Raw genomic sequence first — 71,436 nt, 5'->3', positions numbered from 1 at the left:
GTGACGTGCGCTTTTTCGAAGAAAAAGTGCACTCACTGAGTGTAGCCCCCGAGCCTCTTGCTATTTGGAACAAAAAGTTGGAGGGTCTTGAATCTTTATGTTGTTTGAAAATTTATGTTCTGAAGTAGTTCCTGAGAGTTGGATTATGTCATCATCTGAGTAGTTTTGCGGCATCTTTCCAAAGCAGCCCTTTAGTCTTGGATTAAACCATCATCCGAGTAGTTTCGCAGCATGCAGCCTCCGAGCGTATATCCTTGTTGTTTTGTTCAGGAAGAACTCGGATGCGAGGTCTTGGCGTATTCTTTGATAGTCTGCTGTTGTCAGACGTAGTTGTATGGTGGTGGTTGAGTGTAAATGCCTTTTGTTCACGGGTTGTACTGTGCTGGTATATTCTTCCGAATATGCCCGTCTTCGAGTACCGTTCCCTCTCGCCTGAGTCATCCATTATTGAGTCCTGTCTTTTCACTGTGTCCTTTGTTAGGCTTATTTCATTGGTACTCCTAGTCCATGTGCGCCGCTCCTTTGATCTATAAATACTGTCCCGGAGTGCTTGTTTTCATCCATTGGACATTTTGTTTAAACCTTCGTGGTCATGAACATGGTAGTTTGTGAAGTAGAGCAGCCCCAGGCATATTTTGTAGTTCCTGTGTGTCTTGTCATAGCTGGAGAAAGTCTTGTGATAGGGATTAGAGGTAGGCTAATCCCACGATAGCATTGTGCCAGGATGTACGTGGTGGTAGTTGGAGGAAGTCTTGTGATGTGGGCTTCGTTCCTTCATCTACCAGTTCTGGGTTGATCCTCGTCGCCTGTCTTAAGACTGTCCGGTGCAGATCAACACCATATCCAGCATCACATCGGTCTTGGGTAGACAGATGCTCGCCGGCCTTCTCTGCTCCATGTTGCCTTGCCGTGCTACCGATTTCCACCTTGGATGCACTGTGTCCGTCCTTTGAAGAAAATAGTGTAGCTGATGGCGGTTTGTCCTTCTGAGTAGCAATTTGGGACACGTAGTCATTCCAGAGCCTAGCCGTGTCCATGTTCCCCTTTGCTACTTTGCTTTTCGTTGTACCGAGTTCGTTGGGTCTTGTAATATTTGTAATCTTCTATTTTTGAAGCCGCTTGTAATGGAACGAATCTTGTCTTCTGAGTTGTCTTTTACTTTTCTGCTGTGATCCCTGTCGTTTATGAGATTACCGAGTTCTTTCTTAAATAACCGGGTTCCTTTGTTCCTTGCGAGGTAGCCCTTTCTTTCTTCTTGGTTTGACGAGTTGTTCTTGTAGCGATCTGATAACCCTGCCGTGGTGCTGGATGGATAAGTCTGAAATCTGCCCGTTGGTTTGTACCGTTGTGTGGATTTGTGCCCTCCATCGTTTTAGCTGTGTCGGTGAATGGACCGTTGCGTTCTCACACTGTATTTTAACGGGCCTTGTGGGCCGTTTTTATTACTGAAAAATCTATTTAAAGACCTTTTATCTTCCTTTCATTTGCTGCCCAGCTCTTGCCTTTAAACCCTAGCTTTTAGAAATCCACCGCCGTCATCGTCGCTGTCACCCGAGCACCACCATCCTAGCTTCATCTTCCCCAGTGCCTTTTTGCTTCCGCTAGTTCATGGGAAAGAAGAAAACCGCAAGCAAGTCCCAGGCGACCTTCGTGGACGAGGAGTCATCCCTTTCTTTGATCGAAAACCAGGAGTTCGTGGCCATGAGGGCTGCTCAGAAGGTTTGGCCGGCTCCAACAACAAGCGAAGATCAGCTGCGCGAGCTCGTCAGCGACGGCTTGATCCAAAGCAAAGTCATCGCTGAATGGAGAGTTCCGGGCGAGCATCGGGTTCCAGCTCCGGGTCCTGGTGAGATTGTCCTCTTCGTTTCCTTTGTCCGCGCCGGACTTTGCCTTCCTGCTTCCGCCTTCCTTCATCAGTTTCTTGGTTATTTTGGGGTTAGTCTGAACTATCTAACCCCTAATGCCATTCTCCATCTTTCCGTTTTCGTTCATCTTTGTGAAGCTTTCCTTGGAATCCCTCCTTCTCTATCTCTTTTTCGCTTTTTCTTTCGTCTAAAACCTCAACCCCGCCGCGAAGAAACCAGCGTTCTTGGCGGTTGTGGGATTCAGTTTCGCCAGGGTCTTAAGATTAAGTTTTTTGACTATGACCTGGTCGATTCTGTAAAAGATTGGCGTGCCGAGTGGTTTTACGCTGCCAATTTGATTCCTTCCCTTGTCGTCCACTCTGGATCTGGTCCTGTGGTGAATGACCGATGGGACAAGAAACTTGAGTCACCTGCTGAGATTCAAGTGATCCAGCCACTCCTTGATAGGATTAGTATGCTGAAATAGCAGGGTTTAACCGGCTTCGGTATTGTTTCGAGCTTTCTTCGTCGCCGAGTTCAGCCTTTGAAAGAGCGAGAGCACCTTGGCTTCGAGTATTCTAGGGCCAAGGATCCTTCACGCATGGTCCCAGCTCTTGAGCTGACCGGTGAGGAGGTACTCGAGCGTCTCCAGAAGATGCTGAAAGGAGTGAGCGTTATTCCTCCTGCTGTCTCTGAGTTCTCTGCCAATAGCCTGCCCCCAGCTATGAGTTGTCTATCTCTTTGTTTGGGTACTTTATGTACTCTCGCTACATCCATTTTTGCTTAGCTTTTCCTTGTCTTGGTGTTTTATCCTTTTTCGCAGGAGCTTGGGCGAAACTTTGTCGACCCAATCCCTCTTGATGTTCTCCCCGCCGTGGCAGAGACTGGGGATAAACTTGCTGGAACTTCTGCAACTAGTAAGTCCCAAACCTCTACAGCCCTTCCTGGGGTTTCTTCTAGATTTGTTGATGTATATGAAAAATATGTTCCTCGTCTAGTCCCTCGCGGTCCTCGTAGTGTCCCGAAGAGGGGGCGAACGGATGGGTCTTCATCTGGCCTACCTGTCTCCAAGAAGCCTCGCAAACCAAGTACTCCCTCAGGTACTCCAGTTGTTGCTAGCATGCTCTTAGGTGAGCATATTTAATACTCTTTGTTCCTTTGTTTTCCTGTTTCTCTCTTGAACCGAGTACTTTTTATTCTTTTTTCAGCAGGTGCTCTGGTTTCCTTGGCTGAGGGAGAGGAGGATGATGAAGTACCCCATCATGCGGCGGTGAGTTGTTTTTCATATTCCTGTTGCATTGAATTTCTCTTCTTTGTCTTGACTTTTTGTCTTGAACTTTTTGAAGTAATCGAACATCGGGTATGAGTTCTTCTGAGGCTCCCACGCCTACTTCTTCTGAAGCTCCGGTGTCGAGTTCTTTGGTAGCCTCGGTACCGAGCTCTACCGCTCCTCCAGTGCAGAGTTCTTCCATGGCTCTAGCCCCGGCTTCTTCCGTGGCTCCGTTATCTGCTATCCTGCTCTCGTCGCCGGGTGGCGGGGACATTTTCGCCGTTGTGGTTCCCCCTGCGAGGCCTTCTTTTGGCTTCGCAAAGAAGAAAGTGGTTGGGTGAGTAGATTCTAGCTTCATCTTTTTTGCTTCTATCTTCCTTCTTCTGGTTCTCATCGGTGCTTCCTTCTATCAATTTTCAGTGTTTCGTCTTCTCTCGTTTCTTCATCGACTTCTTCCCAGCCTTCCGTTGTGCCATCGAGTTCCGAGCCTCAGGACTCACAACATACTGTTGATGAAGTTGCTACGGGGGCTTCGGAGCTACCTGGCGAAGTTGCGGACTGGCCGCCCCGGAGGTGACTGTAGCCGTCGCGTCGGGTCCTTCTGAGGGATTGGCTTCGGCTTCCCTGGAGGTTGCTTTGGTCGTTCCTTCTTCGCCCCAGCTGGCCTCTCCTTCCCCTTCTCTTGCTTCCGGCGGTCCCTCTTTTACCGGTGACGTGGTGCAACAGTTCGATGCCACCCATCGGCTATCGAAGCTGACCGCAGCCTGGGGGAGCTTGTCGACCCTTGCGACTTCTTTTGGTGAAAAGCTCCAGGTAAGTTTTACTACCACTCCTCTTTTGCATGCTCATTTTTCTTCTGTCCTTACGCCTTGTTTCTCTTTGTCTCTTTTTGCTCAGTCTTTCTCTCGTGATCATTCTGGCTTCTTTTTCTCATCTGAAAATGAGAGAAAGTTGTCTTCTGAGGTGAACGCTCTGAAAGCCGATCTTGGCCTCCTCTGGGCTGAGTTGGAGACAGAGCGTCAAAAGCACCAAAAGGAGGAGAAGACCCTTTGTGCCCGGGTAGTAGAGACAGAGAAGCAGAGGGATGTCGCGGTGGAATCTACGAAGAAAGAGTGCAAAGGTGCCGCGGGTTCTGCTTGTTTCTTCTTGTATTTTGACTTCTTTTTTCGCTGACTTGTTTTTCGGTGTCTTGTCTAGTTCTCCGAGTTGAAAAGCAGAAGCTCTCGGAGAGTATCGATGAAATGAAGGTTCTCATCCGCTCTAGTCATAACAAGGCTGAGGAGGTAATTACTCATGCTGAGGAAGAACTCACCCTTGCTAAGCTGATTAGGCATGGAGCTGACAGAGATCTTGTGTAGGCCCAAAAAACTATTGAAGGCTTGTCTGGGAAGCTGGCGACGGCTACTAAAAATTGGAACGTTTTGTGGAAATCTTTTCGTTCAGTAGCTGATGTTCTCCGGACTCCAGCGGATGACGGGCAATCTTGGGCTCAGTTCATTCCTCGGATTCTGACTCGTTTCCAAGAGTTCGCGAAGAAGTGCGCTCAAGTATGTACCAAGAATGTGCTGGCCCAGGTCCGGGTCCTTGCTCTAGAGGTGCCTCTATCCAAGATAGCGGAGGAAGCTGATAGTCAAGAATACCTTGATGCCGTTGAGAGGATGGAGCCTGAGGTCGAAGATTTAGCCAGTAGGGTTGTAGACAGTCTTAATATTGATATTTCCCTTCCTGATGACAATGACTGATCCAATTGACCAGCCTCTTGTAATATTATACTCCTCTTCAAATGAAGATTCTTTATTTGATGTATTCTTTGCTCGGGTGTGGTCGGAGTTACTTGACTTGTTGAGTACTTTGTCCCGTTTTCGTCTCTTGCTCTGTAAACAACTCTGCGCGTTATCCTGACGAAATCCCTCGATTTGTTGAGTACTCTTCTTTTCTTCCTCTTTTGTGACCCATCGAGTGCTTTGTCCACGCTATGACTTGTTAGATGTAGATCTTTGTGTTGACAACCTTTCGTCTGCGCTATGTAAAACGACTCGGCATGGAATGTTGCTTTGACAAACTTCGGCATCCGAGTGCTTTTTTGAGTGGCGCTTGTGCTTTTCTGAGGAAAAAGTTCCTATCTGGATGTAGCCCCCGAGCCTCTTGCTTTTCGGAATGAAGAGCTGGAGGGTCTTTTGAAGCTCAATTTTGGTCGACTAGTTTTAGGTGTTAGCTTTTAGCTACCCTCATCGGTGTGCTCAAGCGTCTTTTCAGCTATTTTGCTCTCGGCCGGGATGCTCAGGCATGTTTTCAGCCATTTTGCTTTTTGTTTCGAGTGTTAGCTTCTAGCTACCCTCATCGGTGGGCTCAAGCGTCTTTTCAGCTATTTTGCTCTCGGCCGGGATGCTCAGGCATGTTTTCAGCCATTTTGCTTTTTGTTTCGGGTGTTAGCTTCTAGCTACCCTCATCGGCGGGCTCAAGCATCTTTTCAGCTATTTTGCTCTCGGTCGGGATGCTCAGGCATGTTTTCAGCCATTTTGCTTTTTGTTTCGGGTGTTAGCTTTTAGCTACCCTCATCGGCGGGCTCAAGCGTCTTTTCAGCTATTTTGCTCTTGGCTGGGATGCTCAAGCATGTTTTCAGCCATTTTGCTTTTTGTTTCGGGTGTTAGCTTCTAGCTACCCTCATCGGTGGGCTCAAGCGTCTTTTCAGCTATTTTGCTCTCGGCGGGGATGCTCAGGCATGTTTTCAGCCATTTTGCTTTTTGTTTCGGGTGTTAGCTTTTAGCTACCCTCATCGGCGGGCTCAAGCGTCTTTTCAGCTATTTTGCTCTTGGCCGAGATGCTTAGGCATGTTTTCAGCCATTTTGCTTTTTGTTTCATGAAAACAACTCGTTGAAAGTCATGACAAGACATGCTGTGGATGAATATCATCTTTATTGATCGTGAATATAAACTAATACATATGTTGTCAAAGAATATTGTCCTTCGTCGATTGTGAACGTTGGTCCCTTATGGCTTGCATATCTGTTTTTTCTTGAGTTGTTTTTACGTGTAGAATCTTCTTAGCTGGCTGATGTGCCATGTATTGCTAACTTCTCTTCCATCTTCGGTTATTAACTTGTATGTGCCTGGTCCGGTGACTTTTGTGACAATGAATGGACCTTCCCATGGACTGAGTAGCTTATGTCGTCTGTCAGTCTTTTGTATCCTTCTTAGCACTAAGTCTCCAACTTGTAATGATCGAGGATGGGTACTCTTGTTGTAGTGTCGTCTTAAACCTTGTAGGTATCTGGCTGACTGGAGGGTAGTGTTTACTCTGACTTCTTCTGAGCTATCGAGTTCTAATCTTCTTGTGTGTTCTGCTTCTCCTTCATCGTATTGTTCTATCTTTGGTGATGTCCAGATCAAGTCGGTAGGCAGTACGGCCTCTGACCCGTAAACTAGGAAGAAGGGTGAGTAGCCTGTTGCTCTGCTTATTTGAGTTTGTAGCCCCCATACTACTTTAGGTAATTCTTCAATCCATTTGGACCCATAGTCCACTAGTTCTTCGTATAACCTTGGTATTAATCTGGCTAGTATGAGTCCATTAGCCCTTTCTACTTGTCCGTTGGCTTCTGGATGTGCAACAGACGCATAGTCTATACTGAAACCACAGTCTTGTGCCTAGCTTTTGAATTCTGTAGCTGTGAAGGGGGAGCCTAGATCTGTGATGATGCGATTGGGCATGCCAAAGCGGTGCATAATGTCTTGGATGAACTCGACTGCTTTGGCTGCGCTGTATTTCGCGAGTGGTTTGTATTCAATCCACTTGGTGAACTTGTCGATTGCTACAAAGATGTACTCGAAGCCGCCTTTTGCTTTCTTCAGAGGTCCCACTTAATCCAGCCCCCAACAGGAAAAAGGCCAAGCAGGTGGGATGCAGATAAGATTGTGAGCTGGCACATGGGCTTGTCTTGCAAACATTTGGCAACCTTTGCATTTTCTAACAAGTTCTTCTGCGTCTTTCAAAGCTGTTGGCCAGTAAAATCCAGTGCGAAATGCTTTACCAACCAATGTTCTTGAAGCGGCATGATTTCCATAGCAACCTGAGTGTATTTCGTCTAGGATCTGTTTGCCTTCTTCAAATGAGACACATTTTAGGAGTACTCCTGATGATGCTGCTCTTCTGTAAAGTCTATCTCCTACTAGAACATAGTTTTTGCTTCTGCGAACAACTTGGGTGGCTTCTGCTTTCTCTGCTGGCAATTTATTTTCTTTGATATAGTCGATGAAAACTTGGCTCCATGAAGTGTTGATTACCAAGATCTGAACACCTTTAGCCTGAATTTCAGGGGTTGTCTCACCGGGTTGTTTGATAGAGGGAACTGATAGCTCTTCTATGAATATGCTGGGTGGAACCTTCGCTCTGTCTGATCCGAGCTTGGCGAGAACATCTGCTGCAATGTTGGAATCACGTAGGACGTGTAGAATTTCTAATCCTTGGAAATGTTTTTCAAGTTTCTGTATTTCAGCATAGTAAGCACCCATGTTTTCTTTGGTGCAATCCCAATCTTTGTTGACTTGGTTGATGACTACTGCTGAATCACCGTATACGAGTAATCTCTTTATTCCGAGGGTAATTGCCACTCGTAGCCCATGGATGAGGGCTTCATATTCTGCTTCGTTATTTGTAGCTTGCCACAATATCTGAAGGACGTATTTGAGTTGTTTTCCTTCTAGAGAAATGAGGAGAACGCCTGCGCCGGCTCCGCCTAGTTTGAGTGACCCATCAAAGTACATCTTCCAGTGGTCAAGGATTGTATCTGATAAAGGCTATTGAATCTCTGTCCACTCAGCCACAAAATCAGCAAGGGCTTGAGATTTGATTGCTTTCCGTGGGGTGAAATCGATGTTAAGAGCTCCGAGTTCAACTGCCCACTTTGATATGCGTCCCGTCGCATCTCTGTTGTGTAAGATGTCTCCGAGTGGGAAGTCTATCACCACTGTGATCTGGTGGCTTTCAAATAGTGGCGAAGCTTGCGTGAAGTGATTAATAGGGCGTAGAGTAGTTTTTGTACATGCGGGTACCGTATTTTTGATTCAGATAATACTTCGCTGATGTAGTATACGGGTCGTTGTACTTTATACACACGTCCTTCTTCTTCTCTTTCTATGACTATTCCCGTGCTAACCATAGCAGTAGTCGCCGCAATGTATAGTATCATATCTTCGTCTTTCCTTGGGGGTGTGTCGATACGGGACCCACAGGATACCCCACAAAGGAGAGAGAAGATCAAGTCTAACTAGGATTCTTCCTTTGTAATCCTAGTAGTAGTACTATTCAGTAATCCTACTAGGAACTCTCATTGTAAACTGACTAGGACTCTGGCCTCCTGACTATATAAAGGAGGGCAGGGCTCCTGGACAAAAAAAAGAGAACGACAAATTGTACAACACAACACTTCATAATCAATCCAACGCAAAGGCTAATGCCGACTGGACGTAGGGCTATTACTCGATCCACGATCGAGGGCCTGAACTAGGATAAATCGTTTGTCTCTTGCGTTTACCGTTGAGTTCTGCATACGCTGAAGCCCGAACATACTACCCCAGGTACTCCCGTGGTAGGCTATCGGTGGTAAAACATCGATAGCTGCGCGCGCCAGGTAGGGGCTTTCGGCGAATTGGCATCCGAGAGCTCGACGGACCTCAACAACATGATCTTCTCAACGAGATCCACTTTCATATTCGGCTCATGGATCTGTGAGGCGGACAATAATGGCAAGCTCCAAAGTCGTCTCCTCGAAGATTCGAAACATCATGAAGACGATTCTATTCCGACGACCACGACAGATCAAATCTCCGGAAGATTCGTGCAGCTCATAATATCCGATTCAAACCAGATTTCACGGCTACACGCATCTGACTCAAATTCAAGTTCCGTATCCAAGGTGAAGTTTTATTCGAGTTCTTTCAAGAAACCAAGTTCTTTTTCGGTAGGATTCTAGAGCACAACCCAAAACAACTTGGATTACATTCAGAGTTCTTTCAAGAAGTCGAATTCTTTTCTGTTTGGGCTCAACAACATGGCAAGATCCTATCAGGGACAGTTCGAAAGATCTTTCAATCCAATGCTTGGGATACCACTGATAGGAGCCTAGGAGGGTCTCGTGCTAACGATAACATCGCAAGACTGTATCATCCACTGGCCAGGTTCCATTCCTGAAGATAGCGGAACCTAACTAGTCGGCACAACAACAACAGCTATTCTACCTTACCAAGAAGGAGACTCAATCTGCGACATCGAGGTAGGTACTAAAGTCATCAGCAACTCTAACAGTATGAAAACTAACACCAATAACAGAACGGCTCATGCACGGGAAGTACTCATGGTTCGATGTCCTCGGTCACCGTTAAATCCCCCAGAAGCACCCGATGTCAGGTCATCAGATGAATCAGAATCCAACATATCACCCTTTGTGTAACAGAACCGACCAAATCATAAGAACGTAAGTACAAAAACAATCACCGAAGCGATCAAATTCCTGTACTTAAGCTCCCATAATCCCGGTAGTTCGGAAATCATGAAGGATTTCAACCAACTCTTGACATACAAACCAAGATTGTAGTGATTCAACACAACACATCATCTGTTACAACATTTCACAAGTAGCATTCGGATTACATCCATTAGAGTTGAAATAGAATATTACAAACCAAGTTTGAGTGTGCGGAAGCAACATAGTTTAGTACAAAACATCATGGTTTTCAAATACATTGCCAAGTCTGAGTCATGTCCCACAAAAGCATGATCAGGTATGAGAACTAGTAGAGACCGCGCCCAATGGTCTAGTCTTCATCCCCAGCTGGGAGAAGGCAGTACTTGCAGCAACCAAAGTAGAACTGGTCATCTGCAATAGGTGGGAGATAAACCCTGAGTACGAGAAGGTACTCAGCTAGACTTACCCGCCAAAACCAGAAATTAAAGACACCAAGGATCATGCAAGGCTTTTCAGGTGGGCTAGCTTGACACAGTTGCATAAAAGAGCTTATGATTATAGTAACCAATTTAAACTTAGCATCAAGCTTATCATTATTTACCTGTCCACTAGATTAGCACCTGTACTAGAGCACTCACTTATTAGGAGCAAACAATATTAACCATAGCAGGTATAATAAGGCTGTCATCATCATATCATCATTTCCAAACCATTAAGTTATTAAGTGTATCTACATTAGAGATAAGCCTGTCAAGTTCTCACTAACCGGGAGAGACGGCGACTCGAATCGAATTACAACTCAGCTGAGGGGGTATTCCTAACTCTCACCCTGGCATACTTTGCAAGGGTAGCCGTGGGTCACCTTTGGGACAACTCAGGAACCAAATTCACGGGTTCGATCAGTGCCAGCACTCTCAGGGAATACCCTTCTGCCAGGACGACCAGGACTTTTAAATCACCTGCCCTTGGACTCACGCCTACAGCTCCCTTCCGAGGCGCACTTTATACTTATCGACTCCCGGCCTGAGGTGAGCTACTCGGCTTCGTGGTCGGTCTCCAGACCCGGCCAACTAAGAGAGAGGCATGCATTCAACATGAACAGGAAAGGCTCCAAGAATCAGTCCTTAAGCAACACAGACAGAGTCACTGCAAACCGGCAAGCCTCCGTCCGGTCTTCATTTCAAATTAAGACTGGTTCTTTTCCACGATAGCAAATATAGCCAACCGTGCCACATGTATCTTCCTATATCTCGCAGGTGACAGGAAATCACCTGACTTCTACCGTGTTTAAGTAGGGCTAAGCACTACATGAGCCTGAGCTACATAGGATTCAGGTTAACAATATCTGGACAAGGAATTGGGTAACTAATGCAGCAAGTGTTCGCATCCATTACCTAAACTTAATGCAATAATATATGTAATAATAATACTGTAACTGCATTTCGGAAATTAGGAGGCTTAATATGCTCCGGGGCTTGCCTTTCACAAAGTTGCACGGACATGATCCGGGCACTCAACGGCGACCTCGTCTGGCACTTCTCCTGAAGGCTGCTCCTCCTGAATCTCCGGTGTCGGCTGCTGCTGCTCGCTCGGTTCCTCGAATTCCAGCAGGGTCACTCCTTCTGGTACACCTATTGCATGCCGATGCAAAAGATAAATACCATGGATGCATAAGGAATGACATGATGCTCATGATGAATGAATCACAGTAAGTGTTTCCCGAAAACATCACTGGACACTCGTTTACCGAGTAAGACTAGCCCTATTCAAATCACTTTAAGCATGTATCTAACTTAACTTAAAGAACAAGATCACTTACCTAACTTGCATAACCTAAGATAAAGATGCTCATCTTCGGTTAAAGGCCTAACGCCTAGGAACATTACCACAACTTAGAAATAATAAAGGTATACATAATTTAACATTTAAGTTTCATATGCATACAAGTAGTCCCTTAATTAAATCACAACTAAAGTTCTACAATTCCAAATGACTTGCATGAGGACATTCTGGAAAGCTTATGAAATTCTCTACAAAACATTTGTAAACACCAAAGCATGATTCTTATGTTAACCAAATCAATTTCCAGCAAACCTAGAATCTGTCCAGAATGACAGGGTTACTAACTTAATTATGTAATGATTGTTCAAAAGCATACTTTGATCAAACCAAGTTTACCAACTTGTTTTTCATACCTAAGAAACATCAGAAAGTATAGTGCCAACTTCTAAATAAATTATTTAATATCCATTTCCAATTTATTTAGTTAATTAGGTGATTTAAGCAATATATAGTAAAACTATTCATAAAAATCTACAAACATTACAGTAGCTATCTCATGCTGCACATAGACTACCATAAAAATTTCAAAGCCATTGGGCAAACATAACTTGCTGTATCCAAAATAATAGATGACATGTCTAATTTGAGCATAATTAGGAAACCCTAATGAAAAGTGTCAAGCAACAGATTTCACATTTTTCCTAACATCATTCTAGCATAAGAACCTTACTCACCAAATTTTACCTATACTGGATCTATAGAAAAATTATGAAAATTCACACAAGATCCATCCATTTATAAAAGGAATTTCTATAACTTAAAAACTACACATGCACTAGCTCTGAAATTTTTACCAGAGCTTCTAATAAGCAATAATAGACTACTCACAAAATTTCATAATTTTTGGACCACAGAAACTCAAGATAAAATTCAAATAAGTTTGCATGTATCCAAAAACACATTTCAAAGTCCTATTTAATAAATCCAGAATTTCTAAAACATATGCTCATATAATATTTTTATTAAATACTAGACATTACTAGGAACTCAACAAAATTACAACCACATCATTTGGATCCACCATCTAAGAGCTACACATTTTTGAATATGTACATAAATCTGTGAATAATCAAACAAAACAAAAATAGAAATCCTAACAGCTACTGGGCTAGCCCAAGAAACGGCGGCCCGCGAGCACACAGGTGCGGCCCAAGACGCGGCGCAAATGGCCCAGGCTGGGCTCCCACCTCCGCATCGGAGACTGACGAACTGGGCCCCGCTTGTCAGCGAGACAGACAGGGGAGCGGAGGACGACGATGGCGCAACTCGCCGCCGGTGGCTCCTCCGGCGAAACCATCTACGCTATGACGTTCGCCATGACCATGTGCATCTAGTGGTGACCTCAATCGGTGCTATGGTAGCGGCTAGAGGGGTTGGCGACTGACACGGCGGTGCACGGCCATGGCATGGCCGGCTCCAGCGAACTGACGACGACACAGCTCCTAACGGTGACTCTACGAGCTTCGGTGATGTTCCTATGACCTAGCGCGAGGCAGAGGAGGGGATGGGAACAGCGCGAGGACAGCTGGCCACGTGGAGCGCCAACTCCGGCGAGCTCCCGCCATGGCTGTGGTGGGGAGAACGGCGAATACGCCCTTACCCTGGCTCGAATGACTCGATTGAACGGTGGAGGTGGTAGAGGGAATCACGGCGAAGCTACCGACGAGCTGGGCAACGCATTTTTGCGAAGGTGAGCAAGCGAGGTGAAGGTGAAGGTGCGGCTGGCAATGGCGGATGGCTGCGGACTCGATGCTGTGCGTGGAGGAAATGCAAATGGAGCAGCGACTCGGTGGAAAGGCGCTGGGGTGCTTCATGACGTGGCTGGCCGTGCCAGGGCATCCACGGCGCGTGGCCTGCACGACAGAAGGCCGGCGATGGGTGTCGGACACGCGGCGTCCAGCTTCTGCGCCGGTCGGCCATGACGGTCACTGACCGATTTCTGAAAACGGCGATTCAGAGATCACATGACCCGACTGACAGACGAACTTAACCGTGATGGATCTCTCAAACCGTGACGATCTGGGTTAAGTTGTAGTTAACAAAGTTGGAGACCTACGTGAGTACTACAAGTTTGCTAATTGGAGCTCAAGCTAGTTTAGCTTAGTTAGTGAGGTACAGTGCTCCAAACATCAGCTCATGAAACTGTACTTCACTTAGGACTTAGAAAAATTTGCTAAGTATGAAATCAGCATGTACTTCCGACTTGTGGGCCATGTTTGAGCATGTTCTAGACATTTCCATGAAATGATCATATGGAGACTTTTGTTCCTTAATAAATTTTCTACAACTTTTGTAAAGAGTGCACAACCATGCAAAGTCTCTAAGTTGGACTTTTGAATCAGTCAAACAGTGAGACTCCTAGGGTCAATTCTAGTCAAACCTTCACTTGAGGACAGTTTGGTCATTTTGATCTACATGAACAATGTCCCAACAAGTAACCTAAGTGTAGTTAAGGTGTAATAGACCATGATCAACCATTTTACATAATTGTTATCCCACTTCTAATGATCACATGTGATACAAAAATAAAAACAAGCAATTCACACATATGTTTCAATACAATGTTTCACATGTTGCATGACCTTGTTGTTATCCTATACTTGTCACATTACTACCATGTTGCCATGTTTCAAGGTATGAGAGTTTCATGTTGCATTCCCATGTTGCACTACTACCACTCTAAGCAATCAAGCATGAAACACATACAATTTAAAATGTTGCATATGTATGTTTCAATGATAATGGCATGATGACATGGATATTGCACATGTTTATGAAATGAAATGCAATTGAGTGGAAGCCAAACACCTAGGGTGTTACACTTTGCCTAGGGCTACGATGGAGAAACCGAGAGTCAGAAACAAGCTAGAGAAAGGAAAAACAAGTTGAAGCAAGGGCGCCAACACCGTGCTAGGCAGCGCAGGGAAGCCTGGATCAGATATGAGTCAGAGTTAGCTGAATACGACAGAAGAAAATCACAACGAGAAGTCGAAGGAAGACGCACAGCAAATACGCCGTACGATAAGATTCGAGAAGCATTAGAAGAACTCAGAGCGACTTCACATCCTGATGAGAAGTATGAACAGCTCCAAGACTTACTCCGGTCAATGATCCCAAGAATGCATGAAGATAGAGACCAATCAAGACTACCCGCCAGATCAACAACCCACAGGCAAGAAGATCAAAATCAAAGAAAGTCCGCTTTCGAAAGACTTGGGCCAGGTGGAAGCCATAACAGAGAAAGTCAGAAGGAACATAATCAAGGCCACTGATTTGAACAACTAAGGAAGACCAGGAGTAGGGTGCCTACCCAGATAGCCTCACAAGATTATTCCCATCAAAACGACAGTTGGCCAGAAGAAGGTGCCGAATCCGAATTCAAAGAAACCAGAACACACGACAGATTCCCCTGTTTCGCGAACAGGCTTGCGTCAGTATGATTACCTCATAAGTTCAAACCGTCTAACCACTCTAAGTATGATGGCAAAACTGAACCAAGGCAATGGCTCAGAATATATTCACAATCAATTGAATTAGCCGGAGGAGACGACGATACCAAGACCCTGTTCTTTCCCATGGCACTAGAAGCCATGCCCCGGGTACTCCCGTGGCAGGCTATCAGTGGTAAAACATCGACAGGGTGTGAGAATTGGTGAGGATGTGAGGTATGCCTTAAGTTTCTTGAAAGCTTCGTCGGCCTCTTTTGTCCACTCAAACTTGTCTGTCTTCTTTAGTAGTTTAAAGAAAGGTAACCCCTTTTCGCTGAGTCTTGATATGAAATGGTTGAGGGCCGCCATGCATCCTGTTAGTTTATGCACATCTTTGATACTTCTAGGTGGGCCCATTTCTGTTATAGCTCGAATTTGCTTGGTGCTGGGTTCAATCCCGCATTGGCTGACCAAAAATCCGAGTAGTTGTCCTGAGGGAACTCCGAATACACATTTATTTGGGTTCAACTTCCATCTCCATCTCTTCAAGTTTTCGAAGGTTTGCTTTAAATCTTCAATCAAAGTGTCTGGGTTCTTTGTTTTCACCACTACATCATCCACGTATGCCTCCACATTTTCACCGATTTGATCCCCAAGGCAAGTTTGGATAGCTCTTTGGTATGTGGCACCAGCATTCTTTAGTCCAAACGACTTGGTCTTGTAACAGTAAGCACCGAACAGAGTAATGAAAGATGTCTTGCTCTGGTCTTGTTCTTTTAATGCGATCTAGTGATACCCTGAATAGCAATCGAGAAAGGATAATAGTGCAGACCCTGCTGTTGAGTCAACTATCTGGTCAATGCGTGGTAGCCCGAACGAATCTTTTGGGCAATGTTTATTGAGATCTGTGTAGTCGATGCACATGCGTCACTCGTCCGTGTTCTTCTTCTGCACAAGGACCGGATTTGCTAGCCAGTCTAGATGAAGGATTTCTCTGATGAATCCGGCTGCCATCAGTTTTGTGATTTCCTTTTTAATCGCTGCCTTTTTGTCGGGTGAGAATCGTCGTAGCCGTTGCTTTACAGGCTTGGAGCTTTCGTTAACATCAATTCTGTGCTCAGCCAACTCTCTTGGGACACCTGGCATGTCGGCCGGCTTCCAAGCGAAGATATCTTTGTTGTCCCAAAGAAAGTTGGTGAGCGCAAGTTCCTATTTTGCCGAGAGGTGAGCACTGATGGTTGCTGTTTTGGAGGTATCGCCAGTGCCCAAGTCGATTTGCTTGACGTCGGCTTCTTTTGGTGGTGTGATGATGCTGGGCTTTTTAGCCGGTATTTCTAATTCTTCTTGGCTCATCTCTGCAGCAATTGTGGCTATTTCTTTTCTTCCATTGTCGGCTTGTGCTTTGGCTGCAATTTGGATTGCCTGAACGTCGCAGTCAAAAGCACGCTTCAAATCACTTCAAAGAGAAAGGATACCATTGGGTCCTGGCATCTTAAGTAGTAAGTATGGATAATGTGGTATTGCCATGAATTTTGCCAGTGCTGGGCGTCCGAGGATTGCATGATATGATGAATCGAAGTCTGCGACCTCAAATTTGATAAACTCTGTTCGGTAGTTCGAAGGAGTTCCAAAAGTAACGGGTAAGGTAATTTGTCCGAGCGGCATGGCTGCTTTGCCGGGTACTATTCCATAAAAAGGTGTGCTTGTTAGTGTGATCATCCCGGTGAGTTGTAGTCCCATTTTCCCTAGTGTTCCCGAAAAGATGATGTTGAGTTCGGCTCCCCCGTTGATTAATACTTTGGTGACAGTCATACCAGCAATAGTTGGATCTAGAACCAGTGGATAATGGCCTGCGTTTCCCATGCTAGTCCATTGGTCTTCTTTGGTAAATTGGATAGGATACTGTGACCAATTGAGATATCTTGGTGTAGCCGGTTCTGCTGTCATGATAGTCCGTAGTGCTAGTTTTTCTTGATGTTTGCTTCTGCAATCTAGAGCCCCTGAGAAGATCACTGCTACTGTTCCCCTAGGTTTTTGGAATCCTTTGTCCTCGTGGTTGTCTTCATCTTTTTTCTGAATGTCCTCTTTGGTGTTCTCCTTACTATCTTTTCTTGTGTATCGATCATTGAAAGTGTAGCAATTTCCGATGGTGTTCCTCCCATTAGGGTGCAATGGGCAACGTATGTTTTCAATGTCATCATATCTTCTGGGTTTGGAAAACTTCTTTGATTTGTCGGCCATTGCCACGGTATTGTCTGGTCTACGTTTTCTTTCTTGATGTCTGCTATTGCGATGATTTTGCTTGTCCGGGTTGTCCTGGTTGCTTCTATCCGGGAACCTCTCTCGTGTTTTTTCTTCCGCAGTAATCATCTTTTCTACTGTTCGTCTGAATTCTTCATTGTTTCTCGGATTTTCTTTGCAGAAGTCTTGAAATTGCCATCTAGCCATGATTCCATTGGAGAAAGCTTCAATCACTTCTCGTTCGGTGATGTCGTGCACTTGAGCCCGCAGTTCGCCGAATCATCGATAGTAATTTCTGAGACTTTCGCCTCCCTTTTGCTTGAGCCCTTTTAGTTCTGCATGAGTGATCGGGTGTGTGATGATACCCGTGAAATTTTCACAAAAAGCTCTTTGCAAGTCTTCCCAATTTCTGATAGATCCTGGATTTAATTTGTCGAACCATTGGAGGGGCATGGCTTCTAGTGCCATGGGAAAGAACAGGGTCTTGGTATCGTCGTCTCCTCCGGCTAATTCAATTGATTGTGAATATATTCTGAGCCATTGCCTTGGTTCAGTTTTGCCATCATACTTAGAGTGGTTAGACGGTTTGAACTTGTGAGGTAATCATACTGACGCAAGCCTGTTCGCGAAACAGGGGAATCTGTCGTGTGTTCCGGTTTCTTTGAATTCGGATTCGGCACCTTCTTCTGGCCAACTGTCGTTTTGATGGGAATAATCTTGTGAGGCTATCTAGGTAGGCACCCTACTCCTGGTCTTCCTTGGTTGTTCAAATCGGTGGCCTTGATTATGTTCCTTCCGACTTTCTCTGTTATGGCTTCCACCTGGCCCAAGTCTTTCGAAAGCGGACTTTCTTTGATTTTGATCTTCTTGCCTGTGGGTTGTTGATCTAGTGGGTAGTCTTGATTGGTCTCTATCTTCATGCGTTCTTGGGATCATTGACCAGAGTAAGTCTTGGAGCTATTCACACTTCTCATAGGGATGTGAAGTCGCTCTGAGTTCTTCTAATGCTTCTCGAATCTTATCGTACGACGTATTTGCCGTGCGTCTTCCTTCGACTTCTCGTTGTGATTTTCTTCTGTCGTATTCAGCTAACTCTAACTCGTATCTGATCCAGGCTTCCCTGCGCTGCCTAGCACGGTGTTGGCGCCCTTGCTTCAACTTGTTTTTCCTTTCTCTAGCTTGTTTCTGACTCTCGGTTTCTCCATCGTAGCCTTGGGCAAAGGGTGATATGTTGGATTCTGATTCATCTGATGACCTAACATCGGGTGCTTCTGGGGGATTTAACAGTGACCGAGGACGTCGAACCATGAGTACTTCCCGTGCGTGAGCCGTTCTGTTATTGGTGTTAGTTTTCATACTATTGGAGTTGCTGATGACTTCAGTAACTGCCTCGATGTCGCAAATTGAGTCTCCTTCTTGGTAAGGTAGAATAGCTGTTGTTGTTGTGCCGACTAGTTGGGTTCCGCTATCTTCAGGAATGGAACCTGGCCAGTGGATGATACAGTCTTGCGATGTTATCGTTAGCATGAGACCCTCCTGGGCTCCTGTCAGTGGTATTCCAAGCATTGGATTGAAAGATCTTTCGAACTGTCCCTAATAGGATCTTGCCATGTTGTCGAGCCCAAACGGAAAAGAATTCGACTTCTTGAAAGAACTCTGAATGTAATCCGAGTTGTTTTGGGTTGTGCTCTGGAATCCTGCTGAAAAAGAACTCGATTTCTTGAAAGAACTCGAATAAAACTTCACCTTGGACACAGAACTTGAATTTGAGTCAGATGCATGTAGCCGTGAAATCTGGTTTGAATCGGATATTATGAGCTGCGCGAATCTTTCAGAGATTTGATCTATCGTGGTCGTCAGAATAGAATCGTCTTCTTGATGTTTCGAATCTTCGAGGAGACGACTTTGGAGCTTGCCATTGTTGCCCGCCTCGCAGATCCATGAGCCGAAGATGAAAGTGGATCTCGTTGAGAAGATCATGTTGTTGAGGTCCGTTGAGCTCTCGGATGCCAATTCACCGAAAGCCCCTACCTGGCGCGCCAGCTGTCGATGTTTTACCACCGATAGCCTGCCATGGGAGTACCCGGGGTAGTATGTTCGGGCTTCAGCGTATGCAGAACTCGACGGTAAACGCAAGAGACAAACGATTTATCCTGGTTCAGGCCCTCGATCGTGGATCGAGTAATAGCCCTACGTCCAGTCGGCGTTAGCCTTTGCGTTGGATTGATTATGAAGTGTTGTGTTGTACAATTTGTCATTCAATTGTCTGTCCAGGAGCCCTGCCCTCCTTTATATAGTCAGGAGGCCAGAGTCCTAGTCGGTTTATAATGAGAGTTCCTAGTAGGATTACTAAATAGTACTACTACTAGGATTACAAGGGAAGAATCCTAGTTAGACTAGATCTTCTCTCTCCTTTGTGGGGTATCCTGTGGGTCCCGTATCGACAATGTTATTCCCAGGGTGTTCTGGAATTATCAATGACAAGAACACATTCTGTCGTTGGAAGGAGACGCCAGGGGGGAGATTGAGAGGGATAACAAACACGGGCCAACAAGTGTATGGGGCAGCCATCATTCCATAAGGATTGAACCCATCTATTGCCAGTGCAACACGCACATTACGTGCCTCCCCACTTTTGTTATGATGAATGTTATCAAAGTGATGCCATGCTTCACCATCGGCTAGATGTACCATCTTCTCAGGACTGTATCTTTTTCCATTTTTATGCCATATCATCTGTTTCGCGGACTCCTCTGTCATGAATAGCCGTTGGATCCTCGGTATGAATGGAAGGTACCATAGGATTTTCATAGGGTACGAACTCTACATCTTCTCACCATCACCAGAGTCTACCTCCAGATACCTAGAGGATTTACACTTTGGACAGTACTTTGCATCCGCGTGTGCTTTTCTAAAGAGGACGCAACCCTTCGAACAAGCATGTATCTGCTCATATGGCATCTTAAGTGCACGAAGGACCTTCTGCGATTCGTACATGTTCTATGGTAGAAGGTGACCGGCCGGAAGGATGGAGCCAATAACTGTCAACATTTCATCAAAGTTCTCTCGACTAAGGTTGAACTGGGACTTTAAGGCCATTAAGCGTGAAATGCCATCAAGCTTTGAAATCTATGTGTGGCCATGAAGGGGTTTCCCTGCCACAGACAACATGTCGTAATACGCCTTTGCGCTTGCCTCTGGCTCCTCCTCCTGCTGCCTACGTCCGTCAGCGAAGTGTGCTTCGTGAAAGTCATCTAACCAAGATGCTACCCCAACATCAGCATTGTAATCCTCGACACGTGGTCTCACCACCTCCTCTCTCACACGATCGGCTTCACCATGGTGGGTCCACTGGGTATAGTTTTTCGTAAATCCATGCCTAGCCAGATGTGAAGTCATCACCTCCTTTGTCTGCCTCTTTCTGTTCTTACAGTTGATGCAGGGACAAAAAACGACACGCGCTCCGGGAGCCTGGTCAAATACTTGCTTGATGAAAGCCTCGGTCTTGTCGACCCATTCTCTGGTAATCTCACGGGCGCTCCGGCAGCCCGAGTACATCCACTCACGGTCATCCATCCTCTAACATGTATATCACCAAGTAATAAATATAACCATGGACTTGCATCTACATGTCGTTCCTACCATCTAATAGGTAAGGATAGGTCCTAATCCCACCCGAGGATGCATAGATGGTGTTAGTTCCCATGGTCTGGTCCTATCCGAAACAGAATTTCGGCAGCACCTCCCCGCTGTTCTCCAAATACATGTCCCGAAAGGGAGATTGTGTATCCAGAGAACAACAGGAAGGTACTGTCGAAACTCTATCTCGGATCGGAGCAGACCATGGAAACTAACACCATCTGTGCATCCTCGGGCTGTCCAAAAAAACATGGACAATTCGAAACAGATACGGTTATTGATATGCAAAGATCTGCATATTTCTAACCATATCTCTTTCGAACGGGAGACACCTAACTGGGTTACATGGAGATACATGACTAGGACAAAGAAAGAGTGGTTATACCTTAGGTGGCGGTGAAGTCAGGCTAGCGGGGCCGTGGCGGGTCGGTGCAGTGGCAAGGCGACACGGTGCGGGCAGACCTGGGGACACCGGGGTACTCCGACTTGGCTCCTGCAAAAAGAAAGAAAGAAGCAAAATAACGTCAACTCAAAAATTCGGCAGCATCTCCCCTGAACGGTGAGGTTTCCAAACCTAAAAGAAAACCACGGCACGATGGCCGACAACCACATATATATCAAGGAACCACATGTAGCTTAATTATCAACTACTACTACTCTAACTACTACAACTACTACTACACTAACTACTACTACCACTACTAATACCACTACTACAACTACTAACTACTACTAATACCACTACTAATACCACTACTACAACTACTAACTACTACTAACACTACTACAACTACTACTACACTAACTACTACTACCACTACTACAACTACTAACTACTGACTACTACTACTACCACTAGTACTACTTAGACTACTACTACTACCACTAATACTACTTAGTATACCTTATTCCTCTCCGCGGCGACGGCGAGGGCGAGGCCGACGGCGAGGACGAGGCCGAGGGCAAGGACGAGGGCGAGTCGAGGCGTGCGCGAGGGCGAGTCAGGGCGCGGGCGAGGACGAGCCTAAGGGCGAGGACGAGGAGGGGCGCGGGCGAGGACGAGGGCGAGTCGGGGCGCGCGCGAGGGCGAGTCAGGGCGCGGGCGAGGACGAGCCCGAGGGTGAGGACGAGGAGGGGCGCGCGCGGCGGGGCGAGCGAGGAGGGGCGCGGCCGGCGCCGGGGCGTGGCGTGGCTGGGGCTAGGCGGGCTTGGATGGGCTGGCCGGCCGTGGAGGGCACGACCAGCGGGCGCGGCCGCCGCGGCGCGCGCGGCCGTGCGTGGCGGGGCTGGGGCGGGCCGGCGGCCGCCGCCGGCGCGCGCGGGCGGACGTGGCGGGATGGGGCGGGCCGGCCGAGCTGCGGCGGCGGCGAGGCTCGGGCGGAGCGGCAGCGGCAGCACACGCGGCCAGGCGCGGCGGGCTGGGGCGAGCCGGAGCGGGCTTGCGGGGCTGCGGCGACGAGGGGGCTCGGGCGACGATGAGGCTTGCGGCGGCGGCACACCGAGCTGGGCGGCTCTCCTCGTGGCGACGACGGCGCTCCTCGCGGCAGCGGCTGTGTGAGTGTGTGCGTGAAGAGTGAGAGAGATAAGGCGCCGAAACGGTTAAGTGTCTGAAGTCACTTTGTCGAGAGCCAGATCTGGGAGGCTCTCGGCAAACCTTCCCCCTTTGCCGAGAGCCCCCAGATCCGGCTCTCGGTAAAGTTATTTTTTTCAAATTTCGTTCGAATTTTTTAACTAGCTAACTGCACAAAAAAAATATTAAAAAAAATAAAAATTACTATTTGCCGAGAGTAGCTCTCGGCAAACTGAACAAAAAATGATATTTCTAAAAAAAATTAAATCTTTCCCGAGAGCAGCTCTCGGCAAACCTCTTCACCGAGAGCCAGCTCTCGGCAAACCATTGATCCAGGCCAGGTAAAAAAAAAGAAATCTGCGCCGAGAGCGGGCCCAGTTGCTCTCGGCAAAGAGCCTTTCCGAGAGCAATCCCCTGAAGCTCTCGGCAAATAATATCCAAAAAAATTAATAAACAACAAACGGCTCCGGAAAAATACGAAATTTTGCCGTGTTACAACTTATGCTCTCTAATGGCTATACAAAAAGTTTGGAACTCCAAAACTAATTCGACCGTGACATTGTTTGAAAATTCTAATGGATCCTTCTCAACTTTATGAAACTTATTCGGAGATGTCTCAGATTGTAAGAATCATACGCAACCACTTGTGCGAAACATTTTCAATTTTTTACCACAGCCTCCGAGTGTGATACCATGACTTCATTGCAAATATCACAATTTTCCGACTTCGTTTCCTTTTTTAAGAATTTTTAAATCGTTGGGCGACATATGTTCGTGGTCTATTCGTAAAATAAAAGGTGAAAAAAACGTCAACAAGATGTTATTTGCCCTCAATAATGCATAAATAGCATGAATATCATTTTCTACTTAATTTTTTCCCGTGTTTAAATCAATCGCTGTTCAAATTTTAATCGATTAAAAAAACTCCTTGAAATGCAATTAATTAATTATATATAGCAAATAATTACAAAAATACACAAAATTTTAATATTGAGTACAACCTGTAGTATGTCTATAGAGAAAAAAGTTTGGAGCATATGAAAGAAAAAATAATTTAATTGGAGAGAGTTAGGAGAAGAGAAACACATGCACATGAAATATAGAAACCACATTTGCCGAGAGCCTGGGAGGGGCTCTCGGCAAATATTTGCCGAGAGCGGTGCTCGGCAAAGAGTTTTGCGGAGAGCAGTAACGGAGGGGCTCTCGGCAAAGCGGTGATGCCGTCAGGGTAGGTCACGGCTATGGGCCCGCGGCAATGTTTTGTCGAGAGCCTGATTTTGCCGAGAGCGCGGCCTACGGCAAAGGACCGTTTTGCCGACGGGCATTTTTTGCCGAGCGCGGCTCTCGGCAAAACGGCCCACTTCGCCGAGAGCTGTTGCTTGCCGAGATGCAGGCCCACGGCAATCCTGTCACTTGCCGACGGCCGGTGTTTGCCGAGAGCCGCGCTCGGCAAACGTTTTCTTTGCCGAGAGCCCGCGTTTTTACTCTCGGCAAAAATCTCGAATCTCGGCAAAGGACGTTTTTCTGGTAGTGACTTCTCCCTTCCTCGTCCTCTTGGCCTCTTCTCTTCAAACTCCACGGCGAGAGGGCTGGCATAAGTTTTATGGGCAATTTTGATCCATAAGAACATATCTAGTTTCTAAGATTTACTTGGGGTTGGGGATGGGGCATATGTTGACGACTAAAATTTGCAGGAGAAATCAGCTTAACCGCTTTGAGAAATTGTCAAATCATAATTTTGACTTCACCATTTTGTGGCTCTTGACAAGATAATAAAAAATACATTTGTGGACATCCATTTTTGGAGTTTAGATGAGATAGTTATGTCCATTAGAAGTTCCAAGTCCTTAATCCAACTTGGCTGGGTTTGGTAAACTAATTTGAGTTAAAAGTTAGATTTTTACACTGGAATTGTAAGGAGTTTCAACTCTCGTTTAAGCCAAGACATCCCCACCATGTAAATATGAAGGGCCACGGCCAATTAATACACACCCAATCAAATTGAAACAATCCATTTCTTCTCTTTTTCATCTTGTTTTCTCCTTATCCTTGTGTTGCCACACCCTACTCGATGTACATCTATTTGATGATCAAAGGTGGCATCCTAGGCTTGCTGGTTGAACCATGGCAATCCAATGATGCCCATGCCCTAATAGGGTCCCTCTCACCCGAGAGTTTCAATGAGAATCTAGTCATTCATCGTAAAATAAAAGCGCGATAGGTACACCCTTTTGTTGGTTTACTCACGAATGTAGCTGTCATTCACCTTGAAAATGTCATAATTACACTCTCTCAGGTGATACCCGAGAATTCTTTGCTTGGCCAGTTTCTACATTTTTTTTACGGCAAAATCTGTGGGGGGAGATCCCAGTTTCTACATATTTGTAGTGAGTTAACCCGATCACGATCTGCACAAGCTGTGCTTTGGTGTTTGACCAAACTTTGTGTCCACTAACGACCTTAGACCATAGACACAGGAAATGAATTGCCATTGTGCTTCAGCTCTATGACACATGTATACATGTCTCATTTTTTTCTTGTTAACAATATATGTGTCTTATATCTTCTAGTGAGGAAGCTAAGCTACTAGCTTAGTTGGTCAAGGGTGTGGATGCATACCCAGATCATCTAGGTAAGTCCTCTTACCTCAACAGAGCGAATTTAGATGTCTATTTTCTTTTAACACAAAATGACATCTAGTTCCTCCTAGGTTGATCTAGGTTTTTTTTGTCTTGTCTTCTAGTGGGATTTTGGTAACCATTTTGCCTGTTTTAAAGGGCCAGTGACCGGCGAATCATGATACCTCACATGAAATAATTTGACTAAGGTGAGAGTCCCAGAAGTAGATTATGTGCTACAAATATGTGTGCAATTTATTTTGCATTACTTTAGAATTAATGGTCGTCCTTGTGTCCCATATAGTTACTATTCCTTCAGAGCAGAATTGTAACGCTAGCATTATTTAACACACACTAGCCATATATTCATTGTCACACACAAGAACGAGCTTTTACAATCATTCATTCTTAGCCATCCACATTCCTGACGATGAGAGGCATCCCAAGCTTGGGTGTCAAGGACAGGAGATACTTGGGCTTGTGAACATACTCTGGGGAGAGGGAGAAGGAGAACCTCCTGAGGATCATCGCCATGACAACCTGTACTTCTACGATGCCGAAGCTCTGTCCAGTGCACACTCTCGGGCCCAGGGAGAAAGCCAGCAGCGCCTTGGGATCCTTGGCTGCCTTTGTGAGGCCGTGCTCGAACCTCATGGGGTTGAACTCACCGGCGTCGGCGCCCCAGACCTGCTTGTCGCGGTGCAGCATGGCGATGGGGATCGAGATGACTGTGCCCTGGGGCACCTTGATGTCTCCAAGGACGGCGTCCGAGGCAGCTCTCCGCTGTATGTACACGATCGGGGGGTAGAGGCGCGATGTCTCCAGCAACACCATGTATAACTGCACATGCATGGGTCATGGGTGAATCAGTGAATGTTTGTTTACATATGGTGAAGCAGCATGCTCATCGCATTGGTTATTACGTACCAGCTTGAGCTTGGCGAGAACATCGGCGTGGGGGACCTCGTCGTCGCCATCACCGTCGCTGGTGCAGCACAATTCCCTGAAGACCTCCTCCCTGACTTTGTGCTGCCACTCCGGGTGCACGGCGAGCAGGAACATGGCCCAGACGAGGAGGGTGGCCGTGGTTTCCTGCCCCGCGGCGAAGAAGGTCTTGCACTCGTCGATCACCTCGTCGGTTGTCAGCGTCTCGCCGTTGTTGCCATGCTGCTGCTGCTGCGGTGTCCACGCCTCTAGCAGCAGCCCGAGTAGGTCGCCCCCGCCGCCGCGCCCACCACACTTGGCTCCGTCGGCGGCCAGCCGCGCCTGCATGATGGACATGATCTTGCTTCTCAGCTGTTTGTTCAGACGTCGGACGTGCAGGTTACGCCGAGTTGGCAGATACCTAAACAAACGAAACAAAATTACTCGGCTGTTGGTGCTGCATGCATATGCGAATACAGAATACTAGCACCAGTGTAACATACCAGAGTATTGGAGCATCCAGCATGGCCGCAGTGGCAAGCTTCTGCATCTCTCGCATCAAGACGATGACCTCATCGACCTCCCAGTGGCTCGTGCCGAAGGCGACGCGGCCGTTGACCTTGGCGGTCAGGTCGTTGAAGGCGTGGATCATGTCTATCTCCGCTGATTCCTTGTCGCCGCTTTGGTGAATCTGCTCGCGCCATTGCTGCATCATCTGCTTGGTTACCTCTGCAGTCACCGCCGACATGCTCTGAACACGCGCAGCAGGCCGGGCAAATGAAATCAATCACCTGTCAGTTGCTATATTATATACTACTTGTAATAATGTTTGTTTGAGAAAGCAGGAAAGAAGGCTCATGCATGTTCTATCTCATGACCTTGATCGTCTCATGGTTGAACGCGGGGAGGACCACTTTGCGGTGCCGCTTCCAATCGTCTCCGTTTATCAGTATGACACCGTTGCCGAAGAGGAATTTGAGCACGGGGATCATGAAGTCCTTCTGATACAGGCCCGTCCTGTCTGTCAGCACTTGCTTAATCAGCTGTAGATCCGTAGAGAAGAGAGCGGGAATCGGCCCGATCCAGAACAGAAACGTTCTCCCTGTAAGAATCATGGAACACATGTATATTGGCGATGAGGTTCAGTTTAATCAAAATCTTAAAGATAATTCTCGCAAAAAAAAATCTTAAAGATAATGTCTTGCCATGTTGGTTTGATCTCCCAACTACAGTGGCCCAACGGCCACTTGGGCCTTGACCTCGCGCCCTGATCGGGGGCGCCCAGTCCATCTATGGCTGACGGCCCCCCGTCACACTGCGTATTAAATAGAGGTGGGGCCGGCGGCTCTCAGTACGAGGTTCGCCTGAGCCGTACACCCCACCTAGAAACCCTACTCCGATCTAACAGAGGGGCGCAGCCAGTGACGGGAAGCACCGCCGCCGCCACTGCACTGCGCCACCACGGTCTTCACTGCGTCGCTCTCTCTTCTCCGACCGTCGCTGCCTAGCGCAGAACTTTACTGATGAACCTAATGGCTAGATCCCCTACTCAATGGATGGTCAGTGCCTAACCCTAGCTCTTCCTCTCCCTCTCTGTCCATCTCCGTTCACACCATTACTACGAGAAACCCAATGAAACTCCACTGATCTACAACTAGATGATCCAAAGAGTACTAACAATGGTATCGGAGCCAGTCTAGTTCGTAGATATGGATCGGGGAAAGAAAAGCAAATCGAACCCTAACCCTAGCAGTTCGCCAGCCTAGGGTGTAGATCTAGGGTTTTCCGAATCAAAAGCAAAGAAAAACAAAGAAAAGAAAAAAAACGGATTAGATCTTTCGGATCTGAGCAGACAGAAGAGGTTCCTTAACCCTAACCCTAACCCTAACTGGGTGAAGATAGAAGGGGCTCAGCCTCAAGACCGCTTGATCCGAACCCTAAACCCGTGATCTCGAATCAAGAAAGAAAGGACGGATTGGCAACCCTAACCCTAACTGTGATCTCGGAGCAAAGAAAAGAAGAAAGAAAAGAAAGAGAAACGAACTTCGGTTCGGAGAAATTGTAACCCTAACCCTAACTTCGATCCCCACACTGCAAATCGGTTCAATCCGAACACAAAAGAGAACCAAATCTGATGGGGAAGAAGGGGAAGGGGTAGCCTACCTCGCCGTGCACCGGGAAGACCTTTTGCCGGCACGGGAGAAGAAGACCGAACCAGGGGAGCTGTCCGCCCGGGCTCGGCCAAAGAAGCGTCGCGGCCAGGCCGCTCGACGGCGGCGCGCTCACCCGCTGGGGAGCACGCACGCCGGCGAGGGGGCCGGCGACGGCGCCAAAGCTCCGCTCTCTCTCTCTCGTCGGCGCTCACTCTCGCTCGGGCGATTCAGGACTGAGAAGGGGAGAGAGGAGAAGGACGAAATGAGGCTAGGGTTCTGGGGTAGCCGGCCGCGACGCCGGTTTTTGTTCGGGCGAAGAGGCCTAGCGACCGTCGGATGAGCGCGGACGGTGGAGATGAAGCGGGCCGCGTCGCGGCCCAGGCAGGATAGAGCGCGAGGCTAAATTCCCGGCCCAGGCCCAGGTTGCGGCCTGGGCGCGGGGGAGCGCGCAGGAAGACGCCTGCAGCCGTGGGCCGTGGGCCGTTTGCGCTGCTATGGGCCGAAATGGCCGAACATAGTGAAATTGAATTCGTTTTATTTTTTCCAGAAACTTTTGATACATATTTGATGAATTACAATGTCCAACTCTGCACAATTTTGGTCCAACGACAATTTTGTTCAGAGAAAAGTAAAGTTCTATAAAGTTTCTGAAAAAATAATAATGAGAATATTTACGTTTTCCGCTGCAAAGTTAAAGGTTTATTGTCTTCTAATTTGAAGAGCAGTTATAGTTATTCAGTAAATGATGAAAAAATTATCCTCCAGTTAAAATTGGAACCAACTGGAAAAAAATTTAATTGGAGGAATAGTCGGTTGATAGTTAAGATAAATTATAATATTGTTATTTTCTGACCAACGTTGATGATAACAATATTATAAGTTTATTTATGAGTTGATAGTTAAACTTAAATTATGGTATTGTTATTTTCTGACCAACGTTGATGATAACAATATTATAATTTTCTGAGTTTTATGATTAAAGTTTAAATCTCTGATGAATTTTGCATCAAAGTGACCAATTTTCAGAGAATAGATAAAGATCAAAGAATGCTCTTAAACTAGAGAAATATATTTTCATGTTTCCGCTGCAATGAAGTTGATTGTCTTCTAATTAAATTTGAACCAACGGGAGAATTTAAATTTGAGGAGCAGTTCTATGTTTTCAAGATTATTGAATTTCTATACGTTAATTCCATTTCTGCCCAACGGTGATGTGGAATTAATGTAGAAGAATGATGTTTTATTCTATTTCTGCCCAATGGTGATATAGAATAGAACATAAAGATTTCAAAGTTTAATGAGCATTATTGTTGAATATTTTTCAGACAAAAGACCTCCATGCTTTCATTCTTGAAGACAGTAAGAGAAATAAGCTTGGTACTTGTGACTCAGATGATGAAATGCCTAAGGGCAAGTTATGTATGAAAGAATGCCATTGCTTAAGGGATTGTGTTCTCTTTAAAGAATGGCTTCAAAAGAAAAGAATTCTAGGATATTGATCCAAGAAAAGAGATAGATCAATGAGAGTCTTCATTGAGAAATGTCTTTTATGTACTCTCTGTGAAGAAGAATTTATTTTTAGTTTCACTTATGAGAGTTGTAAAAGTCATATACATGTTTAATTTGACTAACATTGGATTAAACATGTGTGTTAAAAGAATATTCGGATTTATTTCTGAATTTGATAATTGAACACGAGCCAATCCTAGCAATTATGTCCGTTCAAGGGAATATCTCGCATGGCAGGAAAAAGTTTGTGATAGTACCCGTATGGCGGGAAAAGTTTGAGAAAATACCCGCATGGCGGGGTAAAGTTGGCATAGTACATATGTTAACCAATCTTGCATGGCGGGAGAGTTTGACATAGTACTTATCCCGCATGGCGGGAGAAGGATATGATGACTCATGTGCTCTAAGTGTATTCAACACATGGAGAGAAGTTTGGGGAAGCTCTTATGCTATCCTAGAATTGACCGTACACTCTGATTGTGTCATGGTTATTAAGTACTCAATGAGTTTAAGAACAAAAGAAAGTAGCATGTGAACCAAAAGATAAGAATGATATGCAAGCGTGTGTCGGTGTTTTGGACCGGCGGTCCTCAATCGACTAGTAAATTTGTACTGCGTGTTCCCAATCCCGGATGGTGATGCAAAGAGACACAAGGTTTATACTGGTTCGGGTAATGGGTACCCTACATCCAGTTCGAGAGATCGGTCTTGTATTCCTTGCACCGAAATACTCGTAGTAGGGGGTTACAAGCAGGGCGAGAGAGGGAGCTAGTCCCAGGTCTCTACATGGTGCGGCGTGGGTTGCTTGAGATGTTGATCTCAAGCCGTGGAGAGCCCGTGTGTTCGTCCGTGTGGTTTTGCTCAAGTTCGTCGTGTGGGTCTAGGCCTAATCGTCCGTCCCCCTAGAAATGGCCTAGGTCCCTCCCTTTTATAGTTGAAGGGGGGACGATGGTAATACATTCGCTAACTACACGATGTCGTGCGGATGGAGGTGGCATGTCCGAGCCCTGTAGCCTGTTCCTGTGGCGGCGTGGTCGACGGAGTGGTCCATCCTTGAAGTACTGGGGTGACACGCCAGTCACATCCGATCCTGTGTGTCGTGGGAGCTCTAGTGTTATCTCAAAGCGGGCGCGGCAGTCAGCGTGCTGGTCACTGCATGTTGACTATGTGAGAGGCTGAGGCTTAATTGGTGCCGAGGCCGAGCCATCATGGGAGGCTCGGCAGACGTGAATTTCGCGGTTGCCGAGACCCTGCAGTAGATTGCCGAGGCTTGGAGGGAGCAGTTGGCCTCATATGTTGATTCCGAGGCTATGGTAACTTGGACCTGACTCCCCATGCCGCGTTGTCTCTGGGGCAGGGGTTAGGTGGCACAGTGTAGTGCAGGCGCTTGATCGTGGGCACAACACCAGAACACAGTGGCCGGTAATCCCAGTCGCGCCCTGTCCTGGTTGGTATGGCATTGATGCAACTTCTCGTCCCGTCGGCCACTCCGCGGTGTCGAGCCATCGTCCGGCTGAGATTGTGGGAGTGGTTGATGCATTAATGGGATGCGATGCGCTGTCGGGAAGACTGGTCAAGGCAGGAGCGACGAGTTATTGCCGAGCCGGCCTCGAGCGATACGGAGAATCGCTGTCTCGTTCGTGGCTGTGCGCGCGGGGCCTCGGGCGAGATAGAAAATTGGTTCCTCGTCGAGGCCTCCCGTGCGAGGCCTCACTCGAGACGGAGATTTGGTAGGCCGTCGAGGCCTCCCGTGCGAGGCTAAAAGGTCCTTGTTTGGTTTTGGTAATTGAGTGACAACTTAGGTGGACTAATTGTATTTATGTGAGATACACAGGTAATTAGTCCACAGGTACATGTGTATGAGCAACATATGCCATGAAGGTGAAAATGGCTTGGAGATGTTGCAAAGCTCACACATGTGATGATGAAGGAGCTTAAATGCACATGAGACATGACATTGAGTCATGTGATCAAGGTGGAGAAGATCAAGACAAGACTTGGCTTGATGGACCGGTTGCAAGCGTGAAGGGCAAGTCAAAGGCTTTGGAGTGATGGACCGCGTGGCGGTGAAGCTTGAGCAAGACTTGGTGCTGATGGACGATGGCAATGGTGAAGAGCAAGTGAAGTCAAGATCGATGAACCAATATGATCACGTGATGATATGAAGTGGATCATATCATTGTTGATAGTGTTGGTGCATGTGGTTGCATCGACATTGAAGGAGATGGAATGGAATGCGCAAGGCAAAGGTATAACCTAGGGCATTTCATTTCACCGGTCATAGGTGTGTAGAGAAGTTTATGACCGGGTTTAGGATAGATGGCCGTACTATCAAGAGGAGCAAACTTGTTTGCATATCGGTCATCTAGTGCCACATCTAACTTTGCATCGTCGCTAGGATCAAGTGGCGTGGCAAGTTGAGTGGCTAACATACTTTGGGAAATGATTGTGAAAAGCTAACACACATACACATGGTAGTGTACACTTGGTGGTGTTGGCACATCTACAAAGGAGGTGGTGTTTGCAGGGTTGAGATGGGTTTGGAAAATGGAATGATTGTGAAAAGCTAACACACATACACATTCGGCGCTTTCGGGAAAATGGAATGTCTATTTTCTATTGCGCCGGATGCAAATTCTTGTGGTTGGCACATTGGAGCAAGGGTGAAGAAGTTAGAAGTGAAAACGAGTTAGTCGCGAAGACGCTGGCGTCGGTCAACTGACCGGACGCTGGGTCTGAAAGCACCGGACGCTGGCAGCATGCGTTCGGTCAAACTAACGGGTCTGCACAGTACCGAGGGTATTGCACCGGACGCTGGTCTGTGTCCGGTCAAGGTTGACCGGACGCGTCCGATCGAAGAAATACGCCTCGGGGAGCTTACTGGAAACGACCGGATGGTGAGGATTCTGCGTCCGGTCAGTTGAAGCTGCTGTGTCCGGTCAGTTGAAGCTGCTGCGTCCGGTCAGGTCAAGTGACCATTGGAATTGGGACACGTGGCCGTCTGTGGGCGACCGGACGCTGAGGTCTAGCATTCGGTCAACACGACCGGAGCGTCTGGTCGGCCCGACTTTTGCCCAGTGAAGGGGTAACGGCTAGTTTAGCCCTTAGGAATATAAATAGAAGTGCCTTTGGCCATGGCTGGTGCTGAGCACCTTGGGGGACTTTGTGTCCATGCTTGAGAGTGCTTAGGAGCCCTCCATCTCACACATACTTGATAGTGATCATCCGATTGTGTGAGTGAGCAATTCTAGTGCGATTGCATCGTGAGGTTGCATCGAGTGGCACTAGGTGATCGAGTTGCAAGCCGGTGGTGCTTGTTACTCTTGGCGGTTGCCACCTCCTAGATGGCTTGGTGGTGGTCTCCGTCGAAGCACGCAAGAAGCTTGTGCGGCGCTCCGGAGAAGTGCTTGTGAGGGGCACTTGTGCTCGCCCCGCGGGAGTCGCGAAGAGCAACTTTAGTAAAGCATGTCATTGAGCTACCCTCACTCAAGGGGTAGGTTCTTGCGGCGCCCGACGTGCGGGCTTAGCGGGTGATGCTAATTAGCCGCTGAACCACCAAGTGAGCGGTCGACACAACGGGGACTAGCGTGTTGGCAAACACATGAACCTCAGGAGAAAAATCATCATGTCAACCTTGTTCTTCCCGTTGGTTTGCATCCCTATTACACAAGCTGGCAATTACTTTTATACATATTAAGCTTGTGTAGTTGCTCTTGTAATTAGATAGCTTGTGTAGCTTACTAGTTACCTTCTTGCTTGTGTAGCATAGAAGTAGCTCCCATGCGTGGCTAATTTGGTTTGTGTAACCTTGTTAGTCACATTGCTTAGTTTGTGTAGCTAAGTATTTGCGCTCTCTAATTTGGCATTGGTTGCCTTGTTATTGAGCATTGCTAGTGAGCTTAGTTGGCTTTGTGCTTTTGCTTACTAGCATGTGTAGGAGCTCCCTTGTTGCTTAAAGTACTAGAGGCATAGGTTTGTGTGACCTTGCTCCTAGCATTGGTTAGGTGAGCTCTAGCTAGCCCGGCACCTTTGTTACTTGATTAGTATCTTTGGAAGGTGCTAGAGAACATAGATAGAGGGGTGTAGTCTTGGCTAGACCGATAGTTATAATTCTGCACTTGTTTCGGTTAGCCGACGCGATTAATTTTAGAAAAGACTATTCACCCCCCCCCTCTAGTCTGCCATCTTGACCCTTCAGAGGCCTCGAGTGAGGCAGAGAATTGGTGGCCTCGGATGAGGCTAGGGTTTAACCTATGGCTTGCCTTTTGGCTTTGTTTTTGATGGGGTCTAAGTGATTCTTTTGGTATACGCTTGGGGTACCCCATTTTATGGTACCCGACAGTAGCCCCCGAGCCTCAGGAAGAGCGTGAGCGCTCTTCTTGAGGTTTTGACGAGGCTCGACTTGCGGTAGCTCCTGGTGGGTGTGCGCGAGCGCACCCACCGGGTGTAGCCCCCGAGGCCCTGGGGGAGTGGATTCATTCCTCTAGGGTCTTTTTCTCATGCTGAGCGAGAGATTTTATCGTTTTTTGCTGAACCCACAAGTGCGAGTTTGGGTCGCGGGGTTTCGGCAAGGTCGCAGGAAGAGTCCCCGAGCCTCTGCATGGAGCGAGAGGGCGATTAGGGGTTCCCCTGACTTTTTGTGCGACCCTCACGCTTCCTTTTCTCTCGGAAGGAGGGGTGGAATATGCCAGGCTACCCTCGGTGGGTGCGAGCGGTGACATTTCCGGTGAGCTGTTATCGGGTAAGTCCGAGTGGAGGCCCGTGCCCCGTTTGCTAGGGGTTGGCTAGCGGTCTAGAGATGCTCTCCAAGAGTACCAGAGGGTTTCTCTAGTGGGTGCTGGGGCCGTTCGCTGGGCCTCGGTGGCTCGGTGCCTTCCTACGATGGAATCCCATTCGGAGACCTCCCTGTCGGTCTCGGACACGACTTAGGATGTCCCAAGCGATCGTTTGCTTGGGCCTTAGCCATATGTGGGCTCGCCCATAGTCATCCCTGAATCTGTTGCCCTGGGGCGGCTATCGAAACCCTAGGGGGCCCAGCCTTCGAACCCCTGGACCGTAACGGGCTCGATGCCCTTTATCGTGTTTTTAACGAATCTTCCAGCGTGGGCTTAGGTCGCTTGTCTTTGTCTTGGGTGCAGGAGGAGCCCCTGAGCCTCCGCATGGAGCGAGAGGGCAGTCAGGGGTCCCCCTGACTTTTTTGTTCGACCCTCACACATCCTTTTCGTTCGGACGGAGGGGTTGTTTGCCGAGCCCATTCGGGTGCGAGCCTGAGTCACTGGGTCTCGGCAAGGTTGCAGGAAGAGCCCCCTAGCCTCTGCACGAAGGGAGAGGGCCGTCAGGAGTTCCTCTGGCTTTTTGTACGCCCCTCGCGCGTGATGGTTTGTTTGCCGAGGCCCCCTCGGGTGCGAGCCTAGGTCGTGGGGTCTCGGCATATCTACAGGAAGAGCCCCCTAGCCTCTGCACGGAGCGAGAGGGCCGTCAGGAGTTCCCCTGGCTTTTTGTATGACCCTCGCGCTTCCTTTTCACTCGGAAGGAGGGGTTGTTTTGCCGAGCCCCCTCGAGTGCGAGCCGGGGTCGCTGGGTCTCAGCAAGGTTGCAGGAAGAGCCCCTTAGCCTCTGCACAGAGCAAGAGGGCCGTCAGGGGTTCCCCTGGCTTTTTGTACGACCCTCATGCTTCCTTTTCGCTTGGAAGGAGGGGTGGAATGTGCTAGGCTACCCTCGGTGGGCGCGAGCGGTGGCACTTTCGGTGAGCTGTTATCGGGTAAGTCTGAGTGGAGGCCCGTGCCCCGTTCGCTGGGGGTCGGCTAGTGGTCTAGAGACGCACTCTAAGAGTACCAGAGGGTTTCTCTAGTGGGTGCCAGGGCCGTTCGCTGGGCCCCGGTGGCTCGGTGCCTCCCTACGGTGGGATCCCATTCGGAGACCTCCCTGCTGGTCTCGGACACGACTTTGGGCGTCCCAAGCGTTTCGCTTGCTTGGGTCTCGGCCCCGTATGGGCTCGCCCATGGTCGTCCTTGACTCTATTGCCCTGGGGCGGCTGTCGAAACCCCTAGGGGCCCCACCTTTGAACCCCTGGACCATAATGGGCTCGGCGCCTCGTTCCTTCGTCTGAAAGGAATAGGGTGGGGGGATATCTCCCCCATCGGCTCGACAACGGCTGGCGCGCCTTTTGAGGCGATTTTCTCGGGGAGGCGGAACGACGCCTGCCACTGCAGCGGTTGAACGCGACGTGGTGTCAGTGGATAGGACGTAACTGTTCCCACGATTAACGAGGAAAAGGTGGGCACGTGGGTGGTAAAATCGGATCAGGATTAACCGCGCCGGATCTGAGGGAAACTTCCCTGATTTCGTCGCCCGTCCATTTTGCCTTCACCCTGCATAAATACGCAACAAGCCTCGCCCCTCCCCACCTTACCTTGCCTGCATTAGTCTTGCCATCTTTGAGCCATTGCTAGAGCAGAGAGCCCCGGGAGGAAGAAGGGAGAGAGGCGAGGCTGAGAGAGAGAGAGAGACTCACCATCGCAGTCGAACCCACCATCGTACTCATGGCCGGCGACATTGTTGTCATCGAGGCGGACCCTTGGGGTCCATCTGAAGTCACCGTGGAGATGCTTCAGTCGCTCGTCGATGGCGGACTTCTTCGTCCAGTCACCAACCCCAACAGGCCGGAGTGGATCACCCTGTCGGGCGAGCTGGAGCTGAGGTCTCGTGACGGTTACGTCGTGAGCTTCGTGTCTTTTCACGAGCGCGACCTTGACCTTTCGGTGGACCGGTTCATGCGGGCGCTCCCGCACTACTACAGCGTGGAGCTCCACAACTTCAACCCCAATTCCATCACACAGGCGGCCATCTTTGTCGCTGTCTGCGAGGGGTATCTAGGGATTGCTCCCCATTGGGAGTTGTGGCTCCACCTCTTCTGGGCGGGGCATACCACCAAGCTGACGGGTATGTCGGGCACGAGGAAGGCGGTGAGGGCCGGTGGCTGCACTCTCCAAGTGCGCCAGGACCGTCAGCACCTCTACATCTCGGCCCAGCTCGCATCAACCAATCGCCGATGGTACATGAGCTAGTTCTATCTTCGCAACGACGACGGTGGACTTCACCCCTACACCGGGCAGATCATGGGGAGCTGCCCAGAGAGGTGGAAGTATGGCATCCCGAGGGAGGATCAGCCCAAGCTGCAGCCACTCGTAGGGGGGCTGGAGAGGCTGCGAGACCACGGCCTTACTGCGGCTGTGGTCGTGGCCGCCTTCCACTGCCGGAGGGTGCTGCCGCTGAAGGCTCGGTGGCGGTGCCTATTCGAGATGAGGCCGGATGAGCCGATCGACGGCATCCGGATGTCTGCCTCCGCCCTTTCCGATGAGGAAATTCTTCGCCGAGTGAGGGAGACGGTGGAGGCGAAGCTGAGGAGCGGTGGCCTGACCCCCATCGCGATGCGCTCGTCGTGGGGGTTCCTCTCACTGGTAAGTCACGTGCCGCTGCAGCCCCTGAGGCCACCCCGTTTCTCATTATTTCTCGTTTTCTTATCCACGTTCGCCATTCCCGCAGGGGATGAGGGACATGCGAGCCTCCCGCTGCCCGTTCCTAAGGACGCGAGGCGGTGGGCGATCAACCAGGCGCACGCCGAGGCATAGAAAAAGCGGAAGGACACCAAGGTGGCGAAGCGCACAAAGAAGATCCTTGCACGCGAGAAACTAGATGAGCACCGCCGATAGCAAAGGAAGGACGGCCTCCCGTTGGTGGAGTCCCCGTCACCGTCGCTATCGACGGATGCCTCGGACGGAGATGACGAGGGCGAGATGGGGCGGGGTCCCCTAGACCATCTCCCTAACATAGGGGAGACGGTGCCCGGGGCATCGGCAAGCAGCCCGGTGCTCCTAGGGGGAGGAGGAGGAGCTGTCCCGGGGTCAGCAATCGCCCGCCCCGAGGCCGAGGCCGACACGCCCGAGGCGTGGGCGCTGGGCAAGCATGCCGTTAGGCCGGTGGGCTCGACGGCAGCAGTGGAGCAGGTGGCGGTAGGGGCGACGCAACTGCCCCCGCAGAGGACCGAGGGGGTGCCGGGGTCATTCGAGGACTGGCCGGCGCCAGCGGATACAAAGGCCGTGCCTCTGCCACCACCACCGCCATTGCAGACGAGGGTTGCCATGCCGAAGTGGTTGCAGTCTTGCTCGAGGTAAGCGTATTTTTGGCAGAGCCGCAACATTTTTCCGTTCGTTCTTCGGTCTCGTGCTGACCCTGCAAGTGTTTTGTCCTTAGTCGGAAGCGACCTGTGGAGGTGCCTACCTTGGCGCCCCTTAAGGCGCTCAAGGTGAACCCTGGCTCCACCGCCCACTGGGTGGTGGAGGCGCAAGCCGCCATACAGTGTGGCGCGGTGTCGGCGAGGGCCGACCCGAAGGAGCTGGCCACCCAAGGAGGGCCTGTCGAGGCGACCCTGACACAGATGGGTGAGGGACCGCCTCTGCCCCACGAGGGCGAGGCTCGTGAGTCAGATGGGGCCAAGGTGCCATCAGTTACCGAGGCCACTGAGGTTGAGGCCCCTAGGGTCGCTGAGGCTGAGGCGACGGAGGCCGGGGCGCCCGAGACCGCTGAGGCCGCATCGGTGGGGGTCGGAGTCTCCGCAACCACCGAGGCCACAATGGCGGAGGCTGGAGCCCCTGAGACCACTGAGGCTGACGTGATCGCGGCGAGGCCGTCGGCCCAGGAAGTGGAGATGAAGGCGGCAGAGGCCTCAGTGGCACCCTTGGTTCAAGGCCCGCCATCGTTGTAGGAGAGCACACGGGAGGTGGAGGTCTATCCGATCTCCTTCGACGATACTTCCCGGGCGCAGGAGGTGGTTGACGCCGAGGTGGCCGGCGTCGTGGAACAACCGGTTCCGACCCTAGGCGAGGGAAACTCGGCCCTCGTGCGAGTGCGACCCGAGCCCCGCGGGTGGGATCACTCGAGTGTCCTGTGGCAGAGCCGGGACGACCCTAAGGGGGAGCCTCTGTTCGCCCTCGAGCACGCGGCTGAGGGTGGGCGCTGGGACACCTTCGAGCAATACCGCGAGCTGGTAGAGCGGTCACTATGGACAGCGCTGTCCATGGTGGCCGACGATCTGCCCGGAGTTGCCCAAGTTCGCACTTTCTTTTCTCGTGCGGTGTTGTCTTTTTCCAAGTTTTCCTTGTAGTGAATGACCCCTGTTTTGCTTCCCTAGGAGCTCGAGACCCGGTCCCTTGGGAAGTCGGTCTTTCTCCGGTGGGAGAGGGACGTCTGGGACCAACTCCAGCGGCAAAAGGGCCTGCTTGCGGGCGCCAATGAGCTTTTGGCGGTGCGGAGCGCGGAGGTGGAGGACCTTCATCTTCATTGTGCCAATGCGAAGGTCGAGGTGGCCACGGCCCAGGAGCAGATCGCCCCTTTGGTGGCGCGTGTCAAGGAGTTGGAGGAGGAGCTAACTCGCGTCGTCGGTGATCGGGATGCCTTCAGGTCCCAGGCTGAAGAAGCGACGGCCTCGGGCAAGGTCCTTGCTGGGCAGCTAAGGGCAGAGCAGAGTGTGCACCAGCTGACGAAAGGCGCCTTGGATGAGGCCCTTAAGGTGGCTAAGGCTTCTCGGACCGAGGCTGTGGTCTAGAGGGGAAAAGCCAAGGGTGAGTCCTATTCCCCTCGTTTTATTCGCTTTTCTTGTGTTCGCCCCCTAACTCTCTGGTGTGATGCAGAGCTGGGGAGAGAGGCTTCCAGGGCGGCTGAGGCTACTCGGGTCGAGGCCCAGCGCCTGAAGGAGAAGGCCAAGGCTTCCCGGGCCGAGGCCCAGCGCTGGAAGGAGAAAGCTGAGGCCTCTCGGGTCGAGGCCCGATGCTAGGAGCAGAAGGCCAAGGGTGAGTCCCGTAGGCTTTTGTCCCTATTTGGCTTGTTTTCCTTTGCGTTCAACCCCATTCCATTTCCTGTGGCGCAGAGTCGGAGGCGGAGGTCACCCGGGCAGCCGAGGCTTCCGTCACGGTGCAGGCGGTGCTCGAGACCAAGATCGGGGAGCACGACACGCTGAAAGGTGCCGCCCGTACCACCTGCGAGGCCCTGGAGGTCGAGGGGGTTCAGTCAGGCAGCTCCCTTGGGAGCCGTCTGATTGCGTTGAGCAGCCAAGTGCGCGAGCGGCTCCGAGGAGCGCTGCACACGGGTGTCAAGCGTGCGCTGGCCGTCATCGCCTCACACTACATCGGCGTTGACCTCCAAGCCATCAGCGATGGCTACGTCCTACCCGACGATGATGAGGAGGCTGACGAGGCGGTCACGAAGCTGATAGAGGTGGTGGAGGGCCTCGGCACGGCTCTGGCCAAGCTGTTCGAAGAGGAGGTGGTCCCTCCCCCACCGTCTGCCGATGCTAGAGGCCGAGCCTTGACCTGGGCCCCAGAGGCCATGTAAATAGAATAGGTATTAACTTTGTATCGTAATGCTTGTGGCCATTGAGGCCACTTTTTAAAGTACCCGTGTATCTTAATCATTTTTCTTGTATTTCTGAGCCTCTGCCCTCTGTTGTCTCTGATTAGATTTCTTTTGCAAAAAACCTCCTTGGAACCTAAGCCGCCCCTTGGGCGAAAGGTGGTGAGGGAGTGCCATAGCCTGGGGGTGTAGGCCGTCTCGCGACTCTACCGGCCTTCTATCCCTGGAACAGACTTTTTGGTCCTTGGGTTTTTTACAACCAATTCGTCAGAGTGTGCTAGAGAGTTTGGCATAGGAAATTTTTCAAAAACGACTTAAAAAATGGTGCGTGGGACTTAGGGGGGAGTCCCCCATCTAGCCCCCGAGGGAGGCTCAGTTCTGCAGAGGCAGAGCCGAGTCTCCCTTACAATGTTATCGTATTGTCGAGACCCGCGATGGGCTCGGGGGGGTTTCTCAAAAAATTAGAACAACTAAAGAACGCATCTCAATTGTATTCTGAGAAACAATATATACAATGCTTGGAAATTTAAGGGTAAAAGCAACATAGCTATTCTATGTTCCAAGCATTGGTGAGGGTTTCGCCCTTCTCGTTGGCTAGCTTGTAGGTCCCGGGCTTTAGCACTTGGGCGATGATGTACGGTCCTTCCCATGGTGGGGTCAGCTTGTGGCGGCCCTTGTTGCTCTATGTCAGCCTCAACACCAGGTCGCCCACCTTCAAGTCTTGGCTTCAAATGCGCCGGGCCTGATAGCGCCGTAGGGCTTGCTGGTACTTGGCCGAATGCAGCAGCGCGACGTCTTAGGCTTCCTCTAGTTGGTCGAGGGCGTCCTCGCGGGTGGTGCAGTTGCTTTGCTCGTTGTAGGCCTGTAGCCTCGGGGAACCATATTCTAAGTCAGTGGGGAGGACAGCCTCGGCTCCATAGACTAGGAAGAAAGGTGTGAACCCCATGGCTCGGCTTGGAGTGTTCCTTAGGCTCCAAATGACCGATGGGAGTTCGGCGAGCCATTTCTTGCCAAACTTCTTCAACCGGTTGTAAATTCTTGGCTTGAGGCCTTGTAGGATCATGCTGTTGGCACGTTCTACTTGGTCATTTTTCCTTGGGTGTCCTACGGCCGACCAGGCCACACGAATGTGGTGGTCATCACAGAATGTCAAGAATTTTTTGTCGGTGAACTGTGTCCCGTTGTCGGTGATGATGGTGTTCGGGACCCCGAACCTGTGGATGATGTCAGTGAAGAATAGCACTGCTTGCTCGGATTTGATTTGATTGATCGAACGAGCCTCGATCCATTTGGAGAACTTATCGATTGCTCCCAGTAGATGGGTGTAGCCCCCGGGGGCCTTTTGCAGAGGCCCGACCATGTCGAGCCCCCACACAGCAAATGGCCATGTAATGGGGATGGTTTGGAGGGCCTGGGCCGGGAGGTGCGTCTGCCGCGCATAGTACTAGCATCCCTCGCAGGAGCGTACTAACTTGGTGGCGTCGGCAACCGCCATCGGCCAGTAGAACCCTTGGCGAAAGGCATTTCCGACGAGCGTCTGAGGCACTGCATGGTGCCCGCAGGCCCCTGCATGCAAGTCCCAAAGTAGGGCTTGGCCTGCCTCAGTGGTGATGCATCATTGCAGGACACCGGATGGACTTCGCCTGTATAATTCGCCATTGCAGAGGACGTAAGTTTTGGCTTGTCGTGCAAGTCGTCGGAGTCTCGACGGCAGAGGGGGCATCGAGCCCCGCGGTGGGTTTGCCTTGTGGGCCCTCTTCCGCTACCGAGGCGTAGTCAATGGAAGGCTTGTGGAGGTCCCTGGCAAAGATGTTCGGGGGGACCAGAGCCCGTGCCGAGGACATCTTTGCCAGTTCGTTCGTGGCCTTGTTATATTTCCGCGCGATGTGGTTGAGTTCGAGCCCGTTGAACTTGTCTTCCAGGCGACGTACCAACTTGCAGTACGCCTCCATTTTGGGGTTGAAACAGTTTGACTCCTTCATGACTTGATCAACGACGAGCTGCGAGTCGCCCCGGATGTCGAGACGCTGTACTCCAAGTTCAATGGCGATCTACAAGCCGTTGACGAGGGCTTCGTACTCAGCTACATTGTTGGAGGCGGCGAAGTGGAGCCGAACCATGTAGTGCATGTGTACTCCGAGGGGCGAGATGAAGAGCAGACTCGCGCCTGCCTCGGTCTTCATCAGGGACCCGTCGAAGTACATGGTCCAGCACTCTTTCTGAATTTGAGCTGGTGGCAGCTGGGTGTTGGTCCACTCAGCCACAAAATTGGCTAAGACCTGAGACTTTATTGCTTTCCGAGGCGCAAAGGTCAGGCTTCCCCCATGAGTTCGGCGGCCCACTTGGCTATCCTACCCGAGGCCTCCTGGTTATGGGTTATCTCTCCCAAGGGGAAAGATGACACCATGGTTACTGGGTGAGACTCGAAGTAGTGACGCAGCTTGCATCGAGCCAAGACTACGGCGTAGATCAACTTCTGGATGTGGGGGTAGCGCATTTTGGTCTCGGAGAGCACTTTGCTGATGAAGTAGACATGTCGTTGGATGGGTAGAGCATGCCCCTCTTCCTGCCTCTCTACTACTACGGCCGCGCTGACCACTTGGGTCATTGCGGTGACATAGAGTAAGAGGGCCTCATCCCTGGTCAGTGGTACCAGGATGGGAGGATTGGTGAGCAGTGCTTTGATCTTGGCGAGGGCTTCTTTGGCCTCGGGGGTCCAAGAAAAGCATTCGGATTTCCTCAAGAGGCGGTACAGAGGTAAGCCTTTTTCGCCAAGGCGTGAGATGAAGCGGCTCAGGGCCGCAAGGCATCCCATGACCCTCTACACTCCCTTGAGGTCTCGGATCGGTCCCATGCTGGTCACGGCCGAGACCTTCTCCGGGTTGGCCTCGATGCCGCGTTCCGAGACTATGAATCCCAAGAGCAAGCCTCGGGGGACCCCGAACACACACTTCTCAGGGTTGAGCTTGATGCCCTTCTCTCTAAGGCATTTGAAGGCTATCTTCAGGTCGTCGATGAGATCCCCGGCCTTTCTGGACTTGACCACGATGTCGTCCACATAGGCCTCGACGGTTCGCCCAATGTGGTCGCCAAAGACCTGGGTCATGCACCGCTGGTATGTGGCCCCAACGTTTCTAAGACCGAAAGGCATAGTCACATAGCAGTACATGCCGAATAGGGTGATAAAAGAAGGCGTGAGCTAGTCAGACTCTTTCATCTTGATTTGATGGTAACCAGAATACGTATCAAGGAAAGACAGGGTCTCGCACCCCACAGTGGAGTCAATGATTTGATCGATTCGAGGTAATGGGAAGGGGACTTTTGGACAGGCTTTATTCAAACCGGTGTAGTCTACACACATCCTCCATTTTCCATTTTTCTTCTTAACTAATACAGGGTTAGCCAATCACTCTGGATGGGATACTTCCTTGATGAATCCGGCCGCCAAGAGTTTCTGCACCTCCTCGCCGATGGTCCTGCGTTTTTCCTCGTCGAATCGGCATAGGCGCTGCTTCACCGGTCTGGAGCTGGCCCGGATGTCCAAGGCATGCTCGGCGACTTCCCTCGGTATGCCCGGCATGTCCGAGGGACTCCATGTGAACATATCGGCATTAGCGCGGAGAAAGTCGACAAGCACGACTTCCTATTTGATGTTGAGGGTGGCGCTGATCCTCAGCGCTCGGTCATCGGGGCAGGCAGGGTCAACTGGGACGAGCTTGATGGCCTCCACGGGTTCGAACATCCCGGCGCGATGCTTGGAGTCAGGCGCCTCACCACCAAGCCGGTCGAGGTTGGCGATGAGGGTCTCGGCTTCCACGAGAGCCTCGGCGTACTCGATGCACTCGACGTCATAGTCGTATGCATGTTCGTACGTGGACTCAATCGTGATGACGCCGTTGGCACCCGGCATCTTGAGCTTGAGGTAGGTGTAGTTGGGGACTACCATGAACTTGGCGTAGCATGGTCGCCCCAGGATGGTGTGGTAGGTTCCCCTGAATCCGACCACCTCGAAGGTAAGGACCTCCTTGCGGTAGTTGGAGGGGGGGCTAAAGCAAATGGGATGGTCGATGCGTCCGAGGGGTCGCGTGTGTTTCCCCGGCACGATGCCGTGGAAAGGCGCAGCGTCACCCCGGAGCCACGACCGGTCGATCTCCAGGAGCTCCAGGGTGCTGGCATAGAGGATGTTGAGGCTGCTGCCTCTGTCCATCAACACCTTGGTGAGTTGGGTGTTGCCAACGATTGGGTCGACAACGAGTGGGTACTGCCTGGGATTCGGGACATGGTCGGGGTGGTCATCTCGATCAAAGGTGATCGCCTCCCGAGACCAGTCGAGGTATCGGGGAGTGGCCACCTTGACCGAGAAGACCTCTCGGTGTTCCCTCTTTCGCTGGCGTGCTTTAACGCACGCCGAGGGTCTGCCAAAGATCATGAAGGCGTTGTGCACCTCGGGGAACCCGTCGTCCTTGTCATCGTCCCGGTCATCGGCGCCTTTCTGCTTGGCATCGTCGTCAGGGAGCCTGAGCCTGGCGTAGTAACGCCGAAGCATGGAGCAATCCTCGAGGGCGTGCTTTACTGGGCCCTGGTGGTAAGGACAAGGTTTCCTAAGCATGTTGTCAAAGAGCCTAGGGCCCCTAGGGCCTCAGGGATTCTTGCGCTCTGCGGCCACGACCAGATCGGCTTCGAGGACCTCCTGCTTCCCCTAGCGACCCTTTTTCTTTTTCTTGGGGAGGTGGGGAGCCGAGGCCTCGGGAGCCTCATCCCTCCGCTTCCCTTTGGCGTCGTTGTCGGGGAAGATGGCCCCAACAGCCTCTTCACCCGAGGCAAAGCTGGTGGCGATGTCGAGGAGCGCGGCATGTTCCGGCCTAACTCTTGGACCAAGTCTCGGCAGGTGGTGCCAGAGAGGAAAGCCTGGACAATTTCTGAGTCGTCGACGCTGGGCAACTCGGTGCACTATTTGGAGAAGCACCAGATGAAGTCTTGGAGAGACTCATCTGGTTTCTAGCAACAGCTCTTAAGGTCCCAGGAGTTTCCAGGGCGCACGTATGTGCCCTAGAAATTCCCGATGAAGATCCTAACCAAGTCGCGCCAGTCATGGATCTGTGAGGGAGGAAGGTGCTCCAGCCAGGCTCGCGCCGAGTCTGACAAGAGCAAGGGGATGTTGCAGATGATGAGCAGGTCATCGTCCACGCCACCTAGCTGACAAGCCAGGCGGTAATCGGCAAGCCAAAGTTTGGGATTGGTCTCGCCGCTATACTTCGTGAGGTTGGCTGGTTGCCGAAACTGGGCCGGGAAATGAGCAGCGCGGATGGCTCTGCTGAAGACTCGAGGGCCAGGTGGTTCAGGAGAAGGACTACGGTCCTCCTCACTATCATAATGGCCACCTCGGTGCGGATGGTAGCCCCGGGCGGGCCCCTCATTGTCGTGGCGTCGTCGCCTGCTGACCACCTCATGGTCTCCCTGCGCCTCGCGTTGGTTGCCAAGGCGGTCGAGCGGCAAGGGGACCCGGTGGGCTATCGGTGCCCGAGCAGGCTCGGGACATATCGAGGCCTCCCTATTCTGCCGAGGCGGTGCCATGGGAAGGTTTGAGGCGTCCCCACGCCATCGAGAGGCGGAACTCTCGGCTTGCTGCACCGTGGTGGTCTCGAGGAGATCCCGAAGCTCGCCACGGACCCATCGCCCCTCCGTGGTGGAGGGCTCAGGCATCGTGCGGACTAGTATTGCCGTAGCTGCGACATTCTGGCTAGCGCGATTGAAGATTGGGGGTTGCTCACTCCCTTCGTCGTCGTTGATGCGGTGGTACATGTCGCGGGCCCTCTATCGGGCTCCTCCGCCCTCGCCGTGACCTAGTTGCTCCTGCTCGAGAGTGTCTCGAAGCTGCTGCAGGAGGAGTTGGTCTTATTCGACCTTGGCCTGGAGCTCACGGAGCTATTCTAGGTCCGGGTGTTGAGGTCGTGCGGGGGCGAGGTTCTCGTTCCGCGCTGCCGGCAGGACAACGCGCAGAGGTGTGGCGGCGCCTGCACCTGGGCGAAGCGGGGAACGACTACCTACCCCCTCGTCCTCCTCGCTCGTCCTCGGCATCCCGAGCCCAATGTGGAAGCACTTGCGAGTGGGGTCATAAGCACCTTCGTCGTCGGAGTTGGAGTAGCCAAAGCAGTAGTCGCTTGCGGCCAAGAAGCGGCGCATGCTTTCAGGGTCGTGGAGTTCAGAGAAATCCACTCTGGCCCTTGCCTCATCCTCCTCTGAGGAGTCAGCGTGGGTGTGGGTCGACGCGGTGGTGTCGAAGTCGAGGACGGAGCACTGGCGGTGTCTTGAGGGATCCGCGTGAGCGGAAGCGTAGGCATAAGCGTAGGAGGCGACGGCATTTCTCAACCCGAAGGGGTATGGGGATAGTGCCATCGCCGGGCTCTGCTCCGCCGGAGTTGGCTCCTCAGGGAGTGGTGGAGCGGAGCTTGATGACGGGGCATCGCCGCATGCCGTCGACATTTTTCCCTTGTCCAGGCTCAGGCTGGATAGGTCCCCGACTAGGGACCTTGTGCCAACAGCTGGGCATGGGATACCAGCGGGGCATGGCGCATCGCCCTGGGTTTGTGCAGTGTCGGGGTGGTCCCGTCTGTGTCGCGCTTGGTGGGCGTGACAGGGATGGCGGCCCTGGCGCCGCCTGCGCCTGGGCTGCCGGTGTGTGACGTCGTCATCAGTCGGTGGGGCTCGGGGTGTGAGGAGCACCATGTCGTACTCAAATCCTAGAGACATGAACTCTAGGCTCCCAAACCAGATCACCATGTCGAGATGTAGTGGTCGTACGGGGTCTGCCATTCGGAACTTGTTGGGATGACGAAGCTGACACGCAGAGGCCCCTACCTGGCGCGCCAACTGTCGGTGTTTTGGACCGGCGGTCCTCAATCGACTAGTAAATTTGTACTGTGTGTTCCCAATCTCGGATGGTGATGCAAAGAGACACAAGGTTTATACTAGTTTGGGTAATGGGTACCCTACGTCCAGTTCGAGAGATCGGTCTTGTATTCCTTGCACGAAAATGCTCGTAGTAGGGGGTTACAAGCAGGGCGAGAGAGGGAGCTAGTCCCAGGTCTCTACATGGTGCGGCGTGGGTTGCTTGAGATGTTGATCTCAAGCCGTGGAGAGCTCGTGTGTTCATCCGTGTGGTTTTGCTCAAGTTCGTCGTGCGGGTCTAGGCCTAATCGTCCGTCCCCCTAGAAATGGCCCAGGTCCCTCCCTTTTATAGTTGAAGGGGGGACGAGGGTAATACATTCGCTAGCTACACGATGTCGTGCGAATGGAGGCGGCATGTCCGAGCCCTGTAGCCTATTCCTGTGGTGGCGTGGTCGACGGAGTGGTCCGTCCTTGAAGTACTGGGGCGACACGCCGGTCACATCCGATCCTGTGTGTCGTGGGAGCTCCAGTGTTATCTCGAAGCAGGCGCGGCAGTCGGCGTGCTCGTCACTGCGTGTTGACTGCGCGAGAGGCCGAGGCTTAATTGGTGCCGAGGCCAAGCCATCGTGGGAGGCTCGGCAGACATGAATCCCGTGGTTGCCGAGACCCTGCAGTAGATTGCCGAGGCTTGGATGGAGCAGTTGGCCTCGTACGCTGATTCCGAGGCTATGGTGACCCAGACCTGACTCCCCATGCCGCGTTGTCTCTGGGGCGGGGGTTAGGTGGCACAGTGTAGTGCAGGGGCTTGATCGTGGGCACAGCACCAGAACACAGTGGCCGGTAATCCCAGCCGCGCCCTGTCCTGGTCAGTATGGCGTTGATGCGACTTCTCGTCCCGTCGGCCACTCCGCGGTGTCGAGCCGTCGCCCGGCTGAGATTTCGGGAGTGGTTGACGCAATAATGGGATGCGACGCGCTGTCGGGAAGACTGGTCGAGGCAGGAGCGACGGGTTATTGCCGAGCCGGCCTCGAGCGATACGAAGAATCGCTGTCTCGTTCGAGGCTATGCGTGCGGGGCCTCGGGCGAGACAGAAAATTGGTTCATCGTCGAGGCCTCCCGTGCGAGGCCTCGCGCGAGACGGAGATTTGGCAGGCCGTCGAGGCCTCCCGTGCGAGGCCTCGAGCAAGGCGGAGAACTGGTGGCCTCAGACGAGGCCGGGGTTTAACCTATGGCTTGCCTTTTGGCTTTGTTTTCGATGGGGTCTAAGTGATTCTTTTGGTATACGCTCGGGGTACCCCGTTTTATGGTACCCGACAGCGTGACTTGCAGAAGTATTGATAATAATAGACTATGTTGAGTTTTGAAGTGAAATGAGGAAAATGTACTCCCATACGAATTTTGTTTGCATGATGTAATCATGTGGATGAAGTAAGTAATCAAAGTTTCCTCATTCACAAGAGTTGAGAATGTTTCGAAATTGTGGTAGAAAAGTTCATACCACATTTCGAGGGGGAGAAATGGAAAATTAATTATGCATACTATGCATTGAAGGTAAAAGTGATCTATAAAAGATAAATGTGATCGTTGAGGGAGTAAGACGGTCATAATAATGATACCCCTAAAGTAAAGAAATAGCTAAATTCCTGGACCTTTTACAGTTCCGATAAGAAGATAGCATAGTCCTCTAGTATTCATACTGGACGACGCCATATGAGTTTTTAGCAGATTAAACCCAAAATAAGAAATTTTAAGATACACCATCTTTACAGAAGATGGAGTAATCTAGGGGAGCTTGGTATGTAGATACCTAAAGCTTGAATAGAAGTGGGATTACATATCCACTACAGTGTTTTAGAGCAACAAATTGCTTAATACATGTTGATGTTGGAATAAGTAAATAAGGATCTTGTGATACAAGAGGCTATAGAACATTTGCCTTTTGGCAATAAAGAGCAACAATAGCCCCATATGAAAGAAGTGCCATGAGGCCACAGAAGGTCTCAAAGAATAAGAAAGAAATTCAAATGGAGGATAATTCCACCTCATTTGAAAAGTCATGAGAGGCGTTCATTCGTCTAAATGGCAAGAAGCAAAGGAAGATGAAATGAAATCGATAAATACCAACGATGTTTGGGACTTAGAAGAAATTCCCAATGGAGCCAAAACAGTAGGTTGTAATGGGTCTACAAGACAAAGGTGACTCCAAAGGGAATATAGAAAGATATCAAAAGGGAATATTGAAAGCTATAAAACGCCACTTGTGGTGAAATGATTTACACAAAGAGAAGGAATATATTATAATCAGAACGCAAGGATTCTTTTAGAATCATAATGGTGTTAGTGGCACATTACGATTTACAGTTATATCAAAAAGATATAAAGACACATTCCTCAACGGGGATTTGTGTGGAAAAGTTTACATGGCACAACTCAAAAGGTTTTGTCGTGAAAGAAAAAGAATAAAAGGGATGTTGCCTGAAGAAATCCATTTATGGATTAAAGCAAGCTTCAAGACATTGGTACTTGAAGTTTGACAGTACAATAGAAAGTTTGGGGTTTTAAAGAGAATGTAGAAGACAATTGTATTTATGCAAAGTTTAAACATGGGAAATTTACTTTCCTAATCCTGCATGTGGCTAGCACCTTACTCGCTAGTAGTGGTGTTAATCTACTGTTGGAGAAAAAACAGTTCTTGTCCTCAAGTTTCAATGAGAATGATCTTGGTAAAGCGTCATTCGTTCTAGGAATTGGAACTTACCGAGACAAAACGAAAAGGGGTATTAGAACTATCTCAAGTGTATACTTAGAGAAGATTCTAAAGAAATAAAGTATATATGTGAATATACCTGCGCCTGTTTCTGTAGTCAAGGGTAATAGTTTTTGGAACTTTCAGTGTTCCAAGAACGAATGTGAGATCGATCGAAAGAACGTCCTATATGCTTCAGCTGTTGGAAGCTTAATGAGTGCTTATATGTAAGAACTTACCCTGACATAGTTCATGTATCTGGGATGTTTTGGCAGAAGTCCAGTCCAGATATAGATCACTGGAATGGAGTTGAGAATGTTTTGTAATTGTGCAAAGACTTATAGGCCTCATGGTGAGTAAGAAAGATTAAGTACTCTTAAATAGTTGTGGGTACAAATGTTAAATTTTGACGAGATGTTTAGTGAAACCCACATAGTAGCTAACACTCGCAGTTGGAGTTTTATTGTGGAAAAGCTCCAAAGAAACAGTTGTGGTGTCATCAAAGATGCATACCCACAGTATAGCTTGTTATGAGGCTTAAGGACAGGCGAAATGGTTAAAAGAACTTACACCCGGAATTGATAATGGTATACAACAGCAATAACCATTTAAGTAGTTCGCTCCTATAACAACGGGTCAAGTGTGCTGCCAAACACATTGACGTTAAAGTTATATGTTGTGAAGGAGAAAGTCCGGAATCATACTAAAAGTATTGAACATAAAAGTAACAAGCAAATGCTTGCGGATCCGCGTAAAAAAGGCTTACCACCTAGTGTGTTTAGAGAACACACAGTCGACATGGGTTTATGGTATAGCCTATGATTTTCGGACAATAAAGGACCCAAAGTTAAAGAATCTGTTTCAGAACAGAGACGTGTATTGTAACTGTTAAATCTATCGGTGATTGACCGTGACGATGAAGCATGCTCTATGCACTAATCTGTGATGGAACAAATAAAAGTGAAAGGGATTAAAGTCAAAGTTTAAAGTTAAAGTATGAGTTGAGATCAAGGGGGAGAATGTTGGTTTGATCTCCCAACCACAGTGGCCCAACGGCCACTTGGACCTTGACCTCGCGCCCTGATCGGGGGCGCCCAGTCTATCTATGGCTGGCGGGCTCCCGTCACACTGCGTATTAAATAGAGGTGGGGCCGGCGGCTCTCAGTACGAGGTTCGCCTGAGCCGTACACCCCACCTAGAAACCCTACTCCGATCTAACAGAGGGGCGCAGCCAGTGACGGGAAGCACCGCCGCCGCCACTGCACTGCGCCACCACAGTCTTCACTGCGTCGCTCTCTCTCCTCCGACCGTCGCTGCCTAGCGTAGAACTTCACCGATGAACCTGATGGCCGGATCCCCTACTTAATGGATGGTCAGTGCCTAGCTCTTCCTCTCCCTCTCTGTCCCTCTCCATTCACACCATTACTAAGAGAAACCCAATAAAACCCCACTGATCTACAACTAGATGATCCAAAGAGTACTAACAGCCAGCACTGGTTCACGAGTCACGACCAACCATTCTTTGGACAACTGTAGCATTACATAGTTGTTAACAATTTCTTCTAAAGAAGAAAGAAAAAAAAAAGCACGGGTAGTCTTTTACCTACCATAGTCTGCGACCCATCTGTGGAACTGCGGCAGGAGGACGGGCATGATGTCGTGGCAGGCGGCGTCCAGGGGCGCCACGCCTCTCCGGCCGGCCATCACCAGCCGCTTCGCCTCCGGCAAGGACCCTGCCAGGAACGTGTAGGGCGGGCCGCGGACTCCCTGCATCGCGAACGACCGCGCCACGGCATGCGGCCGCCACGCCAGACGCCACAGCGCGAGCAGCAGCGCCAGGAGCGCGGCCAGCTGCACGGCCACCACCATGGCCGCCGATCGATGCGTAAGGCTTGATCAGAGCAGAGGTCCTTTTTGTTTTCCCCACACACTCACCCACTGAAACCCAGGCGTGCGGCCACCACCATTGCCGCCGATGGATGCGTAAGGCTTGATCAGAGGAGAGGTCCTTATAAGCCAGGCGAGGCGCGTGCCCAGAGGCTGAGACTGAGAGAGAGCGTTGGCCGCTGGCAACTGTGCTTTAAACACGCCGCAGCGACTACTGCCGTGGTGAGAGTACGAACGTCGATAATGTCGATGCCGGAGGTCGTGGTGGCGGCGACCGGCGACGCGCGTGGTAGATGCCAGATCCGCACTTGTTTTGCGGATGAAAAGTACGGAACCATCTAGGTTTGGTGCCTTTTTCACTTTTCTTTATTACTAGCGAATGTTGCAACGGGTTTTTTTATACGGTCATCTACGGGTCAGAAAACTATTTAACAATTGCGTCATATATTACAATACATCTTGGAATCGAACTATATTACATGGTTGTCTACAAACAATACCCAGGCAAATTCAACGCCCTGTTCGTTTGGCTTATAAGCCGTACTTTTTCAGTCAACGAACAATATTTTTTTCTCACAACAAATCAACCAACAGTACTTTCAGTCATGGCTAACAGTCTAACACTATCATTTCTAACAGTTATGTAACTTACTTGAAGACAAATGAATGTTCATGGTGTCTTACCTCTATGGCTTATTATATGTGTCAGTGTGTATATGTATCATCTTTATTGCCAAATTTTGTGTGTGCTGCCCATTATATTTTGTCTTCTTTTCTAAAGGAAGTTTGGACCATTTTTTTGGCCTTTCGTAAAGGGATGGTGACCAGCGAGTCATGATGCCTCACCGAGTCATTCTTTTTCTTTTTTCGGTGCACAAAAATTTGCAATTTATCTTGCATTCCTTAAAATATCTACCATGGCTGATTGTTGGAGATCATCTTTTCAAAAAAAGAAAAAGAATGCGAAAAGAGCAGCTTGGGCGTCTTAATCGTGAGGCATGGTTGTGTCGAAAAATTTGCCTGCTAGACATATTGGCACACACCGTGCAGGCAGAGAGAGAAGAGAGCTGCGTTGCTCACACATCTGTCACTGTGAAGATCTTGACTTTAATCGATCGTGATCCCTAGATAAGAAGTACTGTCTGATAGCCACAGGAACACAGCTTCTGTGAAACTCTTCTTAATAGATGAGCTTGTGCCATCACGGCAGTACAAATAACATTGAATTCACTGAATCTTTATGTACGTCCCTCGCCAAAAGCTTGTCTTGAAAGTCCTTTTGTTTGGCTGTGGCTTGTCGTAAATGATCGTAAATTTTTTGTCGGAACAGTATTTTTCTCTCACACAAATTGGCCAACAATACTTCTTCACGAACCAGCCAACCAAACAGGCTGGCTTGGACTTGGAGAGAGAGAGAGGGGGGGGGGGGGGGGGGGGGGGGGGTGGACAATTCGTGCGTGCAAGTTTCTCATCCACATTCGTCAGGTGTCAGGGCTGTTATGGTCAGATTGATGGTCCGGATAACAAGGGTATCCATATATATTATACGGAAAATTAGATGGTTAAATAAATCAAAAGACACGAAGAAAAACATATCCTCAATGGGATCGTTCACAGCCACACAGGTGCTACATGTAGTGCTTGTGCTGGTGGTACGTAGGTCAACGTCAAGCCGTACACTAGAGGTTAGCAATAATGCATCGCATACAGAGGTTAGCTAGTTTGTGTACGTGCGGTAATGAAGGATAGGAAGACGACGGCAAAGAGAAGCACGCGTCGGTGTCGATCTTTGGGAGTATTCTCGCTAGTTGGGTAGAGGAAACAATCAGATAGTCACAGGCGCGCGGACGGCTCGCATGGCAGCTACAGCTGCTCTGCTCGTCCTGTCATGTGCTGTGTGTGCAAGCAAGAAAACCCGGCCCTGTGGTCCATTCCATCTATATACAATGGCCATCTTTTGAAGCAACAAAAGGATGAAGGAGATGGCGCAAATGATTTCTTCAGTCTACCTAAGAATGGCGTCGTAACTGCAGTTGCCTGTCATCCGATCCGACAAGCACTCTTTCGCCGCGATCGTGATACAGTAATATAGGTTACGAGAAGCTAATGGTAGAGCAAAGATGTAATCTGTTACAGAGCTCAGGAACTTGATACAGAAACTGGTAGAGAAATTTAGTTAGAAAGAAAGCCTGAGACTGTCTCCAACCGCCCGTACCAAAAAACCGGACGCATTCGTTGTTATAGGTCACGCACAGGGAAAAGGTCCCGTACCCAAAACTTCACGTCTCCAACAATGGACGCAACGCTCCATCGCAGGCGGACCTCGCCGGCGGGATCCTCCCTCCCCGGCGAGCTCCGTCCCGGCGCGCTCGGCCCCGGCGCGGGCGCGCTCGGCCCCGGTGAGCTCGGCCCCGGCGCGCTCCGCTCCGGCGAGCTCCGTCCCGGCGCGCTCGGCCCTGGCGAGCTCGGCCCCGGCGCGGGCGAGCTCGGCCCCGGCGACGGTCGTCCCCGAGCTCCGCCTCGGCTCCGGTCGTCCCCGAGCTCGTGGTGGTGGGACCCGCCTGCGTGGAGGAGACGCAAAGGAACGAGAGAGGACGCAAATTTGCGTACCGTGTTTCGTCGGACGCAAAATGGCTACTGTGTTTGGGTAGTCCGTTGGAGATTGATTTTTTCCCGTAAAAGCATTGTGCACTACGCAAAATGCGGATGTGTCACGATTTGGGTACTCCGTTGGAGACAGTATGGGAGAGAGCCACAAGAAGGTTGCAAACTACTGCAATATAGGGGAGCAGAGCAAGCGACTGAAGGAAAGAAAGGGTTCGCGGTCGCGGGCCATATTCTGCTGGTCCATATACGACCTCCTGACTTGGGCACTGGCTGGGCTAGCCAACGTGCTCACCGGGCTCATGACTTAGCTCACAAGGTTCTTTGTTATGGGCTGTCTGTCTGATTTGTTATGGGCTGTCTGTCTGATTTGTTATGGGCTGTCTGTCTGATTTGGGACACCCCCGTACGGGCCATGACTTGGGAAATGTTGTTGCATATTGCCAGTTTCACCCTACCTTTAGCTTCATCGCGTATTTCACGGTGTAGTTGTGTTGGCTGTTGGTTTCTACCAGCCTAGTCAGTAAAAATTCAGTTCTTAGAAGCACAACCTGTTCAGAATAACTAATAAGAGAGCAGAATTTAAATTAAAAAGCAAGACTACGATACCAATTGCTATATTAGTGATCTTAAAATAGTTCTAGTGGTGGTTGCTAAGCTCTCGTGTGCTACTTTTGATGCTTCATTGTAGCAATAATATTTATATTTACTACCATTGCTGCTAATGTTGCGACCACTATAAATGCTATTTAGTACCATGACGAGAACAAGACACTATAAGAGGGTGTTAGTCGTTTTGTTCTTGTCACGTTTCATTTGTGCTCTTCAATATATTCAATATAGATATGTGCTACTTCTGCAGGCTTTTTACTAAAGCGACTACAATTGCTCCTTATTAAATGCAGGGAGCTGTAGCTATATCCAAACAGGCCTAAAATACTTTGGTTTCTAAATATAATGTAAGAGACTAAGTAACGAGGCTTTGGTCTGTGAGGACTTTATTATATACATACTCTCTCCGTCCCTAAATAATTGTCGCTTTTAGTTTTTGTGCCGTAAGTTCGACTGGATTTATCGAAAATACGTGCAACATTTATATCATTAAATAAATTTATTATAAAAATACTAATGATATTAATTTGGTATCATAAATATTAGTGTTTTTTATATATATTTAGTCAAAGTTGTATTCCGAGAAGCGAAAATGATAGTTATTTAGGAACCGAGGGAGTACCTATTTAGTTAATTTGTACTATATATATATATATATATATATATATATATATATATATATATATATATATATATATATATATATATTTAGTAGCCAGCTACAAAATAAGTTAATCCATAGCCACCTCCATTTACGATAATTTTATATACTAATTTACGATAATGTCAATATGTATTCACGATAGTTGGTTTCTATAATAACTCCATTTACGATAATGTGGCTATAGAATAAGTTATTCTATAGCCAGCTGCAGAATAGCCTTACGAGAGTATATTTAGTAGTCAGCTATAAAATAAGTTATTCTGTAGCCATCTCAATTTACGATAATTTTATATACTAATTTACGATAATGTCAATACAGATTTACGATAGTTGGGTTACTATATACATGGGGATATTTACCATAATGTTATAGTAAAACACTTAGTAAGGAGTTACTATAATCTCGTAAATTAACATAGTACTTATCGTAACTCAAAGTGGCTATAGAATAAGTTATTTTGTAGCCAGCTTAGTTCTATATATATATATAACTACTGTTCTGCAGCTGGCCAGAGAATAACTTATTCTGTGGCCACTTTGAGTTACGATAGTTACTATATTAATTTATGAGACTACAATAACTCTTACTAAGTGATTTGCTATAACATTATGGTAAATATCACTGTGAGTTGTAGTAACACGAGTATCGTAAATGCATATTCATGTTATCGTAAATTGGTACAAACATTATCGTAAATCAAGGTGGCTATAGAATAAGTTATTCTATAGCCAGTTATAGAATAGCCTTACCCTATATATATATGAGGTGGTGTATCTTGCGAGAAATGTCTGGTGTGTGTGACAAATGAGAACTGCCAGGTATGGTATTGGACACTGCAGTGGCACTCGGTAATTCACTGTTGGGTGTACACTGATCCCGCAGTGGTGTCATCAGCGCCACTGCCGGGTCATGGCACAAACCAACAGTGTCACTCACCATATCACTATCGGTTGATTATCAGATCCGATAGTGATAGTCACGAATATCACTGTCGGTTTCATATCAGAACCGGTAGTGTTGTGCCTTTTTATCACTGCTTGGTCGACCACCCGACATTGAACCTCATCTACCGATTAGTCTTTGTCGACATGGATTCTGGTAGTGATGGGGCCTTCTGACCCGGCAGCAGATCTAGCATAGTGTTTGTTGTTTTTTAGGGTATACCATTAGAAATATTTGTTGTTTTTGAGGCTATAACATTAGGCTAATCTCAGTGGAGAGTTTCATGACATAGTTATCAAGACTGTCACGTCAGCTTTTGTGTTGATAACTATGACAACATGTTTCATCTAGATAAAACTCTATAAAACTCTCTTTATCTCTCTCTATATAATTAACATGTGAAGTTATCAAATCTGTTGATGTGTCTGAAAGGATCAAGATGCCCAAGAGGGAGGGGAGAATTGGGCTAATTCTAAATTTCTTTGCAATAATTAAATCATACGGTTAGCCCAATTAACCCCTTATGCCTAGAAGGTGTTTCTAAATGTTCTACCGCACAAAAGACTTACAACCTAAGTTCCAATCCTACTCTAGTATGGCAATTCTATGAATATAAAAACAAGTATTGAATTGCTCAAAGTAAATGCTCAAAATAAGTGCTCAAAGTAAATAGAGAAGGAGGAACGCGGCGATATTTTGCCGAGGTATCGGAGAGTCGCCACTCCCCACTAGTCCTCGTTGGAGCACCCGCGCAAGGGTGTAGCTCCCCCTTGATCCGCGCAAGGATCAAGTGCTCTCTACGGGTTGATTCTTCGACACTCCGTCACGGTGAATCATCCACAACCGCTCACAACTTGAGTTGGGTCATCCACAAGCTCTCCGGATGATTACTGTTGACACAAAATGTGACACACTGTGCCTCACACACAGCAAGCCGGAAAGCGTGGCTTCAATCGGGTCCCCGGGTGCTTCGTGATCCGGAAATGTGCCAGTTAGTTTGACCTAAAAAAAACTAACAAGGGATAAAATAGTTAAATGTCAAACCGGAACATGTCGAGTGAGACCAGACAGTTCCATATATACGGCCCTGAAGCCACTTACAACGACATACAGCTATAGGAAGCTGTCTGCCAACAAGTTTATAAACTATTCAGCTAATCGTAAGATGAACACACGTAAAGATCCGATTGCCGAATGCATGTGCATGGGAAGACATGTTTGAACAAGTGAAATTAATTATGAGTTAATGCATAACCAAGCTCAGCAGTCCAGCCGAGTTGGGGTCCATGAAGAAGGAACATGCAAATAAACACGATTAAACTAATCTAAAACCTGCATCTGCCGCACGACACCTAGTTTCGTTAAAGCTTAAACGTAATTAACATGCATGAACCCACGACATGTGACAATCTAGATTAAAATAATTCAGCCATTATGAGCATGTTATCTATTTGCAAAGGTAATATGAAAAGCAATGATCATTGAAGCGCGAATAAAACCATAAGAGAGGGCCGAACAATATCAATCTAGATTGGGCAGAAGTGTGTTACAAATATATAAAATATTTAAAACATGCAACACAGGATAACTTAATGAATCTATTTAGATTTTGCCGTATCTAATAGAGCCGATAACTGTCTTGCTTTCACTAAGCATATTGAGCAAACGCCTGCCGCACGGTATCTACTCATAAACAAAGCATAAGCAAAGACTTCTTGATTGTCAAGCAAAGATCCGCCGCACGATCATTGAAAACAAACAAGACTACTTGCATCATGTCTAAATCCACCGCATGATACTAAATATGATAACAAGGTTGTCGGAACTTACGGAGGTCGGCGGATCGATGACTCCTCTCGAAGAACTCGACGACACGACAAAAGGACTCGAAAGTTGGCACGGGGCCGGTTGTATTGATTTGGTTGTGAACCCCTATTACAATGGTCGAGGGTCAATATTTATACCCTAGACAAAACACGAGTCCTAAAAGACTACGATTTACAAAAGAACTCTTAAACAAACTTGGAAACTACGATTCCTTGCCCTAAACTCTCAGAGTCCTTTATTATTACAACTTTCATCTTTTCGATCGGCTTTGCCTGCCATCTTCTGCTTTCCTAAATGGAGTCACCACCTTCTGAAGTAACCGACTGCACAAGCATTTAGCCGACCGCTCATTTTGTTTGCCGAATATCCTTCTTCCCGCATGTGGGTCCACCTATCATCCTCCAAAGTCGACCAAAATCCAGTGTTAACACATGCCCCCTCAATTTCGGGATAAAAGTTGTTTTATTCTGAAATTGACCACAAGCTCCTTCTTCCTCCTAGGTCAGCACCGTTCAACACCGCAGCCGCTGTCCAAAAAAATTCAAGCTTTCAGCGCAACCTCGGACCCACTTCGAATCTTCAATGGCGACCCAGGATGAAATTCCAGAGGTAAACTTCACTTATATTCGGCAATTTCCACTTGATCTTCCCGTTCTTCTTTTGGCTTATTCCTCTTTGATTTCAATCACCCTTTAAAGGAATACAAGAATCAGATTTTGATCCCTTATGCTGCCAACCTCGATTCCTATTTCCTCGGCCCAATGGGAAATCCTGACCCTTTTGAAATTATCGAGAAGGAAACCCAAAGAATCCCTTTCAAATCTAGGATCACCTTGCCAAACCGATGGCCAAACACGTTCAAGAATTGGCCATTTCCCCCAATCGCTGGATGGTGGAATTGGTACAGGAGAATGCTGGAGAAAAGTAGCAGCCACTAGGAAAGTCAAGACATCAGTCATTGTCTGGAATTATCCTTAGCAGAAACACCCAGAAACGATTCCCTTTTGATAGCAGCTTCCCATTTTTGGTCTGACACCATTAATGCCTTCATCTTCGGCCATGGTATGATGACCATCACTCTAGCCGACGTGTTCATGATGACTGGCTTGAACGTGTCACTACCAGTATACCCTCATAAGTACAAGAGCAAAAGTAATCAAAGAGCCGTCAGCTCTGGATGTGGATGGGTCAAATACATCCAGAACTACATGAATGCATCTGGCACCATTTCTGACAAAGAGTTGAAAGCCTTCATGAATATGTGGCTATGCAGATTCATCTTCTGTGGAAAATCCAATGAACCAACTCTGAATCACATGGTGATGGCTGAAGACTTAGCTGCAGGCACTCAGATCCCACTAGGCAAATATCTCTTAGGGTCTGTTTATCATATGATGCATTAGATTACTCTTCAGATGCGCCAAGGTGGAGAAATCTCTTGTGTGAATGGTCCCTGGTGGCTAATTCAAATGTGGCTCCAGCTATACATGCATCAGATAACCCCTGTGAGCCTCTTCAATCTAAGTTTTCCTTTAGTTAACTATGCTGAAGGCAGTACAGCAAAGGTTAAGGCTTGTCAGACTTATGGGGAAGCAGCATCATCTATCAGCATTGACATAGACATTGGTCATTTCTTCAAGCTGTTTTTCAAAGGATTCGGCAATGTACTCTGGTTCCCTTACAGAGAAAATGAAAATTTGACTTTGCCCTGCAAGTTTAGCTATGAAATTGGTTGTTCAGGTCAAGAATCCACGGAGATCTTTAACTCCTTTATCAAACCTTGCACTCTGCCAGCCGAATTTCATCATGGGAGGTTAGTGTAGTCCACCTATGAATTCTACTATCCAAATATGGTGGCCAGACAATTAGGATATGGCCAGCTGCCCCCAAGATTCCTCTTCTCAACAATCATAAAGTCAAGGGAAGTAATAACAGAAAGAATGGAAGCCAAGAAAATCTTTGAATTAGGATGGGAATTGCCAACATACGAACCATCTCCATTTGGGCTAATAGATGTTGCTCATCCCTTCTTTGTCTCTTGGTGGCAAGAATGACATGCTCATATCTTCAATATATCAGTTCATCCTTTATGCAAAAACTTGCAGCCCGATTTTACTTCTGATAGTGAGGTAATTTCATTATGCTCATCATTTCCTGCTCTTGAATTCACTTCTTATTTTAACATCTGGTTATGCACAGGATCTTGAGTCTACTCCCCCTGCCGAAGCAATCCAGTACTATTCGGCTATCTTGTGCTAAAGGCGATATGAACAATATCGGCTATTCTCAGTTTTATTTTTTAGGCTAAAGGCGATTTCCCTTTTATCGACTTTTCTGATCTACGTTCATGAACCAACCTCAACACTGGGGTAATATTTCTTAAGAAATCTTCCATTGATAGCTTTGGTAAACTCCTCCCCAAATAAAGTCTTCAATATGTATGCATTGTCAGGTACACATTCTACTATTCGGAAAGGACCTTCCCAATTTGGAGACCATTTGCCGAACGCTCTATCCTTTGTTCCAACTGGCAATATAGTTTTCCAAACCAAGTCTCCTTCTGCGAATTGCTTCAGCCTAACCCTTTTGTTATAATACTTGGCAACGCGTATTTTATTTTTCTCAATATTTTCCAATGCCTTGAGACGAATCAAATGTAAATCTTCCAATTCATCCATCATCAGATTCTTATAATCTTCTTCTACCAATTCTTCCTGTAACACAACTCGCCTTGAACCTGACCGTAATTCCCATGGTAATACAGCATGATGCCCATAAACCAGTTCATAGGGAGACGTTTGAGTGGACCCATGACAAGCCATTCGGTAAGCCCACAATGCTTCATTAAGAACCAAGTGCCATCTCCTTGGTTTTTCATCAATCTTCTTCTGGATGATTTTAATCATAATCTTATTTGATGCTTCTGCCTGACCATTAGCTTGTGCATAATAAGGAGAAGAATTATACAACTTAATCCCCATTTCTTTGGCAAAATCATAGAATTCTGAAGAAGTAAACTGAGTTCCTTGATCAGTTGTTATAGTTTGAGGAATCCCGAATCTGTGAATTATATGTTCCTTAACAAAACTGATCATATTTTCTAACGTTACCTTCTTCAAAGGGATAGCTTCAACCCACTTGGTGAAATAATCCGTGGCCAAGAGTACAAATTTGTGTCCCTTACTAGAAGGAGGATTGATCTGACCAATTAAATCTATACCCCATCCTCTGAACGGCCAAGGCTTGATTATGGGATTCATAGCAGACGCTGGAACTTTTTGAATATTGCCGAATTTTTGACAATTGTGACACCCTTTGTAATATTCAAAACAATCCTCCAACATAGTCAGCCAAAAATAACCAGTTCTCCTAATTATCCACTTCATCCGATAAGCTGACTGGTGTGCACCACACAATCCTTCGTGAACCTCATACATCACTTTCTTGGCCTCTTCTTGACTTAAACATTTGAGCAATACTCCATCGATGGACTTGTAATATAACTGATCATCAAGGAACACAAATTTGAGAGCTTTGTACCTGAGTTTTCGGGAAACTTTTTGAGATGGACCTTTTAGATAATTGGTAATTTCGTATCTCCAATCACCATCTACTTGATCAGTATTTAAAACACCTTCTTCTATAGCAAAAACTTCCCGACTCTCTCGATATCCAGAAGCAGCTTGAGCTAACTTATTTGCTTCTTCATTGTACTCTCTAGGGATATGATGCAAGGTTACTACCAGAAAATTCTTCAAAAGTTCTCTACACTCCTCATAATATTCTCTTAACACATTGTTCTTGCATTCATACTGACCACTCAGTTGATTAATCACCAACTCAGAATCCCCAAAGATTTCAACAGCAACGGCCTTTACTTCTGTAAGAAGCCGAAGCCCTCTAAGCAACGCTTCATACTCTGCCTAATTATTAGTAACATGAAATCCAATAGGAACCGCATACTCAAAAGTTTTTCCTTGTGGGGAAATCAAGAGAATACCAGCACCACCACCTTTGTTACAAGATGATCCATCGAAGAACAAGGCCCAAGGCACAATGCTTATCGCCTCAACAGAAAGATCCCGATGTTGGGTAATAAAATCGGCAATAATTTGACCTTTTACCGCCTTTGCCGATTCGTACCTTAAATTAAATTCTGACAATGCTAAAATCCATTTGCCAATTCTTCCATTCAAAATTGGCATTGATAGCATATGTTTGATTACATCAAAACTAAAAACTACCACGCATTCGGCATTCAACAAATAGTGCCGAAATTTGGTACATGAGTAATACACACACAAGCAAAGTTTTTCTGTAGCCGAATACCTTATTTTCGGGTCTAGCAGCTTTCGGCTAAGATAAGCTATGACTCTTTCTTTTTCTTCAAATTCTTGCATAAGGGCCGATCCTATCGTTAGGCTATCGGCCGCCACATACAACTTAAAAGGCTTGTCAAGTTGTGGAGGTACCAGCACAGGTGGTGCCTTCATATATTGCTTGATCTCATCAAAAGCCTTTTGTTGTATGTCACCCCATACAAATTTTTTATCCTTCTTGAGCTTTAATAAAGGAGAAAAGGGTAAAACTCTCTCTGATAGATTGGATATGAATCTTCTTACAAAGTTGATTTTGCCTAACAATGATTGTAATTCTGTGAGATTGGTTGGCGGCACAACTTTGTCTATTGCTTCCATGCTCTTTTTCCCAACTTCAATTCCTCCTTTATGAACTAAAAATCCCAAAAACTCACCAGCCGAAACTCCAAAGGCACATTTGTTTGGATTCATCTTCAAGCCATGCTTTCTTGTGCACTCCAGAGTCTTTCTTAAATCGGCTAAATGTCCTTCATGATTTCTAGACTTGACCACTACATCATCGATGTAGATCTCTACAATCTTGCCGATCAGCTCGTGAAAAATATAATTCATAGCTCTTTGATAAGTTGCACCGGCATTCTTTAACCCAAATGTCATGACTATCCATTCAAACAAACCAATATGACCAGGACATCTGAAGGCCATTTTTGAAATATCTTCCATTGCCATAAAAATTTGATTATAGCCAGCATTACCATCCATAAAACTAATGACTTCATAACCTGCTGCTGCATCTACTAGTAAATCGGCAACTGGTATTGGGTAACCATCCATGGGAGTGGCCTTATTAAGATTTCTGAAATCTATGCAAACCCTCATTTTTCCATTTTTCTTGTATACCGGTACTATATTTGAAATCCACTCTGCATACTTGCATGGCCGAATGAAGTTTGCTTCTATTAATCTTTCAACCTCCTTCTTCACATCGGCCAATACCTCCTCTTTGTATATCTTCCGTGGAGGTTGTTTGTAAGGACGAAATCCAGGTTTAATGGGTAATCGATGCTCAACAATGGAACGATCCAATCCAAGCATTTCCATGTAATCCCAAGCAAAACAATCTTTAAACTCTTTCAACAGATCTATCAACTTTGATTTATATTCTGGGTCTAACTTTGCACTAATATACATCGGCCTTGGCTTAGAACCATCACCAACATCAATTTCTTCCAACTTATCAGCCGACATAAAACCACGTCCCAACTTTCCTTTGTTGCCATCGACAGGATTTCCCATTAAAAATTACTATGAGAGCCGACTGCTTGGATTGGCTGTTGGCCCTCGCTGAAAACATTTACAGGACCTTCTTTCCACACTTTTCCAGAGAAACAATCGACGCCTTCATATTCCCAGTAGGTAGATTCTGTGGCAGCAACACTTACCGAATCATCAGCATGTACAACTTCAACGTCATCTCCAATCCATTGAATGAGAATTTGATGCATGGTTGAAGGAATGCAGCAATTAGCATGGATCCAATCTCTGCCCAAGAGTAGACTATATGCCCCCTTGCCATCAATGACAAAAAAGGTAGTAATAAGAGTTTTTGACCCAATAGTCAGCTCGACATGGATAGCACCTCGGGTATCGGAAGGGTTGCCAGCAAAGTCTCTAAGCACCATGTCAGTTTTCAACAATTCTTCATTAGTCATCCCAAGCTTTCTGAAGGTAGTATAAGGCATGATATTGATAGCAGCCCCTCCATCAACAAACATCTTAGTTAAAGGCTTGCCATTGATATATCCCTTTAAATAGAGTGGTCTCAAGTGACGATTCTTGATTGGTTTGTCAAAAACAGCCTGCTGTGTTAATACAAGCTGAGCCATCAAATCCTGACATTCACTTTCATCAAAATCAGAGTACACCTCTTCTTGGACATCTTGGCTTTCGGGAGCTATAAACTCTGATGGGAGGAAGAAAGCCATGCAAGCATCAGCCGAAGGACCACATCCATCAGGCTTCTTCTTAGGACGCCATATTTGCTTTGTTTCGGTAACTTCCTTTTTCAACTCCCTATTCCTCAACCGTTGAACTCTTCTTTTCTGACTTTTCCTCAGGCCTGGAGGACACCACTGTCCTTTTTGCCATACGTATCTATAGGAATCAGCTTCTTCATCATGCACCCTATCATGAATCCAACCTTGACCTGCAAATCTTTTCCTTTGCTGATTCTCAAAATCATCTATTTTTAAGCGCCGATCATCTTCAGGAACCTTTGTTCCAAGTCTTTCATAGACGGGATGGCGGTTGACTCGAGATTGCCTATACTCGGAGTACTGAGCACTATACTCCGAACAATTATTTCTAGTAGGCAACCTCAAGCCTTCATTCCAACAATGCCTAAAGAATGAACAACCCCAATGAGACTGCTCCTGTTCTGTCATGTATTCTTCTTGCTCCCTTCGATATACCTCTTCCTCATACCTCCGGCATTCTTCCATAAACCATTGCTTCTTATAGTATTCCTTCTCTTGCTCTCTCTGCCACTTGTTTAGCAAAATACGTGATGTAACTCTAGGTTTGGAAGTTTGACCTTTCTCGGTTCGACTATTCTGAAACCAAACTCGTTGCTGCAGCTCTCTACTGGTGACTTGCCGATCCGGGTCAACAGCACTACTTTTCTTTGCTCTATCAGAAGTCAACACCTTCATCTTGCCTTTACCTTTGAGATCATTGGCAGAGACCATATTCACAGAGAAAGAAATCATATTTTGTGGAAAAGGCTGATCATCAATTCTCATCTTGCCATCAAACTTCAAATGTCCCTCTTGGATAGCTTTCTAGATTCGTATTCTGAACACTCGGCAATCATTGATAGAGTGAGAATTAGTGTTATGGAAGCCACAATACTTTTTGTCTTTCACTCCTTCAGGACGTAGCATGGGATGTCCTTCTGGCAGCTTGATGCGTCCTTCCTTCATCAATAATGCAAAAAGCCTGTCTGCCTTAGTAACATCAAAATCATAGGTTCCCTTTTGTTGTTTCAACCAGCGTTGACTAATTTGAGTAGGCTCCTTTGCCTAATTCAACTCAGCTGCAGCTATCTCATCTTCATCAATATACTCAGTCGCTTCCTCCAGAAAACCTTGATACACCTCATTAGTGGCATTGTTCTTCTAAAAGCGATTATCTCTCCTGAATCCTTGGGCCTGATTACTCATAGCTGCTAAACGCTGTGCAAGTTGGCCAAGATCATCAAACTCCATGCCGAACAACTTCTCCCTGATATTCGGCAACATTCCTGCTATAGCTATTCCAGGTAGTTGATCATCTGGTAAATTTAGAGAATAACACATATTCTTGGTCTCCCTAAATCTGCGAAGATATTCCAATGGTGTCTCATTTGTTCTCATCCTCAGACTCATGAGATTGACCAACTTCTTCTCATTAGTACCCGTGTAGAAATATGAATGAAACTTCTGCTCTAGCTCTGCCCATGTACCAATGGAATGAGCTGGTAAAGACGTGAACCACATGAAAGCTGGTCCTGTAAGAGATAAAGGAAAATATCGAATCCTCCAAGCTTCATCTGAAGCAGCTTCTCCAAGCTGCATTAAGTACCGACTGACGTGCTCTATGGTACTAGTATCATCTTGACCAGAAAACTTGGTCAAATCTGTTGGAGGCTTCACCCTTGGAGGTAACACCACTCTGTTGTACCACTCTGGATAAGGAGACTTGTATGAATAGGATTGATTTTTTGGCTTCAAGCCGAACTGATTCTGCATCATATCAGCCATCCTGTGCATCAAAACATCAATGCCTGAATCCTGATTTCCTTGTACTTGCACTCCAGAAGGCAATCCTGAAACACTCCTATACCCTAGATTTGGCACAGCATTGATAGCATTGTAATCAGTAAATTCTTGATACCCATCTCCATACATATTCTTCTGCAATCTGTTTGATGCTGGAGAAACTCTATAAGCTGAAGGTGGCACTTCTCCTGTGGTACCAAATGTCACCTGGCCATAGGTGGGATGTGATTGCTTTTCAGTGTGAGTCAATCCACCTATATTTGAAGTCGATGCTCCTTCTTTTCTAATAGGCTTCTCTTGATGCTTTGGAACATTGAAAAGTGTCGGTCCACTGAGTGGGCCAACATTTTCTTCAAAGTATTTATCAACCATTGGACCAAAAGTACTGATCATGATTGCCCAAAAGGTATTCAGAAAAGCTGTGTGATGGTTTGTCATGGTTTCTCCCATAGCTTTATAAACCAGGGCTGCCATCTTCTGAGCATCCTCCTCTTCAGTGTAATCAGTTTGATGTGGAAGAAGAACCATTGGCATTGACTGCTTTTGAAACACTTTGTTGCTCTTGTTTTTTGAAAAAGACATCAAACACTTCCGTTGGTATTGCTCACATGCTTGTAGCACTAAATCCCTGTAATTATCTGGCAATTCTGCCATGCTCACATCCAGAACATGATCATTGTTGATCTCAGACGCCATCTTGAACTAACAGATTGTCCCACCGAGCGTGCCAAAAAGTGTGTTGACACAAAATGTGACACACTGTGCCTCACACACAGCAAGCCAGAAAGCGTGGCTTCAATCGGGTCCCCGGGTGCTTCGTGATCCGGAAACGTGCCAGTCAGTTTGACCTAAAAAAAACTAACAAGGGATAAAACAGTTAAATGCCAAACCGGAACATGTCGGGTGAGACCAGACAGTTCCATATATACGGCCCTGAAGCCACTTACAACGACATACAGCTATAGGAAGCTGTCTGCCAACAAGTTTATAAACCATTCAGCTAATCGTAAGATGAACACACGTAAAGATCTGATTGCCAAATGCATGTGCATGGGAAGACATGTTTGAACAAGTGAAATTAATTATGAGTTAATGCATAACCAAGCTCAGTAGTCCAGCCGAGTTGGGGTCCATGAAGAAGGAACATGCAAATAAACACGATTAAACTAATCTAAAACCTACATCTGCTGCACGACACCTAGTTTCGTTAAAGCTTAAACATAATTAACATGCATGAACCTACGACATGTGACAATCTAGATTAAAATAATTCAGCCATTATGAGCATGTTATCTATTTGCAAAGGTAATATGAAAAGCAATGATCATTGAAGCGCGAATAAAACCATAAGAGAGGGCCGAACAATATCAATCTAGATTGGGCAGAAGTTTGTTACAAATATATAAAATATTTAAAACATGCAACACAGGATAACTTAATGAATCTATTTAGATTTTGCCGTATCTAATAGAGCCGATAACTGTCTTGCTTTCACTAAGCTATTGAGCAAACGCCTGCCGCACGGTATCTACTCATAAACAAAGCATAAGCAAAGACTTCTTGATTGTCAAGCAAAGATCTGCCGCACGATCATTGAAAACAAACAAGACTACTTGCATCACGTCTAAATCCACCGCATGATACTAAACATGATAACAAGGTTGTCGGAACTTACGGAGGTCGACGGATCGATGACTCCTCTCGAAGAACTCGACGACACGACAAAAGGACTCGAAAGTTGGCACGGGGCCGGTTGTATTGATTTGGTTGTGAACCCCTATTACAATGGTCGAGGGTCAATATTTATACCCTAGATAAAACACGAGTCCTAAAAGACTACGATTTACAAAGGAACTCTTAAACAAACTTGGAAACTACGATTCCTTGCCCTAAACTCTCAGAGTCCTTTATTATTACAACTTTCATCTTTTCGATCGGCTTTGCCTGCCATCTTCTGCTTTCCCAAATGGAGTCACCACCTTCTGAAGTAACCGACTGCACAAGCATTTAGCCGACCGCTCGTTTTGTTTGCCGAATATCCTTCTTCCCGCATGCGGGTCCACCTGTCATCCTCCAAAGTCGACCAAAATCCAGTGTTAACAATTACCAAGCTCCCAATCACCACCAAGCCATCTAGGTGATGGCGATCACCATGAGTAACAAGCATGAACTCTCACTTGACCACGACAAGCCTAATGAGAAGGGTGGATGCACACTTTGCTACTCTTAATCTCACTAATGAAGGCTCTCTTTGGGATTCTCAAATCTCAATCACCTCACTAGAACCTTGCTCTTCTTGGCACTCTCTAAGGTGTTTCTCAGCTATTGGAATAAGCAAAAGTACCCCCACACACAAGTAGAGGTGGTATTTATAACATGAGCTGAAAAACAAACCGTTATGTGCCTCTGCGGGGTGACCGGACGCTCCGGTCATGTTGACCGGACGCTCCGGTCAGTACACCCCGAACTCCAGTGTTTACAGTGTGACTGGACGCTGGCCAGCGTCCAGTCAGCACTGACCAGACACGTCCGGTCATGATTTTCCCTCTCTGGAACCTTACTGGAGTCGACCGAATGTAGGCTCTCAGCGTCCGGTCACTTCACCTCTCAGCGTCCGGTCATACCAGACGATTTCACCTTGGTCAAATGAACTGACCGGACTCTGCGCCAGCGTCCAGTCAACCCGGAACCAGCGTCTGGTCAGTAGTTGACCCTCCATTCACTTACAACTCTGAATGAAGTTTGCTCCATTGGATCTAAGGGCTGTTTTGGAGCTACCTAGTGCTAGTTTTAACAAGTGTGCACCACACCTAACTCACTAGACTCACCTAGGTCAAGCTACCCGTCCATACCCCCTTTATAGTATGGCCAAAGGAAAAACAAAGTCCTAAACTACTCTAAGTGTCTCTTCAACTCCACTCGACACTTAGAACTAGTCCATCCTTAACCTTGTCGTCCAGCCTTTGAAAACCGAAACAATTTCCATCATAGAGGCATGACCACCTTGATTGCCCAATCGATCTCCATTACTATGACCTAACTTAATTGCCTCTGCAAAACATACATTAGTCACAGTAATCACGTATTGTCATTAATCACCAAAACCCAACTAGGGGCCTAGATGCTTTCAATCTCCCCCTTTTTGGTGATTGATGACAATACTACCTCGAGTATGTGAAAGAGATGAGGTTTTTAACATGTTTAGTTCATATAAGCTTTTAGCAATAAGAACAAAGGTGTTAGTTAAGCTTATATAACCCAAGCCAACATGATGTACTCAAAAGATATGAAATAAGCATGAGTACAAGTAATGAAGCTCATTTGCATCAGAGTAAAACACGGAAAAGGCAAATGAGCATTGCACAAGTGATATGACATATAAATAATTCAAAGTAGAGAACACACATGTCATATATCATGATCACGTGGATATCACTATCACATAAATATAGTTCAATGCATGAAAGTAAACATCATATATCATGATCACGTAGATATCACTATCACATAAATATAGTTCACTGCATGAAAGTAAACACACGATGAATGCATAATAGTGTATCACACATAAAAACTCCAAATGTAATAGATAAGCTAATATAATAACTAAACTCCCCCTAGATATGTCGCTCCCCCTAAGGCTAACATACTCGAACCCTCTCCCCTTTGGCGTCAATCACCAAAACCTAAGGGTCGGTCGACAGGGCTGCAGCGGATGAGCCGGGCGCTGAGGTATGAGGAGCGAGCTAGAACTGGTCACCATCATCATCTAACCCTGAGCTCTGAGCTGTCTGACCCTCTGTAGCTGGTAGTGAAGCTGAAGCAATCTGGGTCAAATCAGGAACTAGAGCTGCTATAGGCTGTGCTGGTATAACTGAAGTAGCCGGCTCTGATGATGCCACTAAGGAAGGGAGTATCTCTGTAGTCCTGGTAATAGGTGCAACTATAGAAGGACCTAGGACATGTAGATATGGAGGAGTGGGCTGCCCTATGAACTCACTGAAGGAAGCACCAAGGCTCCTGGAGACTGAAGTGTCTGGCACTAGTAGCGACGACGTCTATGCCGGTGTGAAGCTCGTCTGAAGAGGTGTGAACTGCGGGGCTATCACTGGTGAAGCGAACCACTGGGACATCTGCTCTGTAGGTGAGGCCTACTACGCTGGTGGCTATCCCTGACTCTGAAGGCCATTAGGTTGTAATGCTGGAGTCATCGAAGTGGTGGTAGGCTGACCAAGCTAGGGCGAAGGCTGTGGCGGTGGAGCCTCAATAGTTGTCACTACATGCTGCATAAATCTAAGAAGCTGCTGCTGCATGAGGAGCTACTGCTGATGCATGGACTGCTGCTGCTGCTGTAGAGCCTACGTCTGCTGCTGAATAGCCAACTGCTGCTGCTGGATCTGCTACTGTTGGCGCTGGAACTCATCCTGTTGAGTCTAGAACTATACAAATGTAGCAGCTATCTCATGAGCCTAGCGAATCTAATCCTGCCTCATCCACTCAAGTATAGCAATGAGAGCGTGGTCTGTCTATGGGGCAGGTGGTGAAGAACTGGAGCTACCGGCCTCATTATCATGTCGTCGTGGAGGCATCTAAGGAATGGGCTGGTAGTCATCATCAGAACTGTCACTGGGGTCGCTCACGACCAACCCCTCCTGCTGAGCAAGCTCCTCATCCTCTGTAGCTGCAATACCCCTAATAATATCATCCTATTGGGCTACAGTCTCTGGCACCTCTAGACGATGGCGCGGCTGACTAGGTGCTATAGGTGTACTATGCCGAATCATCTGTGTCATGTTATTGGTAGGGAACTCTATCAAAGCACCACTATACTCTGCAAGCATCTTAGGTGGCTTAACTGTGACTGCTCTGTGGATAAGGAATGTGATCTAGTGAGCATAGGGTAGCTGTCTGTGACCTCTGAAGCCCTTAGCTATAGTGTTCTCCATCTCTGATAGAATAAGATCCCAAATATAAAAAACTGTCTACTGCATCAGAGAGTTGATAAGCCACAACTGTATGCGAGTCAAGCCCTCGCAATACCCCATCCTCGGTAGCAATGTCCTCCTCATAATAGCCTCAAGCACATGAGCAGTAGGAGTAAGATCACTAGGGTTCCTGCGCGACCCTTCGCCGAAGGGCTCGGTGAAGCAGTGGCGAACCAAGTCTGTAGGGGGCACCATACCACCATGTGGACGTCTAGGAGGCGCTGTCTGTCCATAGCA

At 47.9% G+C, this 71,436-nt stretch overlaps 2 protein-coding genes across 3 annotated transcripts; one reads left to right on the top strand and one right to left on the bottom strand.

Moving 5' to 3' along the window:
* Positions 1 to 20,114: 20,114 nt before the first annotated feature.
* On the top strand, positions 20,115 to 22,283 carry LOC136465083 (uncharacterized). Its single transcript, XM_066463966.1, has 3 exons — positions 20,115 to 20,190; positions 20,520 to 20,609; positions 21,625 to 22,283. The coding sequence occupies exons 1-3, from the start codon at positions 20,115 to 20,117 to the stop codon at positions 22,281 to 22,283; spliced, it is 825 nt and encodes a 274-aa protein (XP_066320063.1).
* Positions 22,284 to 25,253: 2,970 nt separating this feature from the next.
* On the bottom strand, positions 25,254 to 51,662 carry LOC136497479 (cytochrome P450 709B2-like). Of its 2 annotated transcripts, XM_066493293.1 has the most exons (6): positions 51,148 to 51,662; positions 50,111 to 50,185; positions 26,716 to 26,939; positions 26,341 to 26,588; positions 25,841 to 26,258; positions 25,254 to 25,753 (listed from the first exon to the last, which is right to left on the bottom strand). In XM_066493293.1, the coding sequence occupies exons 1-6, from the start codon at positions 51,407 to 51,409 to the stop codon at positions 25,322 to 25,324; spliced, it is 1,659 nt and encodes a 552-aa protein (XP_066349390.1). In that variant the 5' UTR covers positions 51,410 to 51,662; the 3' UTR covers positions 25,254 to 25,321. The 2 variants fall into 2 exon arrangements, with proteins under 2 accessions (XP_066349390.1, XP_066349395.1); XM_066493298.1 differs by lacking the exon at positions 50,111 to 50,185 and having other exon boundaries at positions 51,148 to 51,656.
* Positions 51,663 to 71,436: the final 19,774 nt, after the last annotated feature.

This window comes from Miscanthus floridulus, chromosome 1, assembly GCF_019320115.1.
Source record: "Miscanthus floridulus cultivar M001 chromosome 1, ASM1932011v1, whole genome shotgun sequence".
NCBI classification, from domain to species: domain Eukaryota; kingdom Viridiplantae; phylum Streptophyta; class Magnoliopsida; order Poales; family Poaceae; genus Miscanthus; species Miscanthus floridulus.
The sequence above is the reverse complement of the archived record's forward strand: the minus strand, read 5'-3'. Positions and strand labels throughout refer to the sequence as shown.

Bases quoted from the DNA above. Each gene is read 5' to 3' on its own strand.
- LOC136465083 (XM_066463966.1), top strand. From the start codon at position 20,115: ATGGAGCCAATAACTGTCAACATTTCATCAAAGTTCTCTCGACTAAGG. The intron at 20,191-20,519 runs GTGAAATGCCAT...CTGTTCTTACAG, and splicing joins GGACTTTAAGGCCATTAAGC to TTGATGCAGGGACAAAAAAC. The intron at 20,610-21,624 runs GTAATCTCACGG...AATACTACTTAG, and splicing joins TCTTGTCGACCCATTCTCTG to TATACCTTATTCCTCTCCGC.
- LOC136497479 (XM_066493293.1), bottom strand. From the start codon at position 51,409: ATGGTGGTGGCCGTGCAGCTGGCCGCGCTCCTGGCGCTGCTGCTCGCG. The intron at 26,940-50,110 runs GTAAGTTCTTTT...TGATTCTTACAG, and splicing joins TACCATTATCAATTCCGGGT to GGAGAACGTTTCTGTTCTGG. The intron at 26,259-26,340 runs GTATGTTACACT...TCGTTTGTTTAG, and splicing joins CTGGATGCTCCAATACTCTG to GTATCTGCCAACTCGGCGTA.